This window comes from Henckelia pumila, chromosome 3 (assembly GCF_033568475.1).
Source record: "Henckelia pumila isolate YLH828 chromosome 3, ASM3356847v2, whole genome shotgun sequence".
Taxonomy (NCBI): domain Eukaryota; kingdom Viridiplantae; phylum Streptophyta; class Magnoliopsida; order Lamiales; family Gesneriaceae; genus Henckelia; species Henckelia pumila.
Genome location: NC_133122.1, coordinates 31,938,973 through 31,993,613, shown reverse-complemented (window position 1 = coordinate 31,993,613; position 54,641 = coordinate 31,938,973). Strand labels below are relative to the sequence as shown.

The 54,641-nt window shown below is 35.4% G+C and overlaps 2 protein-coding genes and 2 pseudogenes across 2 annotated transcripts; all 4 read left to right on the top strand.

The window, feature by feature from the left end:
* Positions 1 to 5,854: 5,854 nt before the first annotated feature.
* On the top strand, positions 5,855 to 7,012 carry LOC140888399 (peroxidase 5-like; annotated as a pseudogene).
* A 2,747-nt stretch (positions 7,013 to 9,759) lies between these two features.
* On the top strand, positions 9,760 to 11,005 carry LOC140888398 (peroxidase 5-like). The gene is made up of 3 exons (XM_073296075.1): positions 9,760 to 9,766; positions 9,926 to 10,116; positions 10,250 to 11,005. Exons 1-3 carry the CDS (start codon positions 9,760 to 9,762, stop codon positions 11,003 to 11,005), a joined length of 954 nt encoding a protein of 317 aa, XP_073152176.1.
* An 8,844-nt stretch (positions 11,006 to 19,849) lies between these two features.
* Positions 19,850 to 20,972, top strand: LOC140888397 (peroxidase 5-like; annotated as a pseudogene).
* A 30,877-nt stretch (positions 20,973 to 51,849) lies between these two features.
* LOC140892726 (glucan endo-1,3-beta-glucosidase 8) lies at positions 51,850 to 53,658 on the top strand. Its single transcript, XM_073301700.1, has 2 exons — positions 51,850 to 52,216; positions 52,507 to 53,658. The coding sequence occupies exons 1-2, from the start codon at positions 51,909 to 51,911 to the stop codon at positions 53,633 to 53,635; spliced, it is 1,437 nt and encodes a 478-aa protein (XP_073157801.1). The 5' UTR covers positions 51,850 to 51,908; the 3' UTR covers positions 53,636 to 53,658.
* Positions 53,659 to 54,641: the final 983 nt, after the last annotated feature.

Below are 54,641 nucleotides of genomic sequence, written 5' to 3'. Positions count from 1 at the left end.
ATTTAAAGTGATTATGCAAGTACGCAAGCGGAAGACTTAAGCAATCAAATAAATAAGTGCGGTAAATAAATACGTAATGTAAATAAAGCAGTAAAGGGATAAGAGATGTTTATGGAAGTTCGACGATAAATCGTCTACGTCTCCCCTTCTTGGTTAAGTCGATTAACCAAGGATCCACTAGCACTTCGAACGTCTTGGCCTTGATGGCTTCAAGGATAGCCTTACAACTTGACACGATCACCGCGCCGATACAACTCAACACTCTTGGCCTTAAGGGCTCCAAGGATAGCCTCAACACAACACTTGGCTTCACACTCAAGTGCTTACAACGATAGCACAACACACTTGGCTTCACACTCAAGTGTTTACAACAATAGCACAACCAACTCACAAACTATTTTTACAAACACTCTCAAATATATCACACAAACACTTTGATAGTAAGAAATTGCTTGCAAAGGAGAGAAGAGATGAGTTGGGATGTCTCTAAATGGTCTTGGCAAGCCTCTATTTATAGTTGGCAAAGATTTGAATTTGAATTTGTGTGCTTGGAGCGTTTATTGGGAAGCCAAGGAGTAGAGACAAAGTGTAGGCGCCGCTGCCTTCTTTTTCCAGCACTGAGCAGCTTTTGTGGAAAAATCATATCTTCGAATCTAACCGTTGGATTGATCTGAAATTTAAACTGAAGCTTGAAAACATCTGGATCTTCAATCTGAACGGTGGAGATTTGATTCTAACGAGTCAAACATTTCCAGTAAATCTCGGAAGTCGCAAAATCACGTTCTCGCTTTTGTTCTGAGCATTACTTTTCAAAAATTCGAATCTCACAATCCATCCGTTGGATTGGCCTGAAATTAACACACAATCTTTGTAACATCCTGAAATGGATCGTGATTGGTGGAGATTGGATTTGGATGCCTCCATCGATTCCAGTAGTCTTCTGAATCCGATACTTCAGCAGTTAGCTCCTTGCAGAAATAGCTACTGTTCAACATATTTGCAAAAATCATAACTCCATATCCAGCCGTTGGATTGATTTGAAATTCGGATACAAACTTTAAAACATCATAGAAATCCATGTGATCGGTGGAGATCGGATTTTAATAACCGAAGCATTCCCAGTTATTTTCTGAAGTTGAGTCTTCATAGTTCATTCCTTGCAGAAGTAAGTACTGTGCAGCTTTGTTAAAAAAACTCATATCTCCATATCCAGCCGTTGGATTGCTATGAAATTTGAAGAGAAGCTTGAGAACATCCTGATCTTGATTTTCATTGTTGGAGATCTGATTTGGATGACCGGAAAGTGCCCGGTGAATTTTGCAAATTTCTGCTTTATAATATTGGCTTGTCCTTGTCCATTTCTTTTACAACTTCAAAGTAACTTCCAAGAATTTGATTGTTAATATGATCTAATCTGCAAAGTCTCACTTTAAATGGTTAGTAACAATTAACCGAGTTTTGTAATCATCAAAACATAATAATATGAGATTTGTTAATGCATTAAAAACATTAATCTCATAACACGAGATTTGTATGCGTTTAAGGCGTAACACATATCATCTGCTTAAAACCCGAGTCACTACATGCTATGACTCTTCTCGATCTATCCAAGCCAACTCTAGCTTGATCATGCCCCAACCTGATGCAATGCACACATACAAACAAAGCAACAGCCGGATAACTCCGGTGAGAATAAATCTCAGTATGAATAACATGCATATACATCATTTAAGCATATAACTCATTCATATCATGAACGTTACATAATAACATAACATGCTAGCATTTATAAACGCATATTCTAAACCATAGAAATCTCTAGGTTAATGCATAATTGCAATGCATGTGCCAAGGAATAGACTATCAAATCTGATATCAATAAATCGTAGTTCTGGGATCCCGGGGAAATAAAATCTTCAACAAACACCAACTCACCCAATCGAGGTGAAGTTGAATACTTCATTTCCCTGGACTTTGGTGCAACTATAGTGAGTCTTCTGGCTCTAGAAGTAAGTCTATATTCCGTGCCACTCAACTACAGCCCTCCAAACGTCATATGCACTCTAGGCCTTTCAACGCTCTGTGCTTTACAGGCTGGAGTTCAAGATGAATGCAACATGTTATGTATGCATTAAATGCTATAAAACACCTTGAACACTTACTCAATTAAACCAACAAAGCAATCAAAGCATCTAATCACATAAGGATATTGACAAATCTGTAAGTATCACATAATATATGTAAAACATGTTCAATACAGAAAATACTATAAATCAAATTAAATAAGTAAACATTTACATAAATATTCTGAGAATTCAAGAAGATAGCTATCTTGAATAATCTATCCCATCTATGTAAACGTAAACAATAACATATATTAAAACATGCGTGTATGTGATTTTAGGCAACTCGATAATCATAAACAATCTCGAGTTATTCTGCCCATCTTATTAATGTCTATTCATACCTTTCATTGCGATTCAAACATCTTGAATATGTTGCCAATGCTGATCATCTCAAAGCTATCCAAATCGGTCATACAATCTGCTCATTTCAATCAGTGCTACTTGAAGGTATTCTTGATTCAACTTCAAACACTTCAAGTCATTCGAACTCGAACTCGTCGATTCGACTTCGATAATCTTCAATTCAAATCTGAAATGGTTTATAACATAGTTAAACATCAAGTTCAAATCTGAATCGATGTTTCATTAAAGCTTATTCAGTTCAAATCTTGCTAAGACAATCGGAATTCAAACCGGCGTCGCAACTATTCGAGTCCGATAAATCTTTCGATTCAAATATCATTATATCTTCATTCCCAACATAATCACATATTTATTCATCCACAATAAGCTTAAAGATGAGCTCTAGACATTGAGAATGCATAACAATTCAAAATCTTGAACCGGCGGCGTAACGATACGATTTCGACAATCCCAAAGGCATTAACAGCATTAAGATAATCATATCATTCAAATATCATCACCAATTCTTCAGCTGAATTTCGAAATATGCAACCCCTAAAAATCAAATTTCTGACAAATCTTTCAAAAATCGAAAACATGTTCAAACGACGATCTTTTCACGATCCGTCTTAGATATGCTATCGTCGTATATGCTAGAACATGTTTATACAATCAAATCTTAATTCTAAAAACATCATAAAATTCAAATATGGTAGAAATTGATAAAACTTACGTCAAAACGAAGCACTCGGAGCTGTGATCGCAAATATATGTTCAATCGAAAATTCTACCGGGCGGATCAAAAGATATCGGAGTTGAAAGATCAAAATTTGGCTTGGAACCCTTTCTCCCTCCTTCTCGGTTTTCTTGGCTGGGAATTCTGATATCTCACGTGAATTCTAAGACAAAAGAGATATATATTGACCTATTTGCACTTTAGTCCCTGAACTTTGGGCTAATTGCAATTTAGTCCTCGAACAAGCGATTGAATTCAATTGCAATCCTAAATAATTTAAGAATAATAAAATTTAATTCTAAACTCTAAATATTCTCAAATTAAATATTCTCGGATTAAAATTAAATCATTTCGAAACTTATCGCATTTTAGTCCTTGAAATTCAATATTTGCAAATGGGTCCTTGCTCGGATTTCATCCTCAAATTCAATCTTTGATATTTATCATCTTGGAATTCACATCTTAAATTCCATAAATATCAATTCAAATATTTTTAATCTTTTAATTTAAGAATTCCGGATATTAAAATCTTAAAATCCGAAAATCCTCAAATTAAATATTTCTGACCCGAAATTGAAATTTCTAATTTTCCATACATTCTTAAATTCATATTTTCTCTCTTATTCAAAATTTAAATCTTAAATCTCGTAATTAAGAACTTAATATTTTCGGATCTTACAAGCAGGGCGATTCCGAGATAGTTGTGGATCTGTGTCCAAGAGACAAGGTCGTCGACAGCAACGGGCTGACGACGGAAGCATGTACAAGTATAGACTCCTAGTAGCTTTTTGAAGTAGCTATTAGTCTAGTTAAGGTTGTTAGTAAGCTATAAATGATATGATAATTACTTGCTTATATGCTTGGACTTGTGAGCCAGAGTTGCTAGGTTTATGGTTAGATGTACGAATGTACTATCCGAGATTTCTTAGTTGAGTATGCATGTTATATGTTTTGCATGTTTATCTGGCATGTTTTATTATGTCACGATTATTATGGTGCATATGTATTTTATGTCGAGAATGTACCCTTGATATAAGCCTGTATTGGGGTCGCTCAGTCCCTTATTTCTTAGTAGATGGTTGGACCAGCTAGTACGGGATTAGTTCACCTATATTCATGGAGTATTCTGGTATCGGAGCCACCGTTTTATGCGACGGTCCAGCATGCTACTTACCACGACGCCTTCCTGAATAAGCAGAGTTTTTCCGTGATAGTTTTTCGTTACCCTGTACATTTGCATTCATTTACTCATAATATGTGTATACTCATACTTTCGTATTGAGTGTTGTTATCGCTCACGTCCTCGTTTGTATTTCTTTAACATCCAATTCCACAGGGAAAACCTTATATTGGACGGACCTAGCGGGAGCGATCAATGAGGCAGAGGCTGCAGCTTTTCCGAGGAGTGGTATTCTGGTTTCCTTCAGTTGGTTTATTCATACCGTTTTTCGATACGGTTATATTATATTTTTGGGTATTTGTAGTCTTTCGACTGGGTTGTAATAATTAAGTTGTTTTCGCTGTTTTATTTTATTATGTTTTTGTTTAATTGACCGCATGTTATTAGTTATGTTAAGTAGGTGATCATCTGGGACGGGTCACTACATAAACGCTCCCTAAATACTGTCGAATACTGTCTAATTATTTGATTTTAATTAAAAAATGTTCATTTATTCTTCTTAAATAAATTGTTCAAAAATTTTCCAAAATTTATGTTTATTACAATGGAATAACCGGGCATTACCCAATAACTCCAATTAAAACAATCAAAGTTCAAGGAATATTAATCTAAAGAGTCAAAGCTAAATGTGCAAGCATGATATATTCCAAAAGTTTTAAAAAAAAATTGGTTGACATACATATAGTCTGTGCGGAAGAAACATTCCTCAAATTGATATATCTTTATTCGTTTATATAATTAAACGTACAATAATATATAATCAGAGATAGTGCTACCCAATAACTCCAACTAAAATAAAAATATAGGATTCATGAGTAAGAAGAATTCAAATAGTTATAAAAGAATAAACAATTAAGTTGGAGGGGATCCAGCTCAGATTTAAGCATATAAGAAATTGAAACTTGTGACATCCACACAAGTCGGTCCTTTTAAAATATCAAAATTTCTCTTGGCAGATTTTTGAGAAGCATACCTATTATCATATTTCAAGGATTAATTAATTCGAGGCGTGGCCATTTTTCCCCAACATCCCCTTCTCTCAGCTAAATGTGCAAGCATGATGTATTAAAATATCAAAGTTTTTAAAATAAAACGTGGTTGACTTTATATATATAGTTTGCGCAGAAGAAACATTTTACATTCCTCAATGATCTATATGTATATCTTTATTCATTTATAATAAACAATAATATATAATCACTGATAGTGCTACCCAAATAAGTACTAAAATTATTAAAATAAAATATGCGATTCAACAAGTTGGATATTAGTGGGGACCAATATTATAAGAAATTGAAACTTGTGAATTTCCACACAAGTCAGTCCTTTTAAAAATCATAATGATTTGCTTATAAAAACTGACAATCAATTCTCCATATTTCATCGCATTTTTGTCTTGAAATATATATCGATCTCAGCAACCTGAGATAGATATATATTTTTAAGGCGTTCAATTAATACATGAACAAAATGGCTAAAAGCAAATTACTGATCACATTTATCACATTATTCATTTTATCTTGTTCGGTTTATGCGGTGCCGCTGAAGTTGCAGTCACCATTTAGGGTGGGATTTTACAGTCAGTCTTGTCCTCCGGCAGAATTCATAGTGCAGAAGTACGTGAGCAAATTCGTTAGGCTTAACCCTGGCCTTGCTGCTGGCATTATAAGGTTGCATTTCCACGATTGCTTCGTCCGGGTAAGTAGGATATAAATATATATATATTAATTTTAATGATCATCTTAGATGTTTGTTGTTTTTCAATAATAATATATATATTTGATCTTAATTAGCTCATGGATATATATATATAATTTAATTTTATAGGGATGTGATGCTTCTGTGCTGTTGGATGGACCAAATTCCGAAAAGGAAAGCATCCCAAACAAGGGAAGCCTGCGGGGCTTCGAGATCATAGATGCCGCCAAAGCCGAACTGGAGATCCGATGCCCCGGCGTCGTTTCCTGTGCGGACATTCTCGCATTCGCAGCTCGTGATAGTGCATGGAAAGTGGGGAACATATACTACCAAGTCCCGTCCGGTCGGCGCGACGGGAACGTCTCCTTAATACTGGATCCCCTTCTGAACCTTCCCCCACCATTCTTCAATGCCACAGCTCTCAGAGACAACTTCGCCAGAAAAGGGCTGACCCTTGATGAAATGGTCACACTCTCCGGCGCTCACTCCATCGGCATTTCGCACTGCACTTCCTTCTCCACTCGTCTATACCCGACCGTCGACCCGACCCTAGACCCCAAGTATGCAGCATTCTTGAAAACAATCTGTCCTCCCCGGTTAATGGGACCACAACAGTAAACCCTACAACCAATCTTGATTCTTTGACCCCTAAGATTTTGGACAACAAGTACTACGTGGGTTTGAAGCTCAACAAGGGTCTTTTCACCTCGGACCAAACCTTGTATAACAGCCCTTTAACCAAGAAAATCGTGTTGAACAATGCTCAATATGGATACACATGGGCTACCAAGTTCGCCGCCGCCATGGTGAAGATGGGCAAAATCGACGTGCTCACCGGAACTGATAAGGGTGAGATCAGGAAAAAATGCAATTTGGTGAACTGATTAATTTAATTAAATTCATCCATCCATCGGAGGCTGAATTCAAGAAGTACTTCTTTCAAGTACCTTTCATTTCCCATGCATTATTGTTTGATCATGATTTGATATTCTTAATCAGTCTTGCATGACAACTTTGATCATGCAACTTCATTTGTGCTCAAATTAATTGTAATTTTAATTTTGATTTTGATTTTGATTTTGTTTCATCTATTCTTCTGTCTCTACTCATCAGTTGTAAGACTGGAATAATATCTGAATGAATTAATTGAATATCGATCATTGTCGATGGGCATTATTTGGTTTGATGTATTATTAATCTATGTATAACTTATCCCAATTAATTTCGTCTTATTTTCGTCATATTATTTATCTATTTATTAATTAATAATTTTACATCAATTAAATCAAATAAATTATAATCTATCCATCAAATCAAATAATGTATTAACTATTTTTTCTTATTTATTTTTAATTCACATTATATTACTTATCTATGGATTACTTATCATATCACTCAAACCAAACGGCAAGTGGTTAATTTTCTACTTTTATAATATATTTAATTTGCATGCTTTGATCATGCAAGTCTGTAAAATAAAATTGTGTTGGAGTTAAATAAAATTGTATATTTTTATTTGAGGATAAATATATATGGTAAAGAAAGAGAGCACATGCATCATCACTGTAACTATGATACATCTATCCCACATGAAAAAATGAAAGATTTAAAATAAATTTATAATATGATATAATGAACTTTTATAGCAACATGAGCTAATTATATTCGTAAAGCGAAGACGAATACAAAGTAGCTGCTATAGGGACTCATTGTGCAGTCGCGCAGGCTAGGGCCCGGAACGTGACAGAATGGTATCAGAGACGGTCACCAGGTGGCCGACCCCAGAAAATATGTGCTACGTGGATGGGAGCCAACTCTTGAACCTGTAGGAGTCATCTCAAGATTCCTGGTGCTGGTGGATCGAAGGTCAGGTCGCGACGAAGAAGTCGCCTTCTGAAGAAGGGGTGATTGTGATACCCCATCTCTTGAACCTGTAGGAGCCATCTCTAGATTCTCGGTCCTAGTGGATCAAAGGTCAGGTTGCGACGAAGAAGTCGTCTTCTGAAAGAGGAGTGATTGTGTTACTCCTGTCTTACATGGGAAAAATGAAATATTTATGAGTTTATATGGGCTACAATGGACTTCTATAGCAATTTGGGTTGATCATTTTAGTAAAGCGATGACTGACCAGCTAAATCGGTATCAACTAGCAAGTGCACTAAGTCAAGTAATAGTAAAATGGACAGAGAGTCCAAGTATCGAACCCACATGGACTGTATAAATATGACTACCAATATATTATTATTTCTACTTAATCTAGACTAATCAAAAAGAACGATTTCAGATTTTAAACTAATAAATAAAATTGCAAAAAAATTAAATTCACTAAAACGCAGCAGAGATTAAAGGTTGAATTCAATTTGGGAAAAGCTCGATCAGTGACACACGTAGGTACCAGACAATTCATGTAACAAGCAGTCGATTTAAGACTCGGACTTAATCTTAATTCACGGAAAATTTCCTAATTTGTTCAAAAGACTATTTCTAGAACAATCAAACATATTCCAATATTGATGGATTAATCTTTCGTAATTCTAATCAAATTTGAATGCATGACGAATTGTGAAAATTCAGTTTACAGCCAAACCGCATAATGAAATCGAATTCTATTTCTAGTCAATTTTACACTATGTTGAATATCGAAGTGATCAAAATCGAAACCTCATCTGTCGAATTGGAATCAATTAACATGCAAGAAAATAACTTGTCAAAAATTCACAAGACAAATATAAATTCGATAATCAATAAAAGAAAATCAAGTCTGAAAATATCAAATAAACAAATCAATTTTTCTACATAAATTGTCTGGCCCAATCACGTGGCCTTGATCGAAAGAGAAAACTACTCAATAAATAAATTCATGATTTAAACAAGGTTTTTAATCATGAAAAATCAAAAGAAAATAATAGAAAAGAAGAGAAAATCTTCTCCCAAGCAGTAGCCGCCTCCCATGTTGACTGCGTCTGAAATTCTGGAACCCTTGAAAAATATTAAAATCTCATATTTATAGTGTCTGGATCCTGTATCAATTTGTTTCCTTCATGAAATATAATTCTCAAAATATTTCTGACGTCGGAACACGAGCTCGCGCCTGAAAAATATCGCGCTCGCGCGCAAGCATTCAAGACAGTGCTTTAACTCCTCTCGCATGCACACCTGGCATAAGCTCGCTCGCGTGCGACCTGCCCTCAAATCTCTGGAATTCTCTTCCGTGCTCGCGCGAGGTGTAAAGCTTGCTTGCGCGTGTTCTAATTTTCTTCATGCGCTGAACACTTTGCATTGTTGCGCGATTGCTCCTCTTTTCAGCACCAACTTCATGCGCTAAACACCTTGCATTGTTGCGCGATTGCGCTTTCTCATGCCTGCTTTTCCATGCGCTAACGCGCTTATTTTTTCCATTTGCACTACATGTTGTGCGTTTGCACTACATGTTGTGCAACCAACTTCTTTAGCGCTTGTTTTTTTCTTCTTTTTTTTTACTTTTTTTTTTCTTTTCTTCTCTTCTCTTATCTTCAAAACTCTTTTAATTTTTATTTTTCCTACAAAGAAAATCTGGAGAGTGAAATACACATGAATACAATAAAACACATAAAAACACACAAAACAATATGAATGCACACAAAATAACATAAAAATATCACGAACTAATGCATACAAAATGTACTTATCAATGACGAATGCAAAGTAGTTGCTATAGGGCTCACTGCGCAGTCCCGCAAGCGCGGGCGAGGGATCGGTGCGTGATAGTAACTCTAAAAACCGCCTAACTGACCAAAAGGCGCCCAAAATCACACATCCTATTTTATTTTAAAAACTGTGATTTTTAAAAGTATTTCTAACGAGAATTCATTTTATCTTGTTCGGTTTATGCGGTGCCGCTGAAGTTGCAGTCACCATTTAGGGTGGGATTTTACAGGCAGTCTTGTCCTCCGGCAGAATTCATAGTGCAGAAGTACGTGAGCAAATTCGTTAGGCTTAACCCTGGCCTTGCTGCTGGCATTATAAGGTTGCATTTCCACGATTGCTTCGTCCGGGTAAGTAGGATATAAATATATATATATTAATTTTAATGATCATCTTAGATGTTTGTTGTTTTTCAATAATAATATATATATTTGATCTTAATTAGCTCATGGATATATATATATATATAATTTAATTTTATAGGGATGTGATGCTTCTGTGCTGTTGGATGGACCAAATTCCGAAAAGGAAAGCATCCCAAACAAGGGAAGCCTGCGGGGCTTCGAGATCATAGATGCCGCCAAAGCCGAACTGGAGATCCGATGCCCCGGCGTCGTTTCCTGTGCGGACATTCTCGCATTCGCAGCTCGTGATAGTGCATGGAAAGTGGGGAACATATACTACCAAGTCCCGTCCGGTCGGCGCGACGGGAACGTCTCCTTAATACTGGATCCCCTTCTGAACCTTCCCCCACCATTCTTCAATGCCACAGCTCTCAGAGACAACTTCGCCAGAAAAGGGCTGACCCTTGATGAAATGGTCACACTCTCCGGCGCTCACTCCATCGGCATTTCGCACTGCACTTCCTTCTCCACTCGTCTATACCCGACCGTCGACCCGACCCTAGACCCCAAGTATGCAGCATTCTTGAAAACAATCTGTCCTCCCCCGGTTAATGGGACCACAACAGTAAACCCTACAACCAATCTTGATTCTTTGACCCCTAAGATTTTGGACAACAAGTACTACGTGGGTTTGAAGCTCAACAAGGGTCTTTTCACCTCGGACCAAACCTTGTATAACAGCCCTTTAACCAAGAAAATCGTGTTGAACAATGCTCAATATGGATACACATGGGCTACCAAGTTCGCCGCCGCCATGGTGAAGATGGGCAAAATCGACGTGCTCACCGGAACTGATAAGGGTGAGATCAGGACAAAATGCAATTTGGTGAACTGATTAATTTAATTAAATTCATCCATCCATCGGAGGCTGAATTCAAGAAGTACTTCTTTCAAGTACCTTTCATTTCCCATGCATTATTGTTTGATCATTTGATATTCTTAATCAGTCTTGCATGACAACTTTGATCATGCAACTTCATTTGTGCTCAAATTATTTGTAATTTTAATTTTGATTTTGATTTTGATTTTGTTTCATCTATTCTTCTGTCTCTACTCATCAGTTGTAAGACTGGAATAATATCTGAATGAATTAATTGAATATCGATCATTGTCGATGGGCATTATTTGGTTTAATATATTATTAATCTATGTATAACTTATCCCAATTAATTTCGTCTTATTTTCGTCATATTATTTATCTATTTATTAATTAATAATTTTACATCAATTAAATCAAATAAATTATAATCTATCCATCAAATCAAATAATGAATTAACTATTTTTTCTTATTTATTTTTAATTCACATTATATTACTTATTTATGGATTACTTATCATATCACTCAAACCAAACGGCAAGTGGTTAATTTTCTACTTTTATAATATATTTAATTTGCATGCTTTGATCATGCAAGTCTGTAAAATAAAATTGTGTTGGAGTTAAATAAAATTGTATATTTTTATTTGAGGATAAATATATATGGTAAAGAAAGAGAGCACATGCATCATCACTGTAACTATGATACATCTGTCCCACAGGAAAAAATGAAAGATTTAAAATAAATTTATAATATGATACAATGAACTTTTATAGCAACATTAGCTAATTATTTTCGTAAAGCGAAGACGAATACAAAGTAGCTGCTATAGGGACTCATTGTGCAGTCGCGCAGGCTAGAGCTCGAGACGTGACAGAATGGTATCAGAGACGGTCACCAGCTGGCCGACCCCAGAAAATATGTGCTACGTGGATGGGAGCCAACTCTTGAACCAGTAGGAGTCATCTCAAGATTCCTGGTGCTGGTGGATCGAAGGTCGGGTCGCGATGAAGAAGTCGCCTTCTGAAGAAGGAGTGATTGTGATACCCCATCTCTTGAACCTGTAGGAGCCATCTCTAGATTCTCGGTCCTAGTGGATCAAAGGTCAGGTTGCGACGAAGAAGTCGTCTTCTGAAAGAGGAGTGATTGTGTTACTCCTGTCTCACATGGGAAAAATGAAAGATTTATGAGTTTATATGGGCTACAATGGACTTCTATAGCAATTTGGGTTGATCATTTTAGTAAAGCGATGACTGACCAGCTAAATCGGTATCAACTAGCAAGTGCACTAGGTCAAGTAATATTAAAGTGGACAGAGAGTCTAAGTATCGAATCCACATGGACTGTATAAATATGACTACCAATATATTATTATTTTTACTTAATCTAGACTAATCAAAAAGAGCGATTTCAGATTTTAAACTAGTAAATAAAATTGCAAAAAAATTAAATTCACTAAAACGCAGCAGAGATTAAAGGTTGAATTCAATTTGGAAAAAGCTCGATCAGTGACACACGTAGGTACCAAACAATTCATGTAACAAGCAGTCGATTTAAGACTCGGACTTAATCTTAATTCACGGAAAATTTCCTAATTTGTTCAAAAGACTATTTCTAGAACAATCAAACATATTCCAATATTGACGGATTAATCTTTCGTAATTATAATCAAATTTGAATGCATGACGAACTGTGAAAATTTAGTTTACAGCCAAACCGCATAATGAAACCGAATTCTATTTCTAGTCAATTTTACACTATGTTGAATATCGAAGTGATCAAAATCGAAACCTCATCTGTCGAATTAGAATCAATTAACATGCAAGAAAATAACTGGCCAAGAAATTCACAAGACAAATATAAATTCGATAATCAATAAAAGAAAATCAAGTCTGAAAATCTCAAATAAACAAATCAATTTTTCTACATAAATTGTCTGGCCCAATCACGTGGCCTTGATCGAAATAGAAAACTATTCAATAAATAAATTCATGATTTAAACAAGGTTTTTAATCATAAAAAATCAAAAGAAAATAAAAGAAAAGAAGAGAAAATCTTCTCCCAAGCAGTAGCCGCCTCCCACGTTGACTGCGTCTGAAATTCTGGAACCCTTGAAAAATATTAAAATCTCCTATTTATAGTGTCTGGATCCTGTATCAATTTGTTTCCTTCATGAAATATAATTCTCAAAATAATTCTGACGTCGGAACACGAGCTCGCGCCTGAAAAATATCGCGCTCGCGCGCAAGCCTTCAAGACAGTGCTTTAACTCCTCTCGCATGCACGCCTGGCATAAGCTCGCTCGCGTGCGACCTGCCCTCAAATCTCTGAAATTCTCTTCACGCTTGCGCGAGGTGTAAAGCTTGCTTGCGCGTGTTCTAATTTTCTTCATGCGCTGAACACTTTGCATTGTTGCGCGATTGCTCCTCTTTTCAGCGCCAACTTCATGCACTAAACACCTTGCATTGTTGCGCGATTGCGCTTTCTCATGCCTGCTTTTCCATGCGCTAACGCGCTTATTTTCTCCGTTTGCACTACATGTTGTGCGTTTGCACTACATGTTGTGCAACCAACTTCTTTAGCGCTTGTTTTTTTCTTCTTTTTTTTTACTTTTTTTTTTCTTTTCTTCTCTTCTCTTATCTTCAAAACTCTTTTAATTTTTATTTTTCCTACAAAGAAAATCTGGAGAGTGAAATACACATGAATACAATAAAATACATAAAAACACACAAAACAATATGAATGCACACAAAATAACATAAAAATATCACGAACTTATGCATACAAAATGTACTTATCAATGACGAATGCAAAGTAGTTGCTATAGGGCTCACTGTGCAGTCCCGCAAGCACGGGCGAGGGATCGGTGCGTGATAGTAACTCTAAAAACCGCCTAACTGACCAAAAGGCGCCCAAAATCACACATCCTATTTTATTTTAAAAACTGTGATTTTTAAAAGTATTTCTAACAAATCGCACATGGCAATTCAATTTCACAATTTTATGACAAATCCGACCAAACTACACCATGATCACCCTTATTCTTAATTGAAATTCACAAAAACTCCTATAAGACCGTTTCACGGATCAATTTTGTGCAACGGGTCTTTGGACCCACTTGATTCATGAAAAATATTATTTTTCAATACATATATGGATCATAATCAACCAGTATGATCTGTAAGAACGTCACAAAAGACCTACTTATTGTAATTTAGGGTGTTATTTTGTTCAATTCCTTTGAATTAATTGGATAGAACATAAAATTGTCTGTATATAAGCCGATTTTAATTAGTGTAATTGTTATGAAACCCTTGAGCTTATTTTTAACATTAAAATGATATTTAATTTAAGGTACTATTTATATGATTTTTTTATGATATGTAAACCCGCAATTGTTATCTTTAGGTGCACAATGCATAAACTCCAGGTTAACCCTAACCTTATTAATGCAATTGTTCTGAACCCCTCCGTCTTAATTAATTTTTAGAGTAGGTCTATTTTTAAATTAGGTATTTTGAAATAAATCTTAAAATTTAAAGCAGATTATTTGATAAGTTAATGATTGATCGATCTCATATTGACATTTTAATAACAAAATACCCTTATTAGAGAATGCATCTCTTCATTCATTTATTTGAATGAATATAAGGGTTAATTATTAGAGTGTCAGTAACGATTTTAATATATTTATCAAAATATCATAATTATTTTTGAAGAACCAGAATCAACACGCGACTCGCTTGGAGTCATTATTTAAATTGAAGAGGAACGGAAGGAAAGATCTAGGGTGAAGAAATATATATCAATTTTTTTTTTTTTTTGTAATGAAAATAAAGAATAAATTTTTTATTGATTTTAAACTGTAGTAACCTGATGACCAATTTAAATTGGTTAAATATTAAAAAAGATTAAAGGTTATTAATATTAAAAAAAAATCAATGGCATAATCAAGTTCAGAATATGATTTCCAGACTTCGGAACCACCAAAGGGTTCAGAAGGTCCAAAGATGATGAGTTCGGAAGCATTGAACTGTTCAAGCCAAGATCGGATGCAGAGGAAGAATTCAGAAGGTCCAAACTCAGATCAAAAGGTCCGATTAGTGTTAAGTAATGCATATCGAGTGTGAGGTGGCAATGAAGTACCGACACGTGGGAGTTCGGAAGGTCTGAACCATGGATCAGAGGGTCCAAACTAGGACGTATACTTAAGTGTCAAGAGGCTTTGGACACATCACTGCATGCATGGGATCGGAAGGTCCGAAGTGGGGATCGGAGCTTCCGACGTTCACAGTTTGGAACGTGGCATTCATGCAGGGATCGAAACATCCGATCGATGCCTATAAATAGGTCATCCGAGATCATTTATCCTAGCTCATTTCACACTTTTCCCTATCTTATCTAGTGTATTCTTGGGCGTCCTAGCCATTCGTTCGAGGGTCGGGCACTAGCAGTGTGGGGACCCGGGTTGCTAATCTCATCTTAGGGCAATTAACGATTAATAGACAATTAATCATGTAATAAAAGATTGTTCAAACCAAGAGCTAAAAAAAATTTATTTTTTTTTAAAGAAGGCCCCGCTCGATCGGGTAAACTCTACCGATCGAGCGAGCACAAAGTAAAAACTCTTGGGTCTGCATCCATATTGGCCTCGCTCGATCGGTGAAACTTTACCGATCGAGCGGGCATAAAATCTCAACCCTCTGTTTTGCAAAATAAAGGCCTCGCTCGATCGGTGAAATCCTACCGATCGAGCGAGCTGTATTTCCAGAAAATCTGCAGGAAACACTCTTATTGTCAACCATGGAACATGCATAAATATACTCTTTAACAAGCTGCTAAATACTATACATGCATTGACAAATTAATCCTAACATTCAAATACATCCATTCTTGAATATAAACTAGGATTTACCAAATAGAAACATGCACAAGATTCTTTGTCTTCTAACATGTTATTAACAATACATATCATCTGCTTAAAACCCGAGTCACTACATGCTATGACTCTTCTCGATCTATCCAAGCCAACTCTAGCTTGATCATGCCCCAACCTGATGCAATGCACACATACAAACAAAGCAACAGCCGGATAACTCCGGTGAGAATAAATCTCAGTATGAATAACATGCATATACATCATTTAAGCATATAACTCATTCATATCATGAACGTTACATAATAACATAACATGCTAGCATTTATAAACGCATATTCTAAACCATAGAAATCTCTAGGTTAATGCATAAATGCAATGCATGTGCCAAGGAATAGACTATCAAATCTGATATCAATAAATCGTAGTTCTGGGATCCCGGGGAAATAAAATCTTCAACAAACACCAACTCACCCAATCGAGGTGAAGTTGAATACTTCATTTCCCTTGACTTTGGTGCAACTATAGTGAGTCTTCTGGCTCTAGAAGTAAGTCTATATTCCGTGCCACTCAACTAAAGCCCTCCAAACGTCATATGCACTCTAGGCCTTTCAACGCTCTGTGCTTTACAGGCTGGAGTTCAAGATGAATGCAACATGTTATGTATGCATTAAATGCTATAAAACACCTTGAACACTTACTCAATTAAACCAACAAAGCAATCAAAGCATCTAATCACATAAGGATATTGACAAATCTGTAAGCATCACATAATATATGTAAAACATGTTCAATACAGAAAATACTATAAATCAAATTAAATAAGTAAACATTTACATAAATATTCTGGGAATTCAAGAAGATAGCTATCTTGAATAATCTATCCCATCTATGTAAACGTAAACAATAACATATATTAAAACATGCATGTATGTGATTTTAGGCAACTCGATAATCATAAACAATCTCGAGTTATTCTGCCCATCTTATTAATGTCTATTCATACCTTTCATTGCGATTCAAACATCTTGAATATGTTGCCAATGCTGATCATCTCAAAGCTAGCCAAATCGGTCATACAATCTGCTCATTTCAATCAGTGCTACTTGAAGGTATTCTTGATTCAACTTCAAACACTTCAAGTCATTCGAACTCGAACTCGTCGATTCGACTTCGATAATCTTCAATTCAAATCTGAAATGGTTTATAACATAGTTAAACATCAAGTTCAAATCTGAATCGATGTTTCATTAAAGCTTATTCAGTTCAAATCTTGCTAAGACAATCGAAATTCAAACCGGCGTCGCAACTATTCGAGTCCGATAAATCTTTCGATTCAAATATCATTATATCTTCATTCCCAACATAATCACATATTTATTCATCCACAATAAGCTTAAAGATGAGCTCTAGACATTGAGAATGCATAACAATTCAAAATCTTGAACCGACGGCGTAACGATACGATTTCGACAATCCCAAAGGCATTAACAGCATTAAGATAATCATATCATTCAAATATCATCACCAATTCTTCAGCTGAATTTCGAAATATGCAACCCCTAAAAATCATATTTCTGACAAATCTTTCAAAAATCGAAAACATGTTCAAACGACGATCTTTTCACGATCCGTCTTAGATATGCTATCGTCGTATATGCTAGAACATGTTTATACAATCAAATCTTAATTCTAAAAACATCATAAAATTCAAATATGGTAGAACTTGATAAAACTTACGTCAAAACGAAGCACTCGGAGCTGTGATCGCAAATATATGTTCAATCGAAAATTCTACCGGGCGGATCAAAAGATATCGGAGTTGAAAGATCAAAATTTGGCTTGGAACCCTTTCTCCCTCCTTCTCGGTTTTCTTGGCTGGGAATTCTGATATCTCACGTGAATTCTAAGACAAAAGAGATATATATTGACCTATTTGCACTTTAGTCCCTGAACTTTGGGCTAATTGCAATTTAGTCCTCGAACAAGCGATTGAATTCAATTGCAATCCTAAATAATTTAAGAATAATAGAATTTAATTCTAAACTCTAAATATTCTCAAATTAAATATTCTCGGATTAAAATTAAATCATTTCGAAACTTATCGCATTTTAGTCCTTGAAATTCAATATTTGCAAATGGGTCCTTGCTCGGATTTCATCCTCAAATTCAATCTTTGATATTTATCATCTTGGAATTCACATCTTAAATTCCATAAATATCAATTCAAATATTTTTAATCTTTTAATTTAAGAATTCCGGATATTAAAATCTTAAAATCCGAAAATCCTCAAATTAAATATTTCTGACCCGAAATTGAAATCTCTAATTTTCCATACATTCTTAAATTCATATTTTCTCTCTTATTCAAAATTTAAATCTTAAATCCCGTAATTAAGAACTTAATATTTTCGGATCTTACAAGCAGGGCGATTCCGAGATAGTTGTGGATCTGTGTCCAAGAGACAAGGTCGTCGACAGCAACGGGCTGACGACGGAAGCATGTACAAGTATAGACTCCTAGTAGCTTTTTGAAGTAGCTATTAGTCTAGTTAAGGTTGCTAGTAAGCTATAAATGATATGATAATTACTTGCTTATAGGCTTGGACTTGTGAGCCTGCAGAGTTGCTAGGTTGATGGTTAGATGTACGAATGTACTATCCGAGATTTATTAGTTGAGTATGCATGTTATATGTTTTGCATGTTTATCTGGCATGTTTTATGTGCACATATTATGTCACGATTATTATGGTGCATATGTATTTTATGTTGAGAATGTACCCTTGATATAAGCCTATATTGGGGTCGCTCAGTCCCTTATTTCTTAGTAGATGGTTGGACCAGCTAGTACGGGATCAGTTCACCTATATTCATGGAGTATTCTGGTATCAGAGCCACCGTTTTATGCGACGGTCCAGCATGCTACTTACCACGACGCCTTCCTGACTAAGCAGAGTTTGTCCGTGATAGTTTTCCGTTACCCTGTACATTTGCATTCATTTACTCATAATATGTGTATACTCATACTTTCGTATTGAGTGTTGTTATCGCTCACGTCCTCGTTTGTATTTCTTTAACACCCAATTCCACAGGGCAAACCTTATATTGGACGGACCTAGCGGGAGCGATCAACGAGGCAGAGGCTGCAGCTTTTCCGAGGAGTGGTATTCTGGTTTCCTTCAGTTGGTTTATTCATACCGTTTTTCGATACGGTTATATTATATTTTTGGGTATTTGTAGTCTTTCGACTGGGTTGTAATAATTAAGTTGTTTTCGCTGTTTTATTTTATTATGTTTTTGTTTAATTGACCGCATGTTATTAGTTATGTTAAGTAGGTGATCATCTGGGACGGGTCACTACATAAACGCTCCCTAAATACTGTCGAATACTGTCTAATTATTTGATTTTAATTAAAAAATGTTCATTTATTCTTCTTAAATAAATTGTTCAAAAATTTTCCAAAATTTATGTTTATTACAATGGAATAACCGGGCATTACCCAATAACTCCAATTAAAACAATCAAAGTTCAAGGAATATTAATCTAAAGAGTCAAAGCTAAATGTGCAAGCATGATATATTCCAAAAGTTTTAAAAAAAAATTGGTTGACATACATATAGTCTGTGCGGAAGAAACATTCCTCAAATTGATATATCTTTATTCGTTTATATAATTAAACGTACAATAATATATAATCAGAGATAGTGCTACCCAATAACTCCAACTAAAATAAAAATATAGGATTCATGAGTAAGAAGAATTCAAATAGTTATAAAAGAATAAACAATTAAGTTGGAGGGGATCCAGCTCAGATTTAAGCCTATAAGAAATTGAAACTTGTGACATCCACACAAGTCGGTCCTTTTAAAAACCAAAATGTCTCGCTTATAAATACTAAGCAATCAATTCTCCATATTCCATCCCATTTTACACTAGAAATATATATATCTCAAGAACCTGATATATATATATACACACACAAAAATGGCTAAAAATTACAGTAGCAGCAAATTACTGATCACATTTATCACATTATTCATTTTATCTTGTTCGGTTTATGCGGTGCCGCTGAAGTTGCAGTCACCATTTAGGGTGGGATTTTACAGTCAGTCTTGTCCTCCGGCAGAATTCATAGTGCAGAAGTACGTGAGCAAATTCGTTAGGCTTAACCCTGGCCTTGCTGCTGGCATTATAAGGTTGCATTTCCACGATTGCTTCGTCCGGGTAAGTAGGATATAAATATATATATATTAATTTTAATGATCATCTTAGATGTTTGTTGTTTTTCAATAATAATATATATATTTGATCTTAATTAGCTCATGGATATATATATATAATTTAATTTTATAGGGATGTGATGCTTCTGTGCTGTTGGATGGACCAAATTCCGAAAAGGAAAGCATCCCAAACAAGGGAAGCCTGCGGGGCTTCGAGATCATAGATGCCGCCAAAGCCGAACTGGAGATCCGATGCCCGGCGTCGTTTCCTGTGCGGACATTCTCGCATTCGCAGCTCGTGATAGTGCATGGAAAGTGGGGAACATATACTACCAAGTCCCGTCCGGTCGGCGCGACGGGAACGTCTCCTTAATACTGGATCCCCTTCTGAACCTTCCCCCACCATTCTTCAATGCCACAGCTCTCAGAGACAACTTCGCCAGAAAAGGGCTGACCCTTGATGAAATGGTCACACTCTCCGGCGCTCACTCCATCGGCATTTCGCACTGCACTTCCTTCTCCACTCGTCTATACCCGACCGTCGACCCGACCCTAGACCCCAAGTATGCAGCATTCTTGAAAACAATCTGTCCTCCCCGGTTAATGGGACCACAACAGTAAACCCTACAACCAATCTTGATTCTTTGACCCCTAAGATTTTGGACAACAAGTACTACGTGGGTTTGAAGCTCAACAAGGGTCTTTTCACCTCGGACCAAACCTTGTATAACAGCCCTTTAACCAAGAAAATCGTGTTGAACAATGCTCAATATGGATACACATGGGCTACCAAGTTCGCCGCCGCCATGGTGAAGATGGGCAAAATCGACGTGCTCACCGGAACTGATAAGGGTGAGATCAGGACAAAATGCAATTTGGTGAACTAATTAATTAAATTCATCCATCCATCGGAGGCTGAATTCAAGAAGTACTTCTTTCAAGTACCTTTCATTTCCCATGCATTATTGTTTGATCATCATTTGATATTCTTAATCAGTCTTGCATGACAACTTTGATCATGCAACTTCATTTGTGCTCAAATTTAAATTTGATTTTGTTTTTGTTTCATCAATTTAATTTCTTCTGTCTCTACTGATCAGTTGTACAAGACTGGAATAATATTGAGTTAATTGAATATATCGATCATTGTCGGTTATGTTACTAGCTTCATGAAGTGGTAATTTTCTACTTTTATAATTTTTTTCAATTAAGTGAAATTTATGCGCTGCCATTTTTGTTTGATTCGATTAGTCGTCTTTCATGCTGTGATCATGCAAGTTAATTTGTATGCTGAAATTTTAATTCTAATTAATTTGATTTTCTTTCATCAATTAAATTTCTTCTGTCTCTAGTACTCAGTTGTATAAGACTGGAATAATATCGATCGAGTTCATTGAATATATCGATCATTTAATTTAGAAAATGAACTTTTTTGTACTTACTAATATTTACTAGGTTCCGCCACTGTGGGGACCTCGGGTTGCTAATCTCATCTTAGGGCAATAAACGATTAATAAGCAATTAATCATAGCCTAAAAGAATATTCAAACCAAGAGCTAAAAAAATTTTTTTTTTTATTTTTTTTAAAATGAGCCCCTCGCTCGATCGGTAAAACTTGCCCGATCGAGCGAGCCAAAATATTCTGCTCTCGCGTTTGAACAAAAATGGCCTCGCTCGATCGGTGAAATGTTACCGATCGAGCGAGCAACAAAAAGCTCAACCTCTGTCTTGCAAAATAAGGCCTCGCTCGATCCGTCGATATTAACCGATCGAGCGGGCTCCAAAATACTGGAAATCTGCTGCATCAAAAAGGCTGTCAATTAATATACATGCATTGGCAAATAAATCCTATCTCATAAATACATCAATTCAAGAGAATATAAACTAGGATTTATCAACTAACAACATGTACAAGATCTCTGTTTTCTAACATGTTGGCATACAATACATTTCATCTACTTAAAACCCGAGTCCTCACTTGCTAAAATTGTTCTTGCTGCTATCCAAGCCAACTCTAGCTTGATCATGCCCCAACCTGATGCAATGCACACATACAAACAAAGCAACAGCCGGATAGCTCCGGTGAGAATAAATCTCAGTATAAATAGCATGCATATACATCATTTAAACATATAACTAATTCACATCTTGAATTAACATAACATGCTAGCATTTATAAACGCATAATCTAAACCATAGAAGTCTCTAGGTTAATGCATAAATGCAATGCATGTGCCAAAGGATAGGCTAGCAAATCTGATATCAATAAAGCTTGGTTCTTTGGGATCCCGAGGAATAAAATAGCTCTCAAACTACCGACACTCCCATTCGAGGCAGCATCAAGTATTTTACTCCTCTGACTTTGGTGCAACTATAGTGAGTCTTCTGGCTCTGAACATAAATCCATATTCTGTGTCATGAGTCAAGCTGACTCTAGAAATAAATCTACATTCCATGCCACTCACTACAGCTCTCCAAACATCATCTGCACTCTAGGCGATGGCTGCCCTCTGTGCTATTAAGGCTGGAGTTCAAGATGAATGCAACATAAGCTGTATGCATTAAAAGCTATAAAAACACCTTGAACACTTGCTCAATAACCAACTAAGCAAAACAAAGCAGCTAATCACATAAAGATAGCAATAAATCTGCAAGCATCTCATAAAACATGTAAAACATGTTCAATACAGCAAATAATACAAATCAGCTTACGCAGGTAAACATTTACATAAATGTTCTGGGAAATTCAAGAAAATAGCTATCCTGAATAATCTATCCCATTTATGTAAACGTACACCATAACATATATAAAAACAGGCAAGTATGTGATTTTAGGAAACTCGATAAGCAAAACAATCTCGAGTTATTCTGCCCATCTTATTAATGTCTATTCATGCCTGCATTTCTGATTCAAATAGCTGACACTCTGTCATCTAATTCTTGATCAACTACAAGCTGTCCAAATCTGACATCAAATTCTGCTCATTTCAATCAGTGCTACTTGAAGGTATTCTTGATTCAACTTCAAACACTTCAAGTCATACAAACTCGAACTCATCAATTCAACTTCGATAAGCTTCAATTCAAATCTGAAATAATGTATAACATATCTAAACATCAATTTCCAATCTGAATCGATGTTTCTTTAAAGCTGATACATTTCAAATCTGACTAATACAATCGGAATTCAAACCGACGTCGCAACTATTCGACTTCGATAATTCTTTCGATTCAAATATCATTATACCTTCATTCTAAATATAACCACATATTCAATTCATCCACTAAACACTTGAATATGAGCTCTAGACATATAGAATGAATAACAATTCAAAATCTTGAACCGGCGGCGTAACGATACGATTTCGATCGTTCCAAAAGCTTAAACATCAATATTGTCATCTATACAATATATTATCATCACCAATTCCAACAAAAAAGTCACGTGAATATAAACCCCAATATTCAGATTTTGAATAAATCTTTCAAAAATCGGAAACATGTTCAAACGACGATCTTTTCTCGATCCGTCTTAGATATGCTATCGTCGTATATGCGAGAACATATTCATACAATCAAATCTTAATTCTAACAACAACTTAAAATTCAAACATGTTAGAACTTCATAAAACTTACGTCAAAACGTAGCACTCAAAGCTGTGATCGCAAATATACGATCAATCGGAAATTCTACCGGGCGGATCAAAAGATATCGGAGCTTAAAAAGGGTTGAAAATGGCTTTGGGAACCCTTTTCTCATCTCTCTCGGCCATTTCTGGATTTGTGGGTGACTTAATCTGATTCCCACGTTTAAACATAAATATATATCCACTTATTTGCATTTTGGCCCCTAAACTTTGGCCTAATTGCAATTCAGTCCCTGAACAAGCGATTTAATTCAATTTCAATCCTAAATAATTTAAGATTATTAGAATTCAAGTCTAAACTCTAAATATTCTCAAATTAAATATTCTTGGATTAAAATTAAATCATTTCGGACATTATTGCATTTTAGTCCCTGAATTGCTCAATATTTGCAAATTGGTCCTTTCTCGGATTTTATCCTCAAATTCATTCTTGATATTTATCATCTTGGAATTCACATCTTAAATTCCATAAATATCAATTGCAAATATTTTTAATCTTTTAATTTAAGAATTTCGGATAATAAACTTCTTAAAATCCAAAAATCCTCAAATTAAATATTTCTGACCCGAAATTGCAATTCCACATTTTTTAACTTCTTCAAATAAATATTTTATCATATCCGGAATTTAAATCTTAAATCCCGTCATTAAGAACTTAATATTTACGGACCTTACATTTCCTCCCCTCTAAGGAATGATTTCGTCCTCGAAATCGCATCGATCTTACTGCTAATTCTTGTAGGCTGTGTAGCTGACTGAAGTAATACTAACTTCAATTCTCTGAGCTATCGATACCTATTCTGATATCTTCTCTTCTATCATAGCTTAATCTTCTTTCTGATTGCTTCTGCAATCCTATCAATTCGCATTCACATATAATCACTGAGTCAACTTATATCTAAGTTGCTCTTTCTTGTGATCTAACTCTGCATCAATTACTTTGTCTTGCTTACAATTTTATCAACTTCTGTTGCATCTGAATTGAATACACATACATGTTCTAGCTGATATTCTTCAGCCAATGCATATGGATAACAATTCATCTATCTGATACTTCATGCTTGAGTATTAATCAATAAGCTAGATCAAATACTCATAGAAATCAATTCTGAAATTTCTTTCTAAATCTACTGATGCTCGATAAACAATTTTTGAATTGATCATTCTGCTCAGGCTTCAAATATCTATATCTGTTGCCCATTTTCTAGCTCAGTCACTGCTGTTCTATTTCTGTTCAAAACAATCTTCACATTCTCTATCATTTCTTGACTCATAGCTGGTCAAATAGCTGATAGTTCTGAAAGATCATTTCTATATAAAGACATTTCTGTGTTTCTGATCAATCAATCATCAAAATACTGTCTTTATAGCTATTCAAGAGCTCTTACAGGAATCATAGTAATCAAGTGGCACATAATCAATCAATTAGTACCGAATCTAGTACTCTAGTTCTGAGCATATCCTCGGAAATCTGGATAATCACATCTGATAGTCCACTTGTAGTGACCCTTACCCGGATCACCTACTAAACAGAACTTAGGCATGCAATTAACTTAATTAAAACAGATATCAGAATAAAACTGCGGAAACCAATAACATTATACAATCCCAAGTAAAGGAATCTGTAATTATCCAATAATATACAACCAAATCGAATAGCTGTATAAACCCAAACAACAGTAATAAAACCTAGACGAAGCTCCAGCTGGCCAACCACTGACTAGCCCCTCCTGGATCCACCCTCCTCGTCCAATCGCAAACCTGCCCCATGGAATAGGGTGTCCATAAAAATACAGAGTACGAGACGTGAGCATACAACGCTCAGTACGAGAGTATGAGTATACATGCATGCAAATTGAACTTCCTATAGACTCGAGGTCAAGGATCAGATAACAGAGACAGACCGGGCCCTGGTATGTAGCACGCTGTGCCGTCGCTTCAGGAGGTGGCTCCCATACCGAGATAATCGTGGATACGCCGGACCCAAATCGATGGAAGTCCATCCACTAACAGGATAGGGTACAACCCTACTAACAGACATCTCGAAAGAGATACAGCAAGATGCAAATGAATGCAGCATAATATCATGGCATATAAATCATGCAGTCACATAATACATGCATACTCAGTCAGGATATCTCGAACAGTACTTTCGTACCTCAAAATAGTGAAAGCTCTACCAACTCTAGGTCCACGCCTATAGTCTGCTCTACACTGCCAAATGATACCACTATCATCAAAGTGCTCTAAAAGCCTTAACTAAGCTATTGCATACTCCTAAATATTTATAGGAAGCAAAAGCTATACCTTCGTCCGTCGTTAGCCCTTTGATGTCGATGCCTCCAGAACTTGGGCACAACTCCGCTACGACTACCGAACGCCTCTCCGACCTCCGGACCAAGCCTAAGAAGACCAGAACAGCTCCAAAAGGACTAGAAAGGAAAGGAGAACTCGGAATTGGCAAATGAAAGTGAAGTCTCGGCCTTCTATTTATAGACAACGATCGGAACTTCCGATCCTTGATCGAAACATCCGAACCTCGATCGGAACGTCCGATCCTGTCATCGGAGCTTCCGAAGATCCTGATCTGCCACGTGTCAAAATATCACTTGATGACTCCGGATAGGGGTGATCGGAGCTTCCGGTCCTGATCGGAGCTTCCAATCCAACCACACGTCATGCCTGACGTAATATCGATCGGAGCTTCCGATCCTGTTCGGAGCTTTCGATCCTGATCGGAGCTTCCGAACTCGCCTTCGGAGCTTCCGAACTCTACCCAAGTAATTATGATTAATCCCTCAATTACTGATTTTGGTTATGGGCTACTACATTCTCCCCCACTTAAGATATTTCGTCCTCGAAATCAGATCTTAAGTACCGAATGCAAATACAGAAATCAGAACATTCTTTATTCAAATCAAACGTTTACAGAGTTTGCAACTGAATACAACTTAAAGAATGAAATCAAAACAACTCAGGATGGTCTTTACGCATCCTGTCCTCAAGCTCCCAAGTAGCTTCCTCAGTGCCTCGGCGCTGCCACTGAACTAAAACCAAAGGAATGACTTTGTTCCGTAAAACCTTATCCTTATAATCAAGGATGCGAAGAGGTTTCTCAACATAAGTCAAATCCTTGTCTACCTGAACCTCAGATCGCTGCAGAATATGAGATTCATCCGCCACATACCGTCGCAACAGAGATACGTGGAACACGTCGTGAATGCTGGATAGATGCGGTGGCAATGCTAGTCGATAAGCCAAATCGCCAATACTCTCCAAGATCTCAAACGGACCGATAAATCTGGGAGATAACTTGCCCTTAAGGCCAAACCTGAGAATCTTGCGGAAAGGTGACACTCTCAGAAACTCTCCCCGACCTCGAACTGCAAAGGCCTACGCTTGATATTAGCATAACTGGCCTGACGATCCTGGGCAGTCTTAATCTGTTTCTTGATCTGATCAACAATGTCTATCGCCTGCTGGATAAACTCCGGTCCTTCAGCCTGTCTCTCCCCCACTTCTTCCCAGAAGAGTGGAGTACGACAACGTCGCCCATACAACGCTTCAAAAGGTGACATCCCAATACTAGTGTGATAGCTGTTGTTGTAAGCGAACTCGATCAACGGCAAATGATCCTGCCAGGCTGAACCAAAATCCATGACGCATGCTCTAAGCATATCCTCTAACGTACGGATAGTGCGCTCTGACTGACCATCAGTCTCTGGATGATAGGCTGTACTCAAACTGAGAGTAGTACCCATCGCACGCTGAACACTCCCCCAGAATCTAGAAGTAAACCTGGGGTCCCGATCGCTGACAATGCTCACAGGCACTCCATGAAGTCGGACGATCTCCTGAATGTACATCCGTGCCATGCGATCCACAGAGTACTCTCGGCTATAGGCAATGAAATGCGCTGACTTGGTGAGTCGGTCCACCACAACCCAGATAGCATCACAGTTCCTCGGGGATACCGGCAAATGGGTCACAAAGTCTATAGTGATAAACTCCCATTTCCATTCAGGAATAGGCAGACTGTGAAGCAATCCTCCAGGTCGTCGGTGCTCTGCCTTGACCTGTTGACACACCAAACATCTCGAAACAAACTGATAAACACTGCGTTTCATTCCCTTCCACCAGAAACGAGTACGTAGATCCTTGTACATCTTGTTGCTCCCATGATGAATACTCAACTTAGTGCGATGTGCCTGAGATAAAATCTCCTCTCGCAACTCTTCATCCTGTGGAATCACAAGCCTACCAGACAAACACAGAAAGCCATCTGACTGATAATGAAATCTAGACGAGCTACCCTCGTTAGCTAGACGAGCTAAACGCTGGGTCTTTGAATCAGACATCTGAGCATCTCGGATCCGCGAATACAAGGCTGGCTCAGATAATATCGCAAACATCTGGATACTCTGCATACCTTTCTTATGCTTGAAGGTAAAACCTGAAGTACAACAGTCACTGATCGCACTAGACATCGAACAAGTCTGAAGTGCGGATAGTCGCACCTTGCGACTCAAAGCATCAGCGGTGAGATTAGCAGCTCCCGGATGGTACTTAATCTCGCAATCATAGTCCTTAAGCAAGTCCATCCAACGTCTCTGTCTCATGTTCAATTCTGCCTGAGTGAACAAATACTTGAGACTCTTATGGTCGGTGAAGATCTCAAATTTCTCGCCATAAAGATAATGACGCCAGATCTTCAAAGCGAACACAATGGCTGCCAATTCCAAATCATGGACTGGGTAGTTGTCCTCGTGAAGCTTCAGCTGTCTAGAAGCGTATGCGATCACATGCCCATTCTGAGTCAAGACACAACCTAACCCCTGAAGAGAAGCATCCGTGTAAACTACATACCCTCCAGATCCTGACGGTAATGCTAACACCGGCGCAGAAGTCAACCGCCGTCGAAGCTCACGGAAATTCTCCTCACACTCGGAGGACCACTCAAAATCCACACCCTTGCGGGTAAGCTGCGTCAACGGTCGAGCTAACTGAGAGAAGTTCAGAATGAAGCGACGATAATACCCTGCTAGACCCAGAAAACTACGGATCTCAGCAACTGTCGTCGGACGCGACCAATTAAGTACCGCTTCAATCTTGCTTGGATCAACAGAAATCCCCTCCCTGGATATGATATGGCCAAGAAAAACCACTCTATCCATCCAGAACGCACACTTGCTCAGCTTGGCGTACAATTGCTCATCTCGAAGAGTCTGCAGCACCAACCGCAAGTGAGAAACATGCTCTTCCGTATTACGCGAATAAACCAGGATGTCGTCAATAAAGACCACGACAAGCTTGTCCAAATACTCCCTGAAGACACGGTTCATCAGATCCATGAATATAGCCGGCGCATTAGTCAAACCAAATGGCATCACTAGGAACTCGTAATGCCCATAGCGAGTACGGAATGCAGTCTTGGCTACGTCCTGATCACGGACTCTCAACTGATGATACCCAGATCTCAAGTCAATCTTGGAGTAAATTGATGTGCCCTGCAGCTGGTCAAACAAGTCATCAACACGAGGCAACGGATACTTGTTCTTCACAGTGACTCGATTCAGCTGCCGATAGTCAATGCACAGCCGCATCGACCCATCCTTCTTCTTTACGAAGAGAACAGGAGCTCCCCAAGGAGATACACTAGGACGAATGTACCCCTTGTCCAAAAGATCCTGTAGCTGATTCTTTAACTCACGCATCTCTGACGGAGCCAGACGATACGGTGCTCTAGAAATAGGCAAAGTACCCGGCATCAACTCTATGCCAAACTCGACTTCCCTAGCAGGAGGAAAACCCGGAATCTCATCAGGAAACACATCTGGAAATTCATCCACAACAGGAATGCTCTCTATCCCAATACTCTCAGCGGACAAATCAACTGCATAGATAAGGTAGCCTTCCCCGCCAGACTCTAGAGCTCGACAGGCTCTCAAAGCTGATACCAAAGGCATCGGGGGTCGCGCTCCCTCACCATAGAAAAACCAACTCTCACTCCCTTCCGGATGAAAGCGTACTAATCTCTGATAGCAGTCCACTGAAGCTCGATAGGTAGTCAGCACATCTATTCCCAGAATGCAATCAAAGTCGTCCATCGCCAGGACCATGAGATTCGCTAACAGAATGTTCCCTTCAAACTCTAAAGGGCAACCCATCACTAGATGCTTAGCCAAAGCAGATTGGCCCGTCGGAGTAGAAACAGACATCACTACGTCTAGTGCAATGCATGGTAACTTATACCTCTTAACAAAACGTGCAAAAATGAAGGAATGAGATGCACCAGTGTCAATAAGTACAAGAGCAGGTATACCATAAAGCATAAATGTACCTGCGATGACTTTCTCATTCTCCTCCACAGCCTGATCATGTCTCAGGGCAAACACCTGGCCAGAAGCTCGTGGCCTCAAATGAGAACTCCCAGCAGACTGTCCCTGCGACCTCTGCTGAACGGTGGCCTGAGAACCCGATCCTGAACCAGATCCAGAACCGCCTCCCCCAGACTGTGGACAATCCCTCCGGATATGACCAGTCTTTCCACAACGGAAACAAGCTCCAGAAGCTCTGCGGCACTTGTCGGATGGATGGTTCTTCCCACAGTGATCACACTTGTCCTTCTTACCATAACGGACAATACCTCCAGAACCATAGGAAGAAGAAGATCCAGACTTCTTGAAAGTTTGGGCACGGGGACCCAAAGAACTAGCAGGCCTCGACTGAGGGAAAGACCTGTTCCGCCGAATGCTGTCCTCTGCCTGATGACAACGGCTCACCAAACCCTCGTAGGACATGTCTTCGCCAACCGCCACACGGTCATGGATCTCAGGGTTAAGGCCCTGAAGAAACAGATTATACTTCATTCTCTGAGCTATCAGCAATCTCGGGGCAATAGGATAGCAGATCAAAGAACCTCTGCTGATACTCATCGATAGACATGGTTCCCTGTCGCAGACTCAGTAGCTCGCCTGCCTTTGACCGTCGGAGTGCAGGAGGAAAATACCGCTTTTGGAAAGCTGTGCGAAACTCGGCCCAGGTGGCCACTCCTCTCGCCGCAACAAAAGGTGTAGAAGTAAACCTCCACCACCTGCGCGCACGCCCATCCAGAAGATAGCCAAGGGTCTCCATCTTCTGCTCATCGGTGCATTGGAAAGTCTGAAAAGTCGTCTCCATGCGGTCTAACCAGTTCTCCGCATCCTCCGGAGACTCACCTCCAACTAAGGGCTTAGGACCCATAGCTAAGAATCGACGCACAGTGAAACGCTCGTCGTCATGATGACGATGACGCCGTTCTCGACGAGGCTCCCGGTCGGCATCACCCCAACGCCCACCAACACTGCCATGAGAACTCTGGTCGTCACGATTTGGCATCTACAAAAATACCTCAAGATGAGACTAAATCCCAAGAAATCTTTTGCATGCTCTAATACCATAAATGTAGTGACCCTTACCCGGATCACCTACTAAACAGAACTTAGGCATGCAATTAACTTAATTAAAACAGATATCAGAATAAAACTGCGGAAACCAATAACATTATACAATCCCAAGTAAAGGAATCTATAATTATCCAATAATATACAACCAAATCGAATAGCTGTATAAACCCAAACAACAGTAATAAAACCTAGACGAAGCTCCAGCTGGCCAACCACTGACTAGCCCCTCCTGGATCCACCCTCCTCGTCCAATCGCAAACCTGCCCCATGGAATAGGGTATCCAGAAAAATACAGAGTACGAGACGTGAGCATACAACGCTCAGTACGAGAGTATGAGTATACATGCATGCAAATTGAACTTCCTATAGACTCGAGGTCAAGGATCAGATAACAGAGACAGACCGGGCCCTGGTATGTAGCACGCTGTGCCGTCGCTTCAGGAGGTGGCTCCCATACCGAGATAATCGTGGATACGCCGGACCCAAATCGATGGAAGTCCATCCACTAACAGGATAGGGTACAACCCTACTAACAGACATCTCGATAGAGATACAGCAAGATGCAAATGAATGCAGCATAATATCATGGCATATAAATCATGCAGTCACATAATACATGCATACTCAGTCAGGATATCTCGAACAGTACTTTCGTACCTCAAAACAGTGAAAGCTCTACCAACTCTAGGTCCACGCCTATAGTCTGCTCTACACTGCCAAATGATACCACTATCATCAAAGTGCTCTAAAAGCCTTAACTAAGCTATTGCATACTCCTAAATATTTATAGGAAGCAAAAGCTATACCTTCGTCCGTCGTTAGCCCTTTGATGTCGATGCCTCCAGAACTTGGGCACAACTCCGCTACGACTACCGAACGCCTCTCCGACCCCCGGACCAAGCCTAAGAAGACCAGAACAGCTCCAAAAGGACTAGAAAGGAAAGGAGAACTCGGAATTGGCAAATGAAAGTGAAGTCTCGGCCTTCTATTTATAGACAACGATCGGAACTTCCGATCCTTGATCGGAACGTCCGAACCTCGATCGGAACGTCCGATCCTGTCATCGGAGCTTCCGAAGATCCTGATCTGCCACGTGTCAAAATATCACTTGATGACTCCGGATAGGGGTGATCGGAGCTTCCGGTCCTGATCGGAGCTTCCGATCCAACCACACGTCATGCCTGACGTAATATCGATCGGAGCTTCCGATCCTGTTCGGAGCTTCCGAACTCGCCTTCGGAGCTTCCGAACTCTACCCAAGTAATTATGATTAATCCCTCAATTACTGATTTTGGTTATGGGCTACTACACCACTAATCAGAGGATGGTATACTGAAATCTCATACAACCCAACACTCAGAACATCTGACAATCACTGCCACAATCTAGAAAACCAATCTAAAGTCTCTATCTGGACAATAGATTTCACTCATTCCTGTAATCTGATCATCTTGCTAAATGCATAACCATTATCTTTTATGGTTGTATCATATCTAATACACCATATTCTTGAATCTGTCGAAATCGACTAAAATCTAAATTTGCACAATCATGACGATTCAAGTAGATTTGAACTAAAGTTGTTCGTAAAGTTGATCTTCTTTCAACTTTTATATAACTAATCTGTTACATAACTCACTTGAGTTCTTCTTTTCTGCTTCTTTTACTGGAATTCTAATATTGGTAACGTCAATTCTGTCGTATCTGCTTTCATTTCTTTCACTAATACTTATTTCCAAGTAATACTACATGTAAATCATACATGTTTAGACAACTGAATGGATATTCATCTGTTGTCATATGCCTCTTTCAGAATCTGATATTCCATATCTAGAATATTTGGCATAATTCAACAATTAGTCACTGCAAAATTCATCTGTTCTGCTCTGCTGTCTTATCTCTTATCTTAATCTTGCATTCTCAATCAATAGTCTATTGCTTGATCTAAAATCAATGTTGCTTTTATCTTTTCAAACCAATCAAGTTTAGCTTGGATCGCAACAATTCTGATCTTTTAAATATCTGTCAAGCACAAACTTACAACAAATACATATCTGTACCCAATAAATCCATCAATTAGCTAAAACCCATAAATCTTGCTGATGGTCTGAATCTGAATTTCTATCAGTTACGAGCCAAATACTTCAAAATGTACTGAATAAACACATCAAATCATCAAGAATTCTCAAATTTCCAAACAAAGGAACTCGCTCAAGGAAATGTCAGTCAAAATCAAATATTCTGAATGACAGCGAGTGAATCAAAGTAGACTCTAGCAAAGAAATAAGAGTCAATCAATATCAATCGAGGTCAAAGAATACAACCTCTGCATCGATATCAAGAAATTCAAGAATCATGATTTCTATGATGTAATAGCTTCAGAAAAATTGAAGATATAGCTCAATTGTAACTGATTGTTCTGATTCTCTAATGATATGAGTTCATTTATTAATTCTGAGCTGACAATAGTCGAATATAATCTTTTCGACATAACTTATCGTCATAGCATCATTTTGGTACTACATAATTCTTTTCTACTCAATCTGCTAGCTGTTTCTGAAGTTCTTCAGATCAAGTAATGCTCTTCTATACAAGTTGTCATAATAATTTCGTACTAGACACCACTCTAAAAAGAATTGCATTCATGTCATAGAAAAGTCGAAATAGGCTTGAACTATTTCTGTACATTCTAACCACTGACATAGCTGTCAATTCTAGGTTAATGTTGTACTAGTTCAGTATATCGACTAGACTTCTACTGACATTCTTCTACAGTCAACATGATCTAATCAGTACCGAAATAACAAAATCTTATGTCTGAAACTCATATCATACATTTCTATACATTTCTGTTGCTTTACCATTGCACAAATTTCTAGCTTAATATCCCATATCTGATATCAGTACATTCAATCTTATTTCCTCAATTCTGTATTGCATCGTCTATAACTAATCTTGCACATGCATTCCATCTACTTAAAGACAAAATCTCAGCAAATACAATAAATAAAGGCTCATCAGATAGATTATAGCATAACAAATCACTGATCTATGAATGTATGCTATATAATCAATATACAAGTGGTTAACTAGAATTAACTCACTTACCTGTAAGATTCTTATCTGATACAACTTGAGCCGCATTTTCTGTACTTGCTTATTGCCTAAGCAATTATCTGTCATTCAACTATTCTCTTGATCTGTTTCAGCTAGGGGACTTATGCTTATAGTTATTCATTTTCTGACGTTGCGATTGAATCAATCTTTGCTGATGTTGCCACTATTTCTTGCTGTTCTTGCTGCATAGCTATACTGCTATGGACTATCTGGTGATGATCATAATTGTGAGGCGTGAATAAGAATTCAACTCTGCCTCATACTACCGGTTCATGATTTTGTTTTTTTTTTTTCTGGCTTGAAATCAACTTGTACTTCTATTCTGCAAAGTCTACTGTTCTATCTTTTGTAGCATATATGGAAATAAACAATTCTGTTTACTTACCTGCCAAACAATTGCAATACTTTTTCTGGCTTCACCAACTTCTAGCTAAGTCCTGGAGTTGATATAAAATCAAGCTGATTCTATGTTCATCTAAATATGCTTCTCTTGAACAGCTGATCCAGCTCGTCAATTCAACCCCTTTCTAGACATAGCCTATGCTGTATCTTTCTGGTTGGTGATCAATAGCTTTGGAGTTGTTCAACTAACATACTCCTCAGTGTACTGAATTCAAATACTTACCTCAACACTGTTCTGTGCTATCTGCTATTCTGTTCTATCTGAGGTTCTTATGCTATCTGCACAACCTGTCTGATTTGATAACAGAAGCAATATATATGGCAGGGATTATAAAATACAATTACAGTATAACATACATATAATCTCATGCTTCTGACTAGAACACATACTTGCAAAATATCATGCTTTTTCCAATAATACATGCTTGCAACGAATTCATTTATGCTAATGAATTCAAGAAATCAGGCATACATATCAGCATATAAGCATGTAATTCTGATCTCAATAAAGCAAGTAGTGTTCAATCAAATAATCATAGTCGCATACAAAGAAGCAAAAACAAGTAAAGCATAATCATGCAATACTATAAATGCATGCGACTCAATCTATCCCGCTCAACTTATATCTTAGTCCAAGACTTTACGCTCCAAGACTTTACGCTCTGATACCACCTGTTGTGGGGACCTCGGGTTGCTAATCTCATCTTAGGGCAATAAACGATTAATAAGCAATTAATCATAGCCTAAAAGAATATTCAAACCAAGAGCTAAAAAAAAAAAAATTTATTTTTTTTAAAATGAGCCCCTCGCTCGATCGGTAAAACTTGCCCGATCGAGCGAGCCAAAATATTCTGCTCTCGGGTCTGAACAAAAATGGCCTCGCTGATCGGTGAAATGTTACCGATCGAGCGAGCAACAAAAAGCTCAACCTCTGTCTTGCAAAATAAGGCCTCGCTCGATCCGTCGATATTAACCGATCGAGCGGGCTCCAAAATACTGGAAATCTGCTGCATCAAAAAGGCTGTCAATTAATATACATGCATTGGCAAATAAATCCTATCTCATAAATACATCAATTCAAGAGAATATAAACTAGGATTTATCAACTAACAACATGTACAAGATCTCTGTTTTCTAACATGTTGGCATACAATACATTTCATCTACTTAAAACCGAGTCCTCACTTGCTAAATCTGTTCTTGCTGCTATCCAAGCCATCTCTAGCTTGATCATGCCCCAACCTGATGCAATGCACACATACAAACAAAGCAACAGCCGGATAGCTCCGGTGAGAATAAATCTCAGTATAAATAGCATGCATATACATCATTTAAACATATAACTAATTCACATCTTGAATTAACATAACATGCTAGCATTTATAAACGCATAATCTAAACCATAGAAGTCTCTAGGTTAATGCATAAATGCAATGCATGTGCCAAAGGATAGGCTAGCAAATCTGATATCAATAAAGCTTGGTTCTTTGGGATCCCGAGGAATAAAATAGCTCTCAAACTACCGACACTCCCATTCGAGGCAGCATCAAGTATTTTACTCCTCTGACTTTGGTGCAACTATAGTGAGTCTTCTGGCTCTGAACATAAATCCATATTCTGTGTCATGAGTCAAGCTGACTCTAGAAATAAATCTACATTTCATGCCACTCACTACAGCTCTCCAAACGTCATCTGCACTCTAGGCGATGGCTGCCCTCTGTGCTATTAAGGCTGGAGTTCAAGATGAATGCAACATAAGCTGTATGCATTAAAAGCTATAAAAACACCTTGAACACTTGCTCAATAACCAACTAAGCAAAACAAAGCAGCTAATCACATAAAGATAGCAATAAATCTGCAAGCATCTCATAAAACATGTAAAACATGTTCAATACAGCAAATAATACAAATCAGCTTACACAGGTAAACATTTACATAAATGTTCTGGGAAATTCAAGAAAATAGCTATCCTGAATAATCTATCCCATTTATGTAAACGTACACCATAACATATATAAAAACAGGCAAGTATGTGATTTTAGAAAACTCGATAAGCAAAACAATCTCGAGTTATTCTGCCCATCTTATTAATGTCTATTCATACCTGCATTTCTGATTCAAATAGCCGACACTCTGTCATCTAATTCTTGATCAACTACAAGCTGTCCAAATCTGACATCAAATTCTGCTCATTTCAATCAGTGCTACTTGAAGGTATTCTTGATTCAACTTCAAACACTTCAAGTCATACAAACTCGAACTCATCAATTCAACTTCGATAAGCTTCAATTCAAATCTGAAATAATTTATAACATATCTAAACATCAATTTCCAATCTGAATCGATGTTTCTTTAAAGCTGATACATTTCAAATCTGACTAATACAATCGGAATTCAAACCGACGTCGCAACTATTCGACTTCGATAATTCTTTCGATTCAAATATCATTATACCTTCATTCTAAATATAACCACATATTCAATTCATCCACTAAACACTTGAATATGAGCTCTAGACATATAGAATGAATAACAATTCAAAATCTTGAACCGGCGGCGTAACGATACGATTTCGATCGTTCCAAAAGCTTAAACATCAATATTGTCATCTATACAATATATTATCATCACAAATTCCAACAAAAAAGTCACGTGAATATAAACCCCAATATTCAGATTTTGAATAAATCTTTCAAAAATCGGAAACATGTTCAAACGACGATCTTTTCTCGATCCGTCTTAGATATGCTATCGTCGTATATGCGAGAACATATTCATACAATCAAATCTTAATTCTAACAACAACTTAAAATTCAAACATGGTAGAACTTCATAAAACTTACGTCAAAACGTAGCACTCGAAGCTGTGATCGCAAATATACGATCAATCGGAAATTCTACCGGGCGGATCAAAAGATATCGGAGCTTAAAAAGGGTTGAAAATGGCTTTGGGAACCCTTTTCTCATCTCTCTCGGCCATTTCTGGATTTGTGGGTGACTTAATCTGATTCCCACGTTTAAACATAAATATATATCCACTTATTTGCATTTTGGCCCCTAAACTTTGGCCTAATTGCAATTCAGTCCCTGAACAAGCGATTTAATTCAATTTCAATCCTAAATAATTTAAGATTATTAGAATTCAAGTCTAAACTCTAAATATTCTCAAATTAAATATTCTTGGATTAAAATTAAATCATTTCGGACATTATTGCATTTTAGTCCCTGAATTGCTCAATATTTGCAAATTGGCCCTTTCTCGGATTTTATCCTCAAATTCATTCTTGATATTTATCATCTTGGAATTCACATCTTAAATTCCATAAATATCAATTGCAAATATTTTTAATCTTTTAATTTAAGAATTTCGGATAATAAACTTCTTAAAATCCGAAAATCCTCAAATTAAATATTTCTGACCCGAAATTGCAATTCCACATTTCTTAACTTCTTCAAATAAATATTTTCTCATATCCGGAATTTAAATCTTAAATCTCGTCATTAAGAACTTAATATTTACGGACCTTACAGCCACTATAAGCGTTGCTCATTTAATTTAGAAAATGAACTTTTTTTTGTCAATTAACTTGTTCATTTGGTTTTGATCTATTAACTTATGTTCAAATTTTGGTATTGTTACAATAACTTATTTTCGGTTATTTTGGTTCAACTACTGTTATGACAACTTGACACGTCAGTATTTTTCGGTGACACGTCAGCAGTTGGACCAAAATAGCCGAAAAATAAAAATTTGTGTACAAAAACCAAATTTTGAAAATTTAATAGACCAAAAAAAAAATGTACAAGTTAATTAATAGAAAAAAACTATTTTCCTTTTAATTGTGTGATAACTACATTTTTTTGTTTTGTTATTTGCACTTTTTTCACTTTTGGTTCGTTAACGGTGAATTTGTAATTTCTGTCATGTAATTAACTTACGCGATTTTTTTATTTTTTTCCTATTACGGTGAATTTTCATTTTTAATCATGTAACTTTTATATTGTTTGCATTTTAGTCATTTAACTTATAGTTATTTTTAAATTTGATCTTTTTTATCGATCATAATGACAAATAAATAAAAAAAATACAAGATAAAGGATCAAAAATGAAAAAAAAAACACAAGTTAGAGGAAAAATGAAAATTCACCGTAAGAGGACTAAAATGAAAAAAAAACATGCAAGTTACATGATTGAAAATACAAATTTACTGTTAACATGACCAAAAGTGAAAAAAGTGTAAATAACATGACTAAAAATTTTGTTATTATCTTTAATTTGTATCATATATAAGTTCGTAACCTTGCACTAATACACCTAATTATATGATCATCAACTAGGAAATTGATTTGGTTGTTTAGATTTGTCAATAGTTCGAGGAGTAGGCCTCTTATGAGATGAACACACGGTCGATCCGACCCATAATACAATGAGAAGTAATATCTTTTATTATAAAAATAATATTTTTTTTATATGTCAGGCTGATTAGAAAAATTGTTTCACAAAATTGATTTGTGAGGCTGTCTCATAGTTTTTCTGTATTTGTGTGATACCCGTGACCAAATTCATGGTATAATAAAGAAAATATATTTAAATATATTTTTTGTACCTACTAGTGAAATAAAAATTAAGATTTCTAATTTCAATTTTTTGGCTAAATCTTGGTTCTCATATTATACATATATTAAGGTTTTTTAAATAAATTTTACATGTAAAGAAAACTTATTATTTTTATTGACTAGTATTATTTTCAAAATAATGATTTATCTTAATTGACATATTAATGTGGAGCTATTAGTGTTTAAAATTTGATTTTTTTTGTCACCACCTTGATTATTCAAGGATATCCTAACTTTCTTTCTCTCAAGTATTCTTGCCACGCCAACTTATTCCCTTCCATACTAATATCTGCTCATTCTTTTTATTAGATTAGAGTAGCAGCATAAGGATTGAAGGCCACTAGAAATAATAGTATTTCGAGTTGAGACATTGGAGTGTAAGTGTGTATATTTAAGGATTCTTGAGGTATATAATTGTTAAGCTATGTCATGAGGTTGATGATAGATGATGATATTCACAATAGTTGTCCATTATATGAATCTGAGATCGAGGTAAGTGGGCTTATATATATATATATATATATATATATATATATATATATATATATATATATATGTTTTAAAATAATGATGTTCTTGATTTCGAAAACTCGATCGTACATTACTCGTTTAATGTCATTTGATTTCGTTTCATGTTTCGTTCGGCACAATTCCTTGTTATGCACTATTAGAATTCAACTTAATAAATGGTAAGAAAATTCCGAAAACATGATATGATATAAGGCCCTGAAGCGGTGGGTTATAATAACCGTTTAAGGCCTCGTTCCTTTAGAGGAATAACAATTAGGGACTGATCAATAGTCATGATTAACGAGATGAATAACAGTGCTAAGTCTAAGTACATGCTTCAGTTATGAGATATTATGCTGCCTTGTTTCAAACTCTGATTGTTCCTTGTCTTGAATTCTGTTGCGACATGCACTGGAACATGCCTCATTTGAATTCGTATCATATATATATATATATATATATATATTCGATATTTGTGTCACTTGCTGAGTGTTTCCCAAACACTCACGCCTTATTTCTCTTCCCAGATAAAAATGAAGAAGAACTTGAAGATGAAGAGCATAACTAATATTGGACTGGTGAAAAAGGGAGAAATTTAGAAGTGCTGCTATTATTTGAGATTCTTTGTCTTTGTGATGATAAGTTTTAGCTTCCGCTGATATATTTGGTTTATGATTTTCTTTATGGGATGTAAGAACAAATTTTGTCATGAAATAATATACTGGTTTTCTGTTAAAGTCTGTACTATGAAGCTTGTTATTTTTTAATGTTATTTGAAAACAACGCCGATGTGAACCAACCCCAGTTTTGGGGCGGGACAATTTTGGAGGGGCTTTACTAAGTTAAAACAAAAATGGATTTGGTTAAATTAAATGTCTTAACAGTAGATAAGTTTAATAATTTTTTCAAAAATAATTTTGGTTAAATAAAAAATGAATAAATTATGGAAAAAGTGGAAAATTTGGTCATATAACTTGTGATTTGGTTATCTAACTACTGAAATCTCCGACCGATTTTGATTAATTGGTTTCTTTTTTAAATAAAAATTAGGAATGTTTTGTGCTAGGATTGGTCAGAGTGTTGGTAGCGCTTAGTCGTGTCGCGCCCAAATTAACCATACTCAGATTCATGTGGTAGCTATCATATAGATGAAATCATTGTCGGTGCATGTTACCTCATGAAGTGGTTTTCTACTTTCATAATTTTCTTCAATTAAGTGAAATTTATGCGCTGCCATTTTTGTTTGATTCGATTAGTCGTCTTTCATGCTGTGATCATGCAAGTTAATTTGTATGCTGAAATTTTAATTCTAATTTCACTACAAAAATACCGTGAGTTTAGCCACGACCAAAACCGTGGCTAAAATCGTGGCTAAATTAATTTACCCACGGTTTTAGCCACGGTTTTTGAAACCGTGGTTAAATCCACCATTGTTATAAAAAAACCGTGGCTAATTTAGCCACAGTTTTATTCAAAACCGTGATTAATTTAACCACGGTTTTTAAAAAAATCATGGCTAAATTAGCCACGGAATTAAAAAAAACCGTGGCTAAATTAGCCACGGAATAAAAAAAAACCGTGGTTAATTTAACCACAGTTTTGCATAAAACCGTGGTTAATTTAATCACGATTTTAAAAAAACTGTGGCTGAATTAGCCAAACCGTGACTAATTTAGCCACAAAAGATCAAAAAACATAGAAACCAATGAAAACTTCTAATACCACAACATGACAAACACTAAAACCTATCTTAATTATATCGTTTAACAAGTAAAAATCTAAATACATAGCTAAAACAACATGAACATAACCATATTACTATATTAATTAACTCTTTCCAAAATAAAATAAGAAAACCCGTAAAACGAATCCGAAGCTAGATGCAAATAACACCACAAATGCTCAGAAAACACTTACAACTCGAGTAGGAGAATAGGTGAAGATCGTAAACTTGTTGTCGCTGCTCAAGTACTTCTTGTTCAGAAAATCTAATTCCACATGAAAAAAAAAATCACAGCTACTAAACATAAAAAAAAACGAAAAGAAACAAATACTAATCATTAATAAAAACAAATAACCATATTTAACGGAGTAATTCAAATTTTAAAGGACAAAAATACTGTTAAGGGGACAAATCTCATAATAACAATATTTAGCACTTACGATTCATTGTGAAAGTTGGCAAGTACACCATCAAAGGGAATAGGTTCCACCAGAAAGTATGTCGATGCATTGATTCAATCATCCAGTAGCTATAACAAAATTAAAACTCAAACAAAGGCTAAGTGTAAAGGAATAAATAAATAAATTGATACCCTTTTGGTAGAACTTACAAACATATGTGTTGGACTGAGAAGAAGCAGCTTCAGCTCGCAAAGGTTTTACCTTCAACTTCTTCGACAGGGCTTCCAACTGATCCAAATTCCTCTATTTCCCCCCAAAAACACGAACAATTACAATAGAATCAACCCATTCAGAGTAAACATACGACAAAAAAAATATTTCGAGCATCATTTAAAATCGAAAGAAAATCGAAGCTAAATAGTGAATACCTAGGAGAAATGTCGCAGAAACAGAACACGAGTTTAAAATCTCACTTCGGGACAGCCTGCTCAAACCAAGAACTAAGCTGGAAAACAAGTTTAAAAGGTTCAATACTCAAAACTAAGATGATATAAAACCTGACAGCCCAAAAGTTTTAAAATTAATTACTTGGTCATTAGTTATATTAATCATCCAAAGTAATTGTCTGATAACCTGACAGCCCAAAAGTTTCTGTCTCACATTATCGAACGCGCCATCCTTCCTCTTTTGCTTTTCTATAATAAATATCATACAACGTTAGTGCTGCGTTTAAGGTAGTTAATTAAGGATCGTTTCGAAGGAAATATTGGAAACAAAAAGATTTCTGCAACAAATGATGACGACAAAATCGATAAAATTGCAAATTCGATTGTAAATAAGCACTAATCATCAAAACGGTTTGTATTTGGTGTTAAACATTTATGATATCATCTACTATATAGGAACACACTTCAGACTTAACGGAAACCAGACAACCCCGAAGAATGATAGTCAACCCATACAGGTGATTTTGAACGACACACACGAAGTGCCCAACTCATTTAATCAACTTGAAACAAAAACAAAATTGATACATCAAATAAACCAATCTGAAATTAATAACAAATTACCTTTTTAAAATGAAATGAATTCCATTTTACCTTGAAAACAATTTGAAATTATGGGCCTACGGATTCAGAACCGCTTGAGAAACTGAAACAAATAATTGAAAACAATTGAATCAATTTATAAGCATTTTATATGAACACAAGGAAATCAATGACGAGGAAAAAATATATTCGGAGTTGTAAATTAAACTAAAACCAAATATATCGATCATTGTCGGTGCATGTTACCTCATGAAGTGGTTTTCTACTTTCATAATTTTCTTCATTAATTAAGTGAAATTTATGCGCTGCCATTTTTGTTTGATTCGATTAGTCGTCTTACATGCTGTGATCATGCAAGTTAATTTGTATGCTGAAATTTTAATTTTAATTTGATTTTCTTTCATCAATTAAATTTCTTCTGTCTCTAGTACTCAATTGTTCATTGAATATATCGATCATTTAATTTAGAAAATGAACTTTTTTGTACTTACTAATATTTACTAGGTTCCGCCACTATAAGCATTGCTAATTTAATTTGGAAAATGAACTTTTTTTTGTCAATTAACTTGTTCATTTGGTTTTGATCTATTAACTTATGATCAAATTTTGGTATTGTTACAATAAAAAAAATTTTAAAAAGAAATGAAGACTAATGAAGTTTTAAGGATATATTTTTGAAAAAAAATGCATACAAATATGGTATAAGGAAGAAAATAATATAAAATGGTAATTGAGTCAAATCATATGTCAGAATACATTAAAATATAATAAACAATTGATTTCACGGAGCGTGCAATTACAACAAAGGTCGGAGGGGGTTGTGTGCAAAAATTTTAAAAATTCAAGGATATATTAGTCTATTAAATTTTTATAGGGGGTTTTGTGGCAATTAGGATTTTCAGAGGGGGTCCGGATGCTATTAGCCCTCGAAAATACATCAATAATAATTATATAATTTCAAGTGTAATGTGTAACCCAATGTGTAATCCTCCGTGTACATGTAATATCACCCAAATTTTTAGCTCGTTCCATTCATCCCTTAATTCAGTTTGTCAATGAGATGGATCGAGCTGCTTTATGTTTATATGTAAGTCTCTTGTGACGGTCTCACCGCGTATATAGGGACAGAGCCAAGGGATCGGTGGTTATACTCGTCTCCCTCAAGTATAAATGTTTAATTTATAATGTGCTATCCTCTAAATTTGCAGTAACAGTTCTTTATATAAATAATTTATTCACGCAAAAAATTATTTACGACGACCCCCTTAATTGAATTTTTGGTTTTGTCCCTGTGTTATATTCATTTTTAGACATATCAATCTGATTCATAATTGCAGTGAAAAACATTAATTTTGATATAAAAATAATATTTATTTCATGAGATAGGTCAGATCGATTCGGAGATTCGTGCCACAAAATTGACCCGTTAGGATTTTTTGTGTAAAAATAAAAGGAGAGAAAAAAAAGCTTAATTATTCTCCATTGTTTATTGTTAATCGTTTAATTAGTTAGGTTAGATTTTAATTATATATATATATATATATATAATTTTAATTATATATATATATATATATGTATGTATATGTATGTATGTACAGGGGCGGATCCAGGACTCTATATTCGGGGGGGCCGCGTTCGCATATAAAATGACAAAAATAATTATTATATGTTTTTATAATTTTCAATAACATGAATACAATTTTTTAAAAAATAAATATATATAATATCAAAAGTTAATATTAATTTTTTTTTCAAAAGAGAAAAGCCAAATATTTCGTAAAAGTTATTTTTGATTATATATCAAAATCTATTGTTGTACATATCAGAGTTTGTTGATTTTTATATTTTATAATTGTTTTTTTCATCTATAAATCTATAACAAAAGAAACATGCTAAGCGAGAACCACAGTCTCAATTCACAGATATGTTTCATTCTATATATTATCAAAATATTAACAATAAAAAGTAATATGTAATCTTTCGTTCAATTAATTAAGCTTTTATTGTATTTTTTTAATGTTGCAAGCACAACTGCACAAGTGGACACGACGTTGTTTTTTGTCCAAGTCGATGAGTAAGTTTTTCAATTAGAAAAAAACTATTTCAACTTACAAGTAATTTATAAGATTCAAAATCAAGACGGTAAGTATAAGGAAATAAAACACATCATATAACAAAATAAAAACATAACGAAATAGATTAAAGAAGTTACGAAACAAAATGGACAAAACATAACCAAATTTGATGCTAAAGAAAATTTGAAAAAATTTCCAAACTTTGGTTTAAAAAAAATGAGATTATCAGCTACTAAAAATCCCAAAATCTCAAACCTTAAAATCACTTCAAATTACTAAAAAAAACGAGCAAGATGTGTATTGAAGCTGAGTTAAATAAAAATTTAAGAAATTAAAAAATCAACTGTATTTTAATTTTTTAAATTAATGATGATAAATTTTAAATAATAAAAAATAAAAAATTGTAATATAGTTTAAAATAAAAAGTGCTAAGTTTTCACAAAAAAAATTGGTAATAATGTTTTTAATTAAAGGTGCTAAAGTAATAATATATAATAAAAATAAAAATTTGAAGGTAGCGTGGCGTTCAAGAATCGAACCTGAATCCCTCAACTCAACTAGTAATAAAATTTGGAAGGCCAACCACTAGACCAAATGCCAACAATTATAATATTATGGGGCCGAATTTTATATATACAAAATTATTAAAAATACATACTATATACTAGTAAAATTTTCAAAACTTTTCGGGGTGGCCATGGCCCCCTTTCGCCCTACAGTAAATCCTCCCCTGTGTATGTATATGTATGTATGTATGTATATGACACATTATGGGGCCAAATTTTATATATACAAAATTATTAAAAATACATACTATATACTAGTAAAATTTTCAAAACTTTTCGGGGGGGCCATGGCCCCCTTTCGCCCTACAGTAAATCCGCCCCTGTGTATGTATATGTATGTATGTATGTATGTATATGACGGAAATAGTAGCTGGTTTATGCTATAAAGTATAAAATTAAGGAAGCACGTCAGCAGGGACGGAGCCAAGATTTATGTTTAGTGTAGGCAACAATATACTATATATAATTAATAAAGCAAAAAAAAAAACACTGGTTAATCGATCGAGAATTTGAAATAATATTTCTTATGGTTCGAACACAATTTACACACAACCAATAACAACTGTTAGTTGATTTTAAAATGTCGGAAAAATGACGAAAAATAGCGTGTACAGAACCCGCAATAAAAAAAATAATATACTCTACATTCGAAAATTATGCATGAATTCAATCTCAATTGCAAAAAGAACACAAAAATTTTTAAAAATTGAATGATTAACTAACAATGAAAGAAAAAAAAAACTTAAATTTTGGTAAAATTTTGGATTTTATAGAGAATATAGAAGGTGAAATAGTAAGTAATATGAATTGAAATAATTGTTAATCAAAACTTGTGACGTTCCTGATTCGTGAGGAGAAAATATTATATATAGTTATTGATTGTATATCTATCTAGGTAATAAAAACAGGTAAAAATTTGTGCCTAAAATTTGAGTAAAAATTATGAAAGGAAAAAAAAATTGATATTTTTTGGATCTTGCATGCATAGATATCTGAGCATGTAATAATAATAAATACAAATTTTATAATTTTGATAAAAAAAATTTATATATATACATACATATATACATGCTTTATTTTTTGGGCCCAGTGTAGGCAAAAGCCCACACTGGCCAAGGCTGGCTCCGCCAGTGCACGTTAGGGATAATTGGATAAATAATTTGTGATTTTACATGAATCATGTTATTGATAAATTAGTTGATTATCATTTGGGTGTACAAACAATATCAAATTTATTTATTATTTTTTTCTAAAAAAATTAAAATCGAAGAAAAGTGCAAATCAGGACTGAGAGGTTTGAGACTGTAAATTAACCAATAACAAGACCAAAATAAAAACTATGCGAATTTTATAGGATCAAAAGATGTAATTTTCTCATAATAAATTTATAGTTAAAATTAAAAGAAAAATGCTATAATGGGCACTATTCTATACAAAAGTTTAAATTTAGCCATCAGTAATCCAAACCGAAGAATTAGCAAGAAAGCCATTGGGTACCAGTCCATCATATGCCTTGGATTTTGGACATAAGCCCACAAACAAACGACCAAATGGGCACCCTTTTCCAGTGTCCGACCTGAGTTTTGTGAGGCCTGAGACGAACATAAAAAATTTGTTTTCCTTAAAGCAACATTCATATATTTTTTTTATCGATAAATATGATAATATAAATAACATGGCTTCTACAAATAAAATTAAAAATAGATTCCTTTCAAAAAAAATTAAAAATAGATAAAAATATGTCATAAACAAATACTAATAAAGCCAAGATCATCCAAACAAAATATAAAATTAAGTTTTTGAACCGATAAATATTCACTTGAATATTGATCGTCTCTTTGTTTTAGAAGCGAAATATTGATTAATTTTGCATAATAAGTGTTATCAAACACTTTTTTTCTTCATCATTTATCTTTCTTATAACATAGTAAATTCAACTTGAAAACCCTTCTTTCGGTAAATACAACTTCTGATTGATAACAAAAATTATTCAGTCAAGTGTTGGAAAATATCCTGAAAAGAATCGATAAATAGAGATCGAGTGATAATGAGCTTGATTATCATAGAATAGTGGGAATTTGATTTTTAGCGGAAACTTGATAGATAGATATTTTGTATTGATTATCAATTTTTGCTGAATATTTACGAGAGATAAAAAGATAAACGGACAATGAGACTTCAAGACCTCAAGTCTTCATCACATACTACTATAAATTAATTATTATTCATGGGATGAGACTCAAATTTAGAACTACAGGTCCGGGCCTGCCCTTTTCACATATTAATAAGTGACACTTTAATGATGTAAAAACGTAAACTTATGTGTTACCAACACTAGAGGTGTGCAATGGTCGGTTCGGTTCGATTTTAACAAATTTCGGTTCGATGTTTCGGTTTACGGTTTTTCAAATTCCTAATCCTAAACCAAACCATTTTATTTAGGTTTGGTTCAGTCATTTTTATTACGGTTTCGGTTATTACGGTTTGAGGAACAATTTGACTTATAAATGATGTTGCATGTTAATTATTTAAAATAAATATAATAAAAAAACAGTGATCAAAACAAATTTTTGATTATCTTAAAACATCAAAATTAAGTAATAAAAATAGGCATAACTATGATTTTTGTGACCAATTTGTTAGTTATCTTACAGATATCAAAATAAAATAATAAAAAATATAACGATTGACGGTTACCAAGTTAGGGATTAACGATGAAAAGTAAAGAAGGGAGAAAACAAATCTGTAAACCTAATGAAAATAACATATATTAATTATTTTTATTATTTGTTATATTTTAAATGGTCGGTTCGATTTTTTAAAATTCAAAACCGTAAACCGGACCGGAAAACCGAAGTTATCAAAAATAAAAAACAGAACCGACCGAAAAACCATTTAAACCGAACCAAAAAATCCGAAATTTACGGTCTGATCGGTTTTTTCGGTTTGAACCGTTTAATGCACACCACTAACCAACACTAAGAGGAAACAATGACCATAGTACTACTGTTTCCCAGATACAACAGATGTTTTTTCAGTGCAAATCTGGTCATTGATTTGTAATCTGCGCAGGAGCGAGAAAGAGTCTCTTGACCAATTATTTTTACACTTTCATAAAGTATAACACAATATAAGTTCACTGGTGCCATGTTTATTTTCTTATGTGGGACACTGATTTATTCCATAGTACTTAACCATCCATTCGTGCCTTTTTTTTTTACGTTGCGTTTGGATTGAAGTATTTGAAATCCATGGATTTTGATTATAATTTTAGTGTTAACAATGAAACATAGAGAAATCTCAAATTCATAACTTAATTATTTACCCATTACTTAGATGAATTAAAAAAGATTCTAAATCACCACTTTATTGGAGAACTTAAAATTCATCATAACTACCATATATTACCATATAAACATAAAATAAGTGGATTTGATGTTTGTGGTGCTACTTCTCTAAACAACAAAAATATATTTGAAATTCATGGATTTGAAATACTTCTATCCAAGCAGAGCCTTAAAGAATTTTGCCTATTCCATGGTCCGGGGTACCAAGCATGGCAACGGCATACTTAAAGCCAGGTACTGAACATTCATAAACATCAAAATTCGTCTTGCAAGTCTTCCTAGGTAATTGTGATTTTGGTTATACTCGTCGATTTCACTCACAATCCGATAACTTTACTTTTGTTGAAACTATTTCTTTGAAGTGTGTTGACTTTGTTATATCCAATGTCACATTAGCAATAATCAACATCATGTCAGTAATATCTGATGTTCAGAGCAAAAAAAAAAATGCTTATAAATTGTATCGTATTAAAACTAAAATTTGACTGGTGAGAGAATCGGAATCTCAATCACTGAACCTATGCAACCAATTTCGCTATTCATTATGAATCCGAATATATGATGGTTGAATCTAGAGTTGAGTTGCTTTTGCTAAAAGTTAGAAATTTGAAGATAAGAATCCTTAAGTGGAATTGCAACATAGCTTGGAGGAAACTTGTGTCTGACGATTATAAAAAAAGGCGAAAAAAGGCGCAAACTTTGATTCGAAAAGCAAAATTAAAGGCACAAAGGAAGGTTACGCCCGAATGTAACACGTAGATTTTGGCTGGAAAGTGTGCATTTTGAATGCAAGCATTATCTTCGACTGAATTCTTCAAAGTATGTTTTGTAGAGAATTATTTATTTGATCGTTTAAAGTTTCAAACAAAGCGATTATTATTTTAATTAAAGTGATTTTTGCGTCGGTCAATTATTCATTAAAGGGTGTTAATTAAGTATTTAATCTAGTTCCGTAAAATTATTTTTAAATCGAAAATGTGGGAAATTTGTGGGCCTATCCTTGTGATCTAATCTTTATCCTTGATTTATATGACCAGTCTTTTCTTATGATCCAGAGGATGAGACAAATTTGCCAAAGGAGAATCGTATTGAAAAATATTAAATATCACAATTGGGTTTCCATACTTGTGCCTAGGGGTAAGTAAAACTGAAAATAATAATAATATTATTATTATACTCGAACTAATAATAAAAACCAATTCTATCGGTTTTTCAAAATTGCAAACCAAATCAAGCCATTAATAAATAAAAACCGATCCAAACTGGAACATGATTAATTCAAGTTTGGTTCGGTTCAAACCGATACCGATGAAGATCATTATTTGAACGTGTTAAAACTTAAATGACATATTTTTGGGCCAAGAAAATGAGTCAGTTTAATCAGTTTTTCATAATAATAATGATATGATATAAACAAAAAACTAATTTTTTTTTCTTTCTATTTGGTAATTTGAAAACCAGTCCAAACCGTGATCGGTCGACTGTAAACCAATTCAAACCATGGTTTTCTGCATCCGTACGGTTTGATTCGGTTGCTTCTTACAAATAGTTTTGCTTTTCACTTTGACAAATCCTATAATTTTGGTAATTCGGTGGTGTACAGACAACTGAGCCAACATTTTTACCCATTACCTACACAAATGTTGTGTAAAAATACCTTTAAATGGTCCCCTAGTTGTGCTGTTCACTTTGACACATGCATCATATAATTTTGGGCAACTCCGTGGCATATAAATTGAGACAACATTTTATCCACTGTAAAACACCTTTTATGTCCATGAGGTGATTCTAAATATAATTAACACTTGCAAGAATATATATGTAAACCAATTTTGTAAAATAATAATATAATTAACTCATTGAGTAAAGCATTCTCTTTTCTTTAATTTCATCCACTAAGGAGAAAAGAAATGTTGGGTTATTTAAAGTCGCATCCAAATTATTTTAAATAGTAATAATTCACAAAAATTCCGAGAATGCCCTTACATAAGATAAACTTGTATATAACCACATGCACGTACACTCTGCATAAATTAAACCCGAATGTTATAGGGTAATAATTAAGCTTCATACATATATATATACTAGAACCCCAATACTTTTTATTATCTATTTTTTAATTGAAAATATAAAAAAATTATAATAATAAATAGTTAGATTAAAAATGGTATTTTCGTAAATAAATATTCATGAAACGAAAAAAAAATAATGAAAATGGCATATTCATAATTATATAACTATATAAGGGCAAAAATAAAGATGATGTTCATACCAAGAGACCGTTTGCTCTTGCTTAATATATAGTATATATAACTATATAAAGACAAAAATGAAGATGATGTTCATACCAAAAGACCGTTTGCTCTTGCTTAATATATAATATAGATACTAACTATACTCGAAATTTATGCCAAAAAAAGTGAAATAAAACATCCCTATTTCTCAGAGTGGTTTAACCCAAAGATGGGTTTGGATAAAGTATAAACATATAAGTGGAATGTTTTTTAACAGACTCAAAAGCAGTACTCCATTATTAATCTACTAAAAAGTCTGGAGACTAGACTTCCTCCACTTTAGTGTGAGTCTAAGGACATAACTGAATAACAGAATAAAGAACCAATCTGTTATGTTTTCCCTTTACAATTCTCTCCCAATTCTTTATTAACCCTAAAGGTCAATCTTCCTCATTTAAACAAAGAAATTTCCAAGTCAAGAAACCAAGAATTTGTGAAACGGATATCCGATCCGACAAAGAAAAAAAAAAGTTTACAAGTATATTCAAGAACCTTGGAGCTGATCATATATATATATATATATATACAAAGAATTCATATCAAAGATATATATATATATATATACATGTGATGGAGGGAGAACACCTGCAGATCTACGAGTACACGAACCGGTCGAAGTTGTTGTATGTCATGATCATGATCATGGGCATGGCTAGATTGGCAAGTTGTAATATGGGTGTGAATTGGGGTACAATGGCGACTCACCAGTTGCCTGCACGAAGCGTGGTCGAAATGCTCAAAGAGAACGGGTTCGATAAGGTGAAGCTATTCGAGGCGGATGACACCATACTGCAAGCATTGCGTGGGACTGATATTCAAGTCATGCTGGCTGTGCCAAATTACATGCTCAAAGAGATGAGCCTGCACTATGGGGCTGCGGCGTCTTGGGTCGAAGCTAATGTCACCGCTTACGCGTATCCTGGAGGAGTCAATATCAGGTTCTGTTGTTTGATTCTCTCCCATTGCATTTTTTTGTTTGTTTGTTTGTTTTACATCCACGCAAATCAAATCGAAAGAGTTAGCAGTTTGATTTAAGGGGGGCGTAAATTATAAAGATTAAAGAAACTTAATTTCGTTTTCAAAGTGATATTCTTGCCAAATTCTCCCTTTTCTTTAGCCTTTTCCTCTTTTCTTAGGAAAGCTACATGTTTTCAGCATGTTTTTCGCAATTCTTTTTCCACATTTCTTTTCTTGTTTTCTTGGAATTTTTATGGCAAAGATCTTGCAGATATGTAGCTGTGGGAAATGAGCCTTTTCTAAAAACTTATAACGACACTTTCCTCCCACACACATTCCCGGCATTGAAAAATATACAAGAGGCTATTAACAGGGCGGGGATGGGCTTACAAATCAAAGCAACTGTCCCATTCAATGCTGATGTATACTACTCGCCCGAGTCGAACCAAGTCCCTTCTGCTGGTGACTTCAGGCCGGAAATACGCGATCTCACGGTACAAATCATCCAGTATCTGTACTCCAACGATGCACCATTTGTGGTGAACATCTATCCATTTCTAAGTCTCTACGGGAACCCCTACTTCCCTCTAGAGTTCGCCTTTTTCGACGGCTCTAGTAAGCCGATCAGAGATGGAGATTATGTCTACACGAACGTGTTTGATGCAAACTTCGATACTTTAGTTTGGGCCATGACTAAAGCAGGGTACCCTGACATTAAAATCGTGATAGGAGAAGTAGGATGGCCAACGGATGGCGACAAGCACGCGAATGTCCAAAACGCGAAAAGATTCAATCAAGGGTTGATTCAGCATGCTTTAAGTGAAGAGGGAACGCCGGCCAGGAAAGGGAAGTTGAACGTCTACTTGTTTAGCCTCATCGACGAGAACACGAAAAGCATAGAGCCCGGAAGCTTCGAGAGGCATTGGGGGATATTTGAATTCGACGGGAAGCCGAAATATGAGTTGGATTTGTCGGGTTATCAAGGAAACAAAGGTCTAGCCGCGGTACAAGACGTGAGATATATGTTAAGAAGGTGGTGTGTCTTAAATCCTCATGTCGAGGATACGCAGGATCAAGAATTGGCTCAGAACATTGATTATGCTTGTAGTTCATCAGATTGCACGGCTTTAGGCTACGGTTCGTCGTGTAACCAATTGAGTGTACAGGGGAATGCTTCTTATGCATTTAACATGTATTATCAGTTCAAGAATCAGAACGAATGGGACTGCGATTTTTCGGGTTTGGCTATGACTACGGACATTGATCCTTCGGACGATAAGTGCCAGTTTCCGGTTATGATTGCTGATGGGAATTCAGTGTTTGTGGTGCATAAGAACTTGGTGAATATCTTGCTTGGGATTGTTGAAGGATTCATAGTGTTTTTGCTTCTTGTGTCTTAATTAGGCAGTGCTTTTGATTTACAACATAGGGTGGAAACAAATTTCTAACATGTGTATATATTGAAATATTTCAAGATCAAAGATTGTCGGATTTATCCTTCTTTTTGATAAACTATGAATGTGATTAAAAGAGGTCAATTGAATCGAGTCAAAAAAAAAAAAAAAAAGAGAGAAAGAGGTCGATTGAATCACTTTATTAGGAAATTTTGACTATTGTACAATTGTCATTCGATCTACTGGTCAGTCTCTTTATTAGGAAGTTGAAGTGGTGATCATTACGTATTTCGTTATATTGTTTGGGACCAAAACTATTTTGCTTACTCTAATATATATCCAAATATATCCAATTATGGAGATATATAAACGAATGGAAGTTGGCGAGTTGTACGAGCTGGATCAATATATATTCGATTTGTATTCAAAAATTAAATACCAAACTCAAGCCAAATCGAAATTTTTTTTAAACCGAACTCGAGCAAAAATTATTTTATCCAATAATTAGTGAGTCACTCGCGAGTTTTAATATTTTATTAATATAATATAATATTATTAAATAGTTATATATATGCATTTCGAGCTTTTCGGACATTTCGAGCTTTTGAGCCTTCATTATTGAAGCGTAATATTCAAACAATAGTTCAAATAGCTCGCGAATAGGTTGGAATTTTTTGAGTCAAACTCGAACTTCATTTCGAGCCAAAAATCTAAAATTTTTATGAACTTCAAAGCATACTTGAACTCGAATATACTTAATTCGAATCGAATTCGAGCTTTAAATTTCTATTTGATGATGAATATTAGACGTGCTTAATCACCAATATTTAATTGATATTAAATTTTAATGGAAAAGGACGTGAAAAAAAAGGATTATAGGAACTAAAAATAATAGGGAAAATAATTTTTTTTGTTTTAGATTTTGCAATTTTTCCACTTTGCAAATTGGTTCATTAACAGTGAATTTTACATTTTTAATCTTGTAACATGGTTTTTTTTTTTTTTTTTTTTC

What these genes read in the sequence shown, in the direction of transcription:
- LOC140888398 (XM_073296075.1), top strand. An exon ending in TCCACGATTGCTTCGTCCGG is followed by an intron (nt 10,117 to 10,249) that starts GTAAGTAGGATA and finishes TTAATTTTATAG; the next exon opens with GGATGTGATGCTTCTGTGCT.
- LOC140892726 (XM_073301700.1), top strand. Translation starts at nt 51,909, where the DNA reads ATGATCATGATCATGGGCATGGCTAGATTGGCAAGTTGTAATATGGGT. An exon ending in CCTGGAGGAGTCAATATCAG is followed by an intron (nt 52,217 to 52,506) that starts GTTCTGTTGTTT and finishes AAGATCTTGCAG; the next exon opens with ATATGTAGCTGTGGGAAATG.